The sequence below is a fragment of the Micropterus salmoides genome, unplaced genomic scaffold (assembly GCF_014851395.1).
Source record: "Micropterus salmoides isolate LMB-PRFRI ecotype aquatic unplaced genomic scaffold, ASM1485139v1 Ms_hic_scaffold_20, whole genome shotgun sequence".
In the NCBI taxonomy this organism is placed as follows: Eukaryota; Metazoa; Chordata; class Actinopteri; order Centrarchiformes; family Centrarchidae; genus Micropterus; species Micropterus salmoides.
Genome location: NW_024041151.1, coordinates 13,814,869 through 13,880,556, shown reverse-complemented (window position 1 = coordinate 13,880,556; position 65,688 = coordinate 13,814,869). Strand labels below are relative to the sequence as shown.

General features: G+C 38.8%; 1 protein-coding gene across 1 annotated transcript; it reads right to left on the bottom strand.

The window, feature by feature from the left end:
* Positions 1-18,775: 18,775 nt before the first annotated feature.
* On the bottom strand, positions 18,776-60,120 carry eng (endoglin). Its single transcript, XM_038734304.1, has 14 exons — positions 59,978-60,120; positions 58,760-58,947; positions 44,638-44,780; positions 36,828-36,941; positions 32,953-33,133; positions 28,975-29,152; positions 28,775-28,877; positions 28,395-28,590; positions 27,793-27,932; positions 26,925-27,155; positions 26,292-26,358; positions 22,849-22,959; positions 22,711-22,758; positions 18,776-22,633 (listed from the first exon to the last, which is right to left on the bottom strand). Exons 2-14 carry the CDS (start codon positions 58,815-58,817, stop codon positions 22,512-22,514), a joined length of 1,692 nt encoding a protein of 563 aa, XP_038590232.1. The 5' UTR covers positions 58,818-58,947; positions 59,978-60,120; the 3' UTR covers positions 18,776-22,511.
* Between the last annotated feature and the right edge of the window lie 5,568 nt (positions 60,121-65,688).

The window sequence follows — 65,688 nt, the reverse complement described above, 5'->3', positions numbered from 1 at the left end:
AAACTGTATGTGCTGTGCTTTTATCAGGCTGAGGAGACAGAGGGAGATTCTGACTTAAAGCCAGTGGTGGAAGTGGACTGTGGGGGGGGGGTTTAGGGAAGAGAAAATGGGAGTAGGGTGAGGGAAGGGGCGGGGAGTAAGTTTGGTCCCAGCACTATAGCTCTTTCATGTGGTCAGTGAACTCCAACAGGGGGGGAGGAGGGAGAAAGGGTGTCTGGAGATAAGGGTGACCGGGATGGGAATTGGGGGGGCTGGAGACTCTTCCTCTTCCTCTCTGTTGTCTCCCACGGTCAGAGCTCTCTTCTGGCAGGAGCTGTGGTAGCTCTCCTTCAAGGTTTCTGGCGTGTTGTGTTATGTCTTCTTCTTGTTTTGATTCCTCTTGTCTCTTGTCCTTGGCAGCGGGAACAGATGAGTGACGCAGAAAGTAAAACAGGTTGGAGCTGAACAACTTGACTTGTTAAGGCAAATTCCATCTGCCTTAAAAAGATGTCTGCAATCCTGCAAAAAGTTAAAATTTTCAATGAAATGCACTGAATGGAGAGTACATGCCGTTGAGAGCCACATGTTCAATGCCAGCAACAAACCTCATTAACAGACAAATAAAGTCCTCTTCCAACACTTCAAACTGTTGCTTCACAACATCATTGGTCCTTATGTGCAGTATGATGTTTTTCACAGTAGAATGTTCAGCCACGATATGCAGGTTTCTTTCTGCCAAGTCAGAGATCATATCCTTCAGAAAGCAGAGTATTTGTGTTTTTACTGTACATCATGGTTTAGCTTCTTACATTTTTTACAGTAAAGTCACCCACAAGCAGAGTTTGAGGCCCAGTCATTAGCTTTCCCTGTAGCCTTTTACTTTCTGATTTACTCTCAGTCCTTATCCTTCTGTGTGAGGATGGGATGTTATCCAGGTCATCAGACAGAGATCCAGGGTCCTGCAATAGTGGTGAAAATCTGTTCTCCTGTTGCACACTACTAAGAACGGGGTTTGAAGAGGCACTCTGCCCGGATGATAATGCAGGCCAGCCAGTTGCATCACAAATCTTAGGGCGCTGGGTTCTGCCTGTTACTCGTCCTCCCATTTCCCAGGGAAATGGTTTACTCTTAAGCTTTGCACCAAGCGAGTTCCAGGGAGGACTACCACTTTTAGATTTTTTACCCAGTACACAGGCCTCCTGCTTCTTGGTAGTCATGTTGGTGCTAATTAACTGTGTGTTAGCATGCTCTTGTCCACTGTTTTGGGTCCATGGTAAAGTAGTGTCATTCCCACATAGTCGATTTACTTCGACATTTACTTCTAACCTGTGGATCTTGGTTTCCTGCACTGCAATTTTAGAAGTTTGTGGAAGTCGTCCGTGGAGAAGAGTGGCATCTTGTTGCTAATTAGCATTAGCTACAACTCCAGTCACTGCAGTACAGCCTAGTGCAATTGATAGGTCGCGTAGCACTTAGATCATAAAAGTGTTATGTATGGCAATAGCCTACTTTATCTGAATAGTCTGTGATTTAAAAGTATCCTAGAGCCGCTGCTCATAATTTCTTGCAGAATAAAAACAAGAATATCAAAAGAATGCAAGCAGAGGCAGGAGCAAGCAGCGAAGCGTCTGCACTGTAAGCACAGCAGAGCAGTTACATGGGCTAATGCACAGTAGAGTATGAGGCAAGTAGATTTAAATATATATAAAATATGACTTTTATTCACATGATATTCCAACTTTTTTCTCAATATATTGTCATGGCTAATCTGTGAAGCCAGCTATGTTTTTGTGTTTTTCATTTATTTCCCCCTTCCCTGGTGTTTGTGTGTGGGTGTGTTTGGGCGTGGCCTACATCTCCTGGCTCCTGCTTCTGCTGCACACCTCCTGCCAATTTGCTCATCAAACCTCCTCCTCAAATATTCCTGGTCTCAAGTACAGTATATCAAGCTGCAGCCCGCAGGCGTGACGGAAGTTGAACTTCCAAATATGGTTTGTCCCAGAAGACACCGCGCACAAAACGTGATGACGTTAATCTCGGTCCACGTACAGTATATCCTAATGCAAAGAGTTTTTTTTCTTTAGAGGTCAACAACAGAACTTGAAATACACTTCTGAGAAGTTTTGAGGCGAGAAATCGACTGTGTTGATGTAGTTGTACAAAAATTGATGGCGAATCGAGAATGTGTTCCAAAGTTTTTGGAGTTGAAAAGCTTCACAAGTGTCGACGGGTGTCAGTATTATATAGCTGCAGTAACGTTACCGGAGGGTGCATAGCAACACAATGGAAGTTAACCCTATCTGCTAGCACCTGTGCACAGCTGTAGGGTTAACCAGTCAACATGCATAAAATCAATAACTTAGGTTTAGGCACACACCCCTGTGATGGTTAGGGTAAGAGTAACAGGCTTCGGGGGGCTATCTAGAATAGTTAGCTAGCTAGCTTGCTGGCGGCCGGTCAGCTCCCCCAGGCCCAGTCACACAGACCACTGCAGCCAACGCAGCAGACGTGTCCAGCAGCAGCTGAACAATAGTGTTAATGTTCATACCACAGTTATTCTATCATTAAATTTTCAGTAATGTTGTAAAGTTTTAACCTAAATATAGATACATCTGGTTCATGATGTACAGAACATTCTTGGTTTGTGAAACTTAAAATCACTTTGGAACAAATAAAAAATCAACAACAATGGTATGAATTGAAACATTGCTTTATTATTATCATTATTATAAATATCTGCAGGAATTATATTATTAGTATACTAAATTATAGAATTAAAGTATAGTAAATATTAAGGCATACTGTACACTGATTACTATGTTGACACTTATTTTATTTAACGGCTCTGTGTGGGCCGAGCGGCCGAGATAAACGTTATCACGTTTTGTGTGTGGTGGCTTCCGGGACGAACCATATATGGAAGTCCAACTTCTGTCACGTTTGTCTGCGGGCTGCAGCTGGACCCTTCTACTTGGTCTCCTGTCATTCATCCCCAGATTGTTCTGACGACTTAGTGGTATCACAGCTCTAGGCTAAAGAACTTTGCTAAAGAAACTGCTTGTGTTTCTGTCTCTGTGTTTTGCTAATGTGTTTTTCCTTGTGCTCCGGAGTGTCACCATTCTGCTCTGCTTCAGCTCAGACCACTTTCATTCAGGAATAATCACCATTCATCTGCCTGCCTGCCTCCTGCAATCGTCAGCCAAGCTCTCCCCTTTTCCCTGACCTCACACTGCAAGAAAAGCGGGATTTTTGTCCCGTACCTTTTTTTGTCTTTAAAAGACTTTTATCTTAACATCCATCTGTGCATCTGTGTCTGCTAAAACCAAAACCTAAAAAATATTACAACTTCATTACTCTAAAACACAGATATGTGGTTTTGAACGTGAGCAGAAAACATGCTGAAATAACTATTAAAGTTCAATTTGTCATTGAGGTGAGGTGCCACCTGCACATTTAAAGAGGTTACCTCCCCAAACAAAAAGGGGGGAAGGCTAAATTATCCATACGTGTGTTGACTCAGCAGGGATGATATTAAATGAAACAAGTTGATCTATGTATTCTAGGAGAATGCATATTTGAAAGCAATACAGAATGCCTGAGAGCCTTACTGCATTATATTCCATTATATATTTTTTAGATTTTGAATTCTCACCTGCCGCCTGAATTTTGTGTTTTCCTTTACATAAATAAAACCCCAGCCCCTGCTAAATGTGTCCCCACCAATGTTAAAATGAAACCTACCTTTATTTTTTTTTTTTAGATTTTCAGTTGCTGAACACTCCTTCCTTACTGACTCCACTGCCTTGTTTCTCTCTATCTGGTCTGCAACTTTTTTGAACGATACATGTTAGCTATCCTGTGACCCAGCAATAGCTGAAACAATAATGTTACTACACAAGTGAGCAGTGTTGCCAGATCAGTGACAGTTTCCTCTCCTTTTAATTCAGCAGCAATATTTAGGAATTTAATAAAAGCCCAAATAATACATGTAAAGGTTGCACACTTACACACACAAATTGGCAACACCGCAGTGGGTTAGGATACTGTATGTCGCCTGCTTGCATCTTTACTGCCGTCTTTTGTATGAATAGTGCTGCTGTAGTATTTTTTATTTATGTGTATTGGCTGCATTATCATGTAATTATTTGCTCCCATGCCAGCCGCTGATTAAAATTTGGCAGGCTACATGAGGCTCATGATCCACACTATGGTAGATGAACACATACCATGATTTTCCAGTGACCTAATACAATGGATACAAGTGCAATATACAAACTGCAAACATACAAATCACCAGTGACAAATATCATTGTCATTGGTTTTCTAATTGTGCATTTATTTCTGCCATCCTGGAAATAAACCCAGCACCCACACCTTCATCCTTCATATCAGCACTAATGAAGTTAGGCTTGGTCAGACATACAGTGAGGAAAATAAGTATTTGAACACCCTGCTATTTTGCAAGTTCTCCCACTTAGAAATCATGGAGGGGTCTGAAATTGTCATCGTAGGTGCATGTCCACTGTGAGAGACATAATCTAAAAAAATATATATCCAGAAATCACAATGTATGATTTTTTTACTATTTATTTGTATGATACAGCTGCAAATAAGTATTTGAACACCTGTCTATCAGCTAGAATTCTGACTCTCAAAGACCTGTTAGTCTGCCTTCAAAATGTCCACCTCCACTCCATTTATTATCCTAAATTAGATGCACCTGTTTGAGGTTGTTAGCTGCATAAAGACACCTGTCCACCCCATACAATCAGTAAGAATCCAACTACTAACATGGCCAAGACCAAAGAGCTGTCCAAAGACACTAGAGACAAAATTGTACACCTCCACAAGGCTGGAAAGGGCTACGGGGAAATTGCCAAGCAGCTTGGTGAAAAAAGGAGCAATCATTAGAAAATGGAAGAAGCTAAACATGACTGTCAATCTCCCTCGGACTGGGGCTCCATGCAAGATCTCACCTCGTGGGGTCTCAATGATCCTAAGAAAGGTGAGAAATCAGCCCAGAACTACACGGGAGGAGCTGGTCAATGACCTGAAAAGAGCTGGGACCACTGTTTCCAAGGTTACTGTTGGTAATACACTAAGACGTCATGGTTTGAAATCATGCATGGCACGGAAGGTTCCCCTGCTTAAACCAGCACATGTCAAGGCCCGTCTTCAGTTTGCCAATGACCATTTGGATGATCCAGAGGAGTCATGGGAGAAAGTCATGTGGTCAGATGAGACCAAAATAAAACGTTTTGGTCATAATTCCACTAACCGTGTTTGGAGGAAGAAGAATGATGAGTACCATCCCAAGAACACCATCCCTACTGTGAAGCATGGGGTGGTAGCATCATGCTTTGGGGGCGTTTTTCTGCACATGGGACAGGGCGACTGCACTGTATTAAGGAGAGGTTGACCGGGGCCATGTATTGGGAGATTTTGGGGAACAACCTCCTTCCCTCAGTTAGAGCATTGAAGATGGGTCGAGTCCAGGTCTTCCAACATGACAATGACCCGAAGCACACAGCCAGGATAACCAAGGAGTGGCTCTGTAAGAAGCATATCAAGGTTCTGGCGTGGCCTAGCCAGTCTCCAGACCTAAAGAATCTTTGGAGGGAGCTCAAACTCTGTGTTTCTCAGCGACAGGCCAGAAACCTGACTGATCTAGAGAAGATCTGTGTGGAGGAGTGGGCCAAAATCCCTCCTGCAGTGTGTGCAAACCTGGTGAAAAACTACAGGAAACGTTTGACCTCTGTAATTGCAAACAAAGGCTACTGTACCAAATATTAACATTGATTTTCTCAGGTGTTCAAATACTTATTTGCAGCTGTATCATACAAATAAATAGTTAAAAAATCATACATTGTGATTTCTGGATTTTTTTTTTTTTAGTTTGTCTCTCACAGTGGACATGTACCTACGATGACAATTTCAGACCCCTCCATGATTTCTAAGTGGGAGAACTTGCAGAATAGCAGGGTGTTCAAATACTTATTTTCCTCACTGTAAATGTCAAAATCAGCTTAACCCATAAACTAGACATCATCTCCATGACAATCTATTGGTTCTGAGCTAGGCCAACTCATCTGAAAAGTAACTGTCTCTTTCAGTGCTTACTAAAATGCACAAGATAATGTTAAGATAGGAAATGGCTAACTTGTACTGGCCTCTTTCAAGAACTGAATTATGCTCCATTTTCTACACTGTGCAAGTAGAACTGTGTTATTTCTTGAAATGGGTGTGGCATCTAAAATATGAAGAACCATTATGCTGTTCTCTTTATGGTAGACAGATCCAAGCAAATGTTTTAATAATCAATATTCAGTTTCTGCCAAGTGAATAGCTAGTGATTCTCTGCTGTCACCTCTGGGTCTGGTCTGAAAAGTGAAGCCAAGTGAACCTGCATTCTTTCTAATGGCCAGCGTTCAGTTGTATAGAAGTGACAAAAAAATTACCCTAATTCTTCTACCCACTTGATTTATTACCTCAGGAATGAGTTTAATCAATCGCTACGTTCAAGTCTTATACAGCATGAAGTGCATTTTGTAAATTATGCACTTATTTAGAGAAAAATAGACGAAAAATCAGGGAATGCTTTAGGGCGTGGCTACCTTGTGATTGACAAGTCGCTACCATGGAGATTTGTCAGGCATAGTAATACATATCTCTACCCAGCTCCACCCTCTCGTCCAAATATGGTCATTTCTGGTTCCAAAAACCCAAGATGGCAACGGCCAAAATGGCAAACTCAAGGCTTCAAAATGTTAGTCCAATTAAATTAATTAATAATCCAACCAATTGGTGATTTCACAGTGGCTACATCCACTTCTTTTATACAGTCTATGGTCACATTACAGAAATAAATGTCAGATCCAAACAATATTCTGCGCAGTTGCTACTGGTTGCTTGGTGGTTACCGGAGTCTTCCCTGTGGGCATTATTAGGTTGTTGGTTGCTTGCTTTCTGTAAGGTTTCTAGGGTTTTAATCGGCAGTCTGCACAGGTAAAAATTGCTCTCTTACAAGAACTCAGATGAACTACGATTATTCTGCCAATGGTTAAACAGAACTTACATTAACATGGGCTAACACTGGAAATCACAAATTGGCAGCACAATGTTGCTAGTCCAACTATTAGCATACTGAGCTCGCTACTGCATTGCTATAGTTTTGCGAGCTGAATAATGTAATGTGTTCATTATGCTTAAAATTACTACACACAGTCTGCTTATCCAAAAGATTCAGTCCATTGACTACGGAGAGTTTTAACAGTAGTTCTGTGTGTGTGTGTGTCCAACTAAAGATTAAGTGTCAGTTTAACTGGGAGGTAAATTAAATAATATCAGCTCACTGTCTCATCTCAATGTTCCAGTAATTGGAGAGACTGACTGGTTCATTCTGACATAAAAAAAATCACTGTGACCACTTTGTTCTAAGCCACCAAATTCTTCACACATCTATAAACCGCTAAAAGATACACCGTAAAATCTCTCATAAGCTGCAGCAGTATATCTGCTGTGTGGTTTGGTGTATAGCGGCCAAAATAAAATGTCCCTTATAAATGTTTATCTGAACATAAACTGCACACAGAACATGGACAATGTTAGTGCATGACATGTCCTTATTTCATTTCCAGGTCTAATGTCCTAGCTGAAATCCAGATACATGGATGCTATAAGGTATTGTTGCAGTCTCCTTCTCCTGTTCAGTGAGGGTTTCACATATCACATGTACTCTTTGTCTAAGCTTTGTCCATTTTGTACTCAAAATACACTGTTCTGGACCCGAGTCCTGATCAGATGTGTTTGCTCTTCTAAGGCTGTCAGTCAGTTTTAAAGTGATTGCTTTTTCCATTGCCGTGTTCGGAGTCTTAGTCGGTCTAAACCTTTGCTTATGTTTGTATCACAGAGTGCGATTTTAAAAGCAGTCAGAGAGCACTGTAGTGGAGATGAATAGTTGTGAATGTGTGACATGATGGATGCTCGGGGCCAGTGTTGTGGAAAACGTGATTCCACTTCACATCTAATGGACTGGCAAGCCATCCCCTAGACTCCTAGAGTTCCTAAATAAAGGCTCAGATATTTTGCCAACTGACAACACTGACGTCAAAGTAAAGCTTTACTATCTATCTCCATTGGTATGGTCAGACAAACACCACCAATACGTCATATAACGACAGTATACATAGCCTATATGTGTTGAAATGAGATTTGCATTGGTTGCAAAAATTGTATTTAACAACATATATAAACCCTGCAGAAATGTAATAGGTTTGTGATGCATTTAAGTCTGAATCAGGCAAAGCAACAAAATCTCTCTCCAGTTATCCAATAGTTGAAAACAAAATGACAGCAAATATAGTATCTAGTCTTACTTCTATTTGAGAATGGTAACATCACAAAGCCTTAAGCCTCAAACAGATCCACATTTGATATCTTATCTCTGTGCAGTGAGCTTTACACAAACCCACATGAACAGATGGACACAGAGAGAGAAACAGACATAGGCAGAGAGAGACTGTGACAAAACACCATCCTACTTTTAACCTTTTCTTACCCTGAGTATTTAGGCATCAGAAACATAGAAGAGAGCAGTGGGTAAACAGTAAGGCTGCCCTGGTCTGACCTCACTTGAAATGTGATGACTTTGATATTCCCTGGGCACACGACACAAGGTACTCCGATTAAAAGGCTTTTATTCACCATGACCTTTCCCTTGCCGTCTTTCCTCAGAGAAATCTTCCCTCTTTCTGCTGCCATCTCAGTGACAGGCTATCCCCACCAAAACAAAAGGCCAAGTGGTAGGGGTGACACATAGTCAATATGGGCGACTTGTTCATGTTTGAACACATCAAACAGTAACCTCTGTGTTATTGTTGTTTTATATACCAACCTGATAGGTGAGAGAATTCAACCTGAGATGGGAAATGTTGATTAATCACCATTGTTCGGTGCCTGATGCATTTCTAACAAAATGTAGATTAACTGTATTCATTAATGTCAAACGTACAAAAAGTTTTATCCACCCCCCTAAAAACTTTAAATTAACATTTTAAATCTTTTGCTGCTTGGTTTTGTTTTACTCATTTACATTTAACAATAGTTTAAATTATCCAGTGTTCTATGGTTGACAAGACTGACAAGATGTGACACATGCCTGATTGAGATTCCGTCTCCATCTTTGTCCCAAACATTGGTCATTATCACCTTCTCTATGTGGATGTGACCTCTCACCCTCAAAATGTCATGTTTGTGGGTGGACATGGAACTGATGCTTTCCTCAATCTTATATCTGAACGCTGTTTGGTTCTACTACAGCTCCCATAAGGTTCTGACAGCCCACCTATGTCAAAGGTTTGTGCGAGGTGTAGTAGTTGACTGCTGGACTAACAAATCTCTAACAGAATATCATGCCTCAGCTTTTTCGAATGACTGATTAAAACAAAAACTCAAATAAATTGCTTTATGAAGTTCTACTAGAGGCTGGCAAGGGCAGTGGTTGAACTGTGGCACTGTATTTGGTGGCATTTGTTCACAGTTGGTGCCCTACTTTAAGTCAATTTAAATTAAATTGCTTTTTTGTCTGCTCCAGCACACATACTCTGAAAATCACTTGTCCTGTGTTCCCCTTTGATAAAAAAAACAATCAGAAACAAATTTTTTGGTTTCATGATGTTTTGCATTAATTCAACAGATGTTGAAAAACATTAGCTTTTTGGCTAAAATCTTCTTATCTTACTTACAAACATGGACATATGTTTTTTCCTGCATCTTAGCTTGTTGAACAGATGACCAAACAAACATTCACCGTGGGAAAGGTGCACTGCTAATGTCAGTTGCCAGACTAGACAGCTAATTAGCTGCTCAGTTGCAGAACATTAAACAGCATGTAAACGGACCTGAAATGTCACTTAAGTCCAATATGTTGCTGGTGTAGTCTTTACTCTTTAATATCACTAACAACATGCTGTCTGACCCTCAATTTGGTATCCAAAAGGCTGAGTGAAGTGGCAGGAGGCAGAGGTGTGGACCCAAAATGCAGACGCTTGCGAGGAGGATACAGTTCAAATAGGATTCATTCAATGAGAACTCAAAAACAGGCTTTCTCAGAACACAGCAGGCAAAAGTCCAAACCAGGGAAGAAAAAGTAACATAAAATCCAGAACAGGGCAGAGTGATCCAAATCATGGGGAAACAATCCAGGAAACCACAGGAACCAGCGAATAGGGCAGAACACTCAACAATTGACAATGACACCACAAGGACTGAACACAATATATACAGGGGGACACCACACACACAAGCAGGCAGGGCAATTAAACACAGGTGAGACGCATTGGCAATCAAGGTAGACAGGAAACAAAGATTAATAAAAACACCAATCACCAAAATTACAAAATAAAACAGGAAGTAAAACAACAGACAATACACAAGGATATATGTAACTAAATACAACAGAAAACAAGGAAGTAATGCTCAACTAAGAAAACCTAAGAACACAGAGGCAATGGGTAAAACTCTTCCCTTTTGGAAAACAAAACAAAAACACACAAACTATTTCTGAATAAATCCTAGTTGGGTTGCACTTCACAGATTTGGAGCTGTGCTGATGAGCCATCTTACGCTCACTTTACAACCTTTGACCACAGCTTCAGAACACATCCAGAACATATTAATAATGGGACACAGAGTGGTATGAAGTGACACTGGTGAGGCACACAGTAAGATAAATAGTAGAACTAAAACTTTGTCATAATGCAGTCAACTTATGAAATGTATAGTTAGGTGGTATTGGTACTTATGTGGTCTCCTATTAGTACCACAACAGATTTTCAATTAAAAGATGAAGAAGAAAAAAAACATTGCCTGGTAACTTCACTTTAATAGATCATTTTCATTTTATAATGTAATCTGTATTGCACTGATTAAAAAAAAAAGAAATATGACAATCTGTTCTTGTTGTTGTTGTGCTATCACATATGGTGAAATGCCTCAGTAGGACTGCTAAATATTAGCCTGCAAAAACAAATCACAACTGCAAATGCACAGCCACATACACACAAAACAATCATCTCTGTCGAAAGCACACACACACACAGTTCCTCTCTCTTTAGTGTATAGATAAAACACGGAATATAATAAGAATAATTTGACTTGAACGCACATTAACATGTATGTTGTTCCCCTAAATTCATTACGGCTGTGCTTTTGGCTGGAGGCTTTGTTTGTCATTGTCCAATTGGTCTGTGCCACCCGCTAGTAACTTTATCTCTCAGTCCAGCTTTCCATCCACCATGGCCAATTCCTCTCTCACTCCACCCACAAAAAACTGTCCTCTTTGCACAAGGTCCCCTCATTCATTCTAATTAAGCCAACTGAAACTAAATAGCAGAAGCTTTGTTTACAAGGGGCTAGCTGTGCTCAGCATTCTGTGCACGGAGGCACTTGTCTTTACAGCCAGTCAGGGGTTTATCTAGAGCTACACCTACTGCTTACACTAATTTACATTTGTGTTTTCCTTTCCACTTATTTCCATATCTGCCACTGTGGGGTTGCCTTCAAAGAGGAAATTTATCAATCACATTTAAACTATTGCTAACACAGGCTGTTTGTGCACCACAAAATCATGGGCACACACTCAGTTTGCAGAGTCTGAGTGGTGATGCAATAATGTCATCACCAATGATGACCAGTGAATGATATCGGTCACAGCAAAAAAGGAATTTAATTACAGAATGCCAGTAAAGTTCAAAGAACACATAAAATCCTGACAACTTCACATAGTTGATACGAGATCAAATACAAAACAGCATGGGATAATGCATCCTGTGCCACCCTACATTGATCAAGTAAGAAAGGACTTTTCAAAGGGTTACCAAAAACATACAGAATTTTGGTTAGGAAGACAATATCAGCATCTCCCATCATTTCATTTGACAGACAAAACACAAAGACAATTTGTCAGAAACAAAATATCTTCACCTAAGCAGTGAAACTGTGTCAAGACTGCCTGGCTACCAAACACCATTAGCCAGTGTTAAGCCCTGCTACTTAGGCTCAATAAAAAATTTACTCATTTATATTTTCAGGCTACGAAAAAATCTGTCTTTGCTATTTTTCGTTTGGTTCACTTGAAATGCTTTACGGAGCTTTAGAGCAAGTTTTATCTAATAGTTTCATTGTCTGGCTTTCAACTTTACTGTTTTGGTTCACTCTCACTGCTCTTATTGTTTTGTTGTCAGTAGCAGCAGGCAGCTGTTTTCAGTGGAAAATTAAGCTCTAAAAACCTACTGTACACTACCTACTCGGCTTATTCCTTGATATATAAGACATGACCACTTGCTTAATCAATATTTCTATTTTTTTTACTTGTTTTTTGGTGGTTATGTGTTGCACCTGTGGCTACTTACAGTTCCCTGTGTGAACATACAGGTACTGGTGTTGTGACTGAATTGCTATTGAGATGTAAAACTGGATGTGGAAGTGGATATAATACATTTTGCAATTCTAAATTGATCATATAATCTAAAGTAGCGCACCAAGGCAAAGTTGTGCTTAAGTAACTTGTTAATCTTTTATGGTGTGCTGTGTGTGAGCCAACCGTGTCAGTTATGACTAACCAGTATATTCTGTCCCTTTCCAGGTACATATTTTCATTTTACATATCATTTTGACTATGTAACTTAGTTATATTTCATGAACTGGCATAGTTTACTGAGTCAGAGCCAACCGCACATCATTCCTCCATCAAAACACAACGCAGAGTCAGGGGGTGACTTAGCTAGCCAGTTTCCGTGGTGTCTGGCAGAGTTTAGATACATCAAGTTGACAGATGACGTGCAGGCACACCGCCTCAATCGGGCACTTAGTAAGTCTGGTACCGTGCTCAGCCCATTTTCAGTAAAAGTGGTAAATGTGAAAAGTGCTCTCTGAGAGACCAGCATTAGCAGTTAACAGAGAGAGCTACAGGATGAGATAACTATAATATGTTGTGGCAGCAAGCAGAGAGCCAAGACAGAAGAGAAGCAAATCCAATACCTGTAAAGCATTTAGCTGTGGCCAATAACACATCAGCTGTATCACCAGGCAAGAAGTTTAAAAAGAAACCGTCCCTCGGTATTACTCCAACAGCCGATTTTTAAAGGAAACTCTTGAAGAATACTGAAAACAAAGGTGGGGCGGGGTGTCGAAGAGCAGTACCTACCTTGCTTATTCCAGCATTGCAATGCAACAGTGTAGCATTTCCTATATTAAATCCACCGAGTGCTAATGCATAGCTAGTATGCTGTCAGCTAATGTTACGCCAGGTAGCCAGCAAGCTAGCAAACTGCATGGACGTACGACTGTTTCTTACATTATGTTGTCTTTTTTTTTTTAATAAGAAATATAAAGGGAACAGGCTACAAGTTTTCTTCTAAAATTTACTACACATTAGGTAACTGGTTACTTGTGGCTGAATGGTAACAATGATAGCCTACCATCTTTTCCTACCTTGGAAAAAAAATTCTGTAAGTTATTCCCTGTATAAAAGACAGAGGCATTTCCTATCATGCTGCTATATTGACTCACTCAGTACACTTACCAGTAATGCCTTTGATCCATCACATGAGCATGTTTGCCAGAGCCATAGACCTACCTTTATGGCAGTTGCACTGCTTCAGGCACCACTTTTGGGTATCTCATTCGAAATAATAACTTGATACATTCAGATTGAGTATTCCTGACAACTTGGTAATTTTTGATGAGGAGACGAGTATGTGGACTCTCCAAAAGTGTGACATGTTGTCCACTCCCATCCAGTTAAGGCTGTTCAAGGTTCTGGTAGGGATCTCCCTGGCCAGCACCCTTTAGAGATGTTATTAGCACAAGTGAGGCGATCATGGGGAGCATGCAAGTCTGAGGGCATGCTGGGGGGTTAACTTCTCTCAGCTGGTGTAGAAATGTAAGGCGAGTTTATTTGTAAAGCACATTTCAACAACAAGGCAATTCAAAGTGCTTTAAATAAAACATAAAAGCAACAACGGGAGATATTAAAAAGACAACTAAAATGTATTCCTGTTCACAATCGTTACTGTGAATCCAGATTGTTTGCACTACAGTCTTGGTAAAAGCAGTCAAAAACACGTTAAGACAGTCAAAACAGCCCTAACCCGCCCTGCCTAGACGCACTGCAACCCAGACAGCGGAGAACTATACTGTACTAAACTATATGGATTTACGGAGAACTACCCCTATATAGATCCCCATTTGGGTGAACGAATGGATTGACATGTGCACTAGACTTCTGGTCAAGAATTGATATCTCACAGTATACACAGAGTAATTCATGTTTCATCAATTAAAACCACAAAAATATAAATTATTATAAAATTATCCATATTTCCCCTGTGGTGTGCACCCTGTTAATTTTGATTCAAGTGATGTTAATGTGATCACAAATACGAAACAGGCAAGAATACATACACCTGCTGCTTATGAAATTCACATTTGACTTGACTTATAACATCTGTCGTTACAGTCAAGGATTTCTTTAATTTTGTGAAAACTGTAACACACTAAATTCTTCATGACAAATCTGCATTTGTAATTATATAGTAGGTCCTGTGTGTTGTTACCACAGCAGTCACATATCCAGCCTGCAAAAAGTGCAAAAATTACAAACAATTATTGTAGTAATAACTCATTGTTATTAAATGACACATGTTCAGTATTTATTTGCATGCAGGAGAGCTAAGAGTGGAGCAAAAGGAGAAAACATAAAAGAAGACAAAGTTATGTTATATCACCTCTGAGGGGTTTGGGTCGAACATCAGCTCCAGAGGTGTCTGCATTTTGAAGGCATGGGATTTGCTTCGAGCACACTGCAGTGCCTATAAGTTAGAGGATTAGCCTGGTCTAGGCCGTGGACACTCAGTGAGGTGTGGGCAAGTATGTAGGTGCTTGTGATGGAGTAAATGGCTGAGTGTGGGTGAGAGATGGGGAGAGAGGCTGAGCCTGTACACAATCTTGGTGTGTGTAAACAACCTTGTGTGCAGCACAGCGCCTCAGGGTGTAAAAGTCTGAGGGAGAGGCGGCTTACTCTGTGTAGCTTCAGTTATGCTCACATGTAGCATCGCGAATTCAACAAGCCCTCAAGGCTTTGTAGGCTTCATGTCAGGATCAGTCACACATTTGTTAAACTGATTCTAAGAAAGGTATTTAAATATAGATACATGATAATGTGCAAACATTTTTTTAAAAATATGTTCAGTCCAAATCAGATCTTGTCCGTGGAGCTGTTTATGTGGCGGCCAAAATGTGTTTTATAAAAGGCAGCATCATGGTGTTTCAATGCAAGTTTTTATTGCGTCACTGCATTGCTTCATTACTGATTTCATTCAATTATTTTTCAAGAAATTCGCTTGGTATCTTGCTTTACAACCATAGACTGTATAAAACAGCCAGACTCATTGTCTTCTTCTGCTCATAAGCAATACAATGAATAAATTCAGAGAAAACAAAAAAAAAATGTAGCACCATCTGGTGGTGGTCAGTGGTAATCCATTTATCAGAGTAATTAAAATGTAATGGGACGTTTCCCTGCAGCCATTCATTATGCAGTGTTGCTAGCAAATCTAACACTATAATGAAAGCTGTACCAAGATAGTTTGTCTTTTAAATTTCATCATAATTGCGGGTCAACTCTACGCATTTGACAGTTTGTTGAGTACTTGTGCAGTGCTCCAAGACATAAAATTAAACACTTGACCTTTGCTGTGTATAACCATATTATGTCATTGTCAAATCAGAAAATGTAAAGATGCCTAAAACTGACATTTTCTCCCACTCGCATTTTCTTATTTTTTGTTTTATTCTTATTCCATTTCTTATTTGCACTGTTTATTGTGTTTTTATGTCTATAAAACACTTTTAAAATACAAGATATCATTGCACATAAGGTTTAGAGATGCACATTCATTTGTGGAAGTCAACTGATAAACTAACTGACCAATAATTAGTGGATTTTTCTTAATTAATATCAGCATATTAATAATGAGTAAATGAACCCTGAAATCAATATTAATCCATACTAAAGAAATATAAAATGATTGTTTCTGCAGTTGTAGTTTCTTTTCCTTCTTCCTCTTCTATATATACATACACTGAACAAAATTATAAAAGCAACACTTGTTTTTGCCCCCATTCATCATGAACTGAATTCAAAGATCTAAGACTTTCTATTTGTACACAAAAGGCCTATTTCTCTCAAATATTGTTCACAAATCTGTCAACATCTGTGTTAGTGAGCACTTCTCCTTTGCCGAGATAATCCATTTAACTCACAGGTGTGGCATATCAAAATGCTGATCAGACAGTGCTAACTAACACTGATCCCCTTTTTCCGGTCTCTCCATCTCTTTGCACTACTTTTCTTCAGTGGCCATTTTCTATGTTGCAGCATGGTTAGTTAAAACTGAAATCTGTAAACACACCACTGTTGTCACCCTTGACGAGAGAAAGAAATCATTAAAACGATGATTGAACCACAAAAAAGTAGCCAGAACATCTAGAGGTGATATTGCCTCTTTGGCTACTGTACAACAAACTCATGTTATTGGTTTATGTAAGTGATTAAAAACATGTTTTAAGTAAAAGTAATTCACTTTGACAGAGTTCAGAAGACATCTGAACACTATAGCTGCATCCTAGTTACTTTTTAAAAAAAGATGTGGTGGGTTGACAAAGAAACATGTTAAAGAAAATAAAGTGTATTCAAAGATGCCAGTATGCCTAATATAATTGCTTGATTTTAGAGTGTTTTTGGTATTTTTGGTGTTGCCACACAGTGCAGTGCTTGTAAGACATGAAAGAGCTAGTAAAAATTTTAAAAAAGTGGATGATAGAAACCTCCTGAAACAATGACACATCTTTGGACACACATTTTGCTTTCCTTTGTTGAGTTTCCAAATTCTAAATTGGAAGTTGTTGAAAGTGATCTTAATTACCATTTTTCATTATCAGGTAAAGCTACGACTTAACCAACATCATTAACAATTACCATCTACAGTACTTATTAAACGCATCTTAGTTGACTGAACAATAAGTTGTTTTTCTAATGGTCTGGACTAATGTGTAACATTAATGTGTTACAGACTCTGAAGCTCCTGAGAGCCTAGCAACAAACTACAATGTATATGGTTAGGAAGCAGTTCCTTAGCAACAATAATGTTGTACTTGCTTCTCCTTTTTCTCCTGGAAACATATCTTTTACATTCTATTTCTTTTTTAAGAAATATCCTCAGAGTTCACACCTCTGTATAATACTGATGCCTGTCTCTTTATTCACATATAAACACACTGACATTGACAGACTATATGACGCTGTTAAGAGAAAAAGAAGATTCTTCTCTTAAACGACTCACACCTTAATTTTTATAGAACAGAGCTGTGAAGACTGGTTTTGCCCTGAGGTCACTGTTGCATGCTTTATGCACAGATAACAAACACATTTCAGCAGGCCCAGTTTTGCAGAAAAGAACAGATTTGCCCTGAAATGTAAACAACCTGAAGAGGCAAGTAAGAAAGCACACACACAGAGGCACACACACACAAGACACACACATCACATAATGTATCCTGTGCAAGGCCAAGTGGTTCCATGGTCATATTCAGAGATGATGGCGGTCCATAAACATGTATTGTGTGCCTTGGCTCCAGTCCTAGAGATTGAATTCGTACATAAAAAGGAAGATTTGAAACCCCAGGAAAGGCCATAGATAGAAGAAAACACCATTATTTTCATAATTTAGCCCAACAATAAAGGTTATATACGACTCATAATACCATTATAGTATGATGTTTTCGATTCCTTAAGCTCATTGTGTTTCAGGTCAGTCACAAGTCAAGCTCTGCTGAATCAGATGAAAATAATAAGACATGACGACAAATTCTGCATTATTCTGTGATTTGAATAAACAGTTTCACAAGAAAGAACAGGTGCCGCATTTTCAACCACCTGTGTCAGTGAGAAAATCTCAGCAAATTATACTGAAAAAATACCATGCTACTTAATACTTCTATTTCACTACACCTCAGAGTGAAATACATATATACATATTTATTTTAATTTAATAATAATAATTTAATAGCAGCTGTTAGTGGACAGAAATCTCCATCTCCACCAGCTCAAACATAAATTGCTGCTTACACATTAATGCATGACTAACAGTAATATGTATATAATAATGTAACAATGACAGGTTATTTTTACATTTACAGTGTCTTTTTCTCTTTTTAGTGCTATACACACACTATAATCCAGGTTTTAATCTTGTGTCTTATAGTTTGGCCTACACCACTGGAATCTGGATTTAATGTGTTCAAACTATGAGCTCTCTGTTATTAGTCTTTATGCCAAACCACACACGTCCACTACTTGGGTTGAAAGTAACTTTTACTCTTTGTTGCCAGTTTTAGGAGAAGTCTCTTTACACTACCAGCGCTACTGGTGAAGTGTTATCAAATAACGAACAGAAAAGTCAACAGAAGAAGCTCGCACCTATAGTATTGGTGACAAGTAATCAAGTGAAAATGTCACAGCAATATTACAACAAGATTTCTATTAAACCCTAAGACAAATACAGCTTATATACAGTATACCTTCATTGCTCTTCCAAGTGTGCTGTATTATTACTCTTTGATTTTACTTGTCCTAGGAGATCCTGGGAGTTTGTTTCTTTCCAACACTACTCAACTTGTAAAAAGTTTATCCACTACAATTTCACTAGGCTGTAAGAAATACACCAGAAAACACAAAGAATGTTTGTCATATGACCATTGACTTTATTAAGATAATTTCAGGCAAAATATATATTTCTTCAGAGACAACATAGAATTACATGACATCAGTTGAGTAGTATCTCAACAAATTGACCCATTTTAAAGGCAGCCCACTCTACTAACACTTCATTTTATACTGAAATCAGATCAGACATTTTGACATGTTGTTAAGGCTTCAGAGTTTTTGGTAAGAATTCAGAATTTGGACATTGTTAGGGGATTCTTCTGCCACTCTCTTAACATGAATGTAGTTTCTTTTGTACACCTACAGTCAGACGCACACACATATAGTACATATACTGTGTATATGCACACAGACACGCATATTTCGTTAACTGTGTAGAGTGTCTGAGGAGGAGGAAGTTGTTGTCAGAGATAATGAGGGGCTTTGCAGGGTTAACAAGTGAATTAACTGACAACCTGTCTGATCAGACAGAACCTGGCTGCGGCCACCTGCACTGGTTTAATACAGGTACAGAATACCTGACGTTTGGAGAAGAAAAAAGGTCTAATATTACTCACTTACTGCTGCATTTTCAGTGACAAGTTTTTGTGTGTTTTAATTTAACGGGGATGCTTCTCCGACACAGAATGTACTTCCCCATCACACCCACTGAAGACAGTACAACGAACACAATACAATGTCAGGATGTCAGTATCAGCAGAGATATGCCCTGTTTTTGGACAGCAGAGTGAATCTTAGGGGTGGGGCAAAAGTCCAACAGCGGTAAAACCAACAACCCGTCTTTGACATGTGATGTGACACACACTGTATGTGACTACAATGTAATGAAAACTCAAATCTATATGAGATAGATAGAAAACAATTGTCCCAGTTCTCCAGATACGTAAAAGAACAAAGCAAAGTAAGAATATCATACAATTACATATAGACATTAAATACAAGTTTATCTCATGATATTGCACAACTACTCAAGTGGCAATTTGTACTGGCCCTCTTTGTTCTCTGCCTCTACACAAATACACAAAGAAAAATCTGGCATGCATACAAAAAAGTACATGCACGCACATACTGAGGGGTTATAAGCTACATAAACATACAATGAGGAGACAAAAACACTGACTATTTTTGAGATTAGGTTTGAAAGTTCATAAATTATTTTAACAATCCAAATCATAAGGTGAGTAATTATTGGGAGTGTGAATATATAGATATATATGTATCAGTAAATCAGTGTGTCAAATGTGCTGTATATAAAGAGAGGTTTTAACATCACAATTTTGGTGCTTGCGTCAAAGCTATGTACTGTAGATACAAATTGCTTACTTATACCACAAGACTTGATGTGAAATGGGAATAGTTTTAAAAAAGGTAAAAGAGTGGCAATAAAAATAAAATACATTTACATTTGTACATTGAAACAAATAGTGGGTTCACGGATCAACCGTCACTCTACAGTTGTAACCCTCATGAAACTCCCTGTTAGGCATCCTTGCAGCTTCTGTCTAGCATTAGCACTGCAGTGGCTGATGCAGCCTATCAAATGCAGAGAGCATAAGTTAACCATTTTAACAAGAAACTCATCTCTCTCAAATGACAGTTTCCATATCATTAGGCATGTCATGTGACAGCGGCATTTTTAAAGCAGTCTTCATGAGATTAAAGCGCTATTGATCGACTAATGTATCATTACAAACAGTGCATACAAAATGTGGTCTTATTCTATTGTTACTGTTGATTATATTATTGAGTCCAGACTGGCTGTATTCAGAGTTGGTGACTTATATGAGGAGTTTTAGTTCAAAAGATAGGGAAAAGTGGGGAGATCTTGCAGGTGTTTAAATCTGTTTTTGGAGGGAAGATTTACATATATCAAAATTACCCATACATCTGAGTTTACCAGTTTTCACCTGGAAATCAGGTTTTCCAGCCCATTCGTTTAAAAGAAACATTTGCCTTGAATCTCACAGATTTAATTTCCTTGAGCTTCAGAAAAAATAATTAAATGTGAAGTTCATTATGGAATATTTTAGCCTACTGTTTGTACTTAACCCCCCCCGTCTCTAGGAGTTTGGTCGCACTGAGGTGGAAACTCTTCAGGATGTAGCAGGCATCTAGGATAGCTTGTTTGTCAAAGCCAAATCTCTGAATGCGTTGGTAATCCATAACATCCATTAGAGGTCTAAAAATTCTTTCCATTCAGTGCACTCATCTCCAATGAAATTATGGAAGAGAACATTAGTGGCAGGCTACATTTTGAATGAAAAGACATTGAATATGAGCAAGCAGTACATGCTTGCTTAATGTCAAGTCTTGATGTTAAAATAGAGAGAGTAATGGTTTTTACACCACAAACAAACAGCTGCATCCAGGTATATGAGGTGATCATTAAACTGGCCTGAAAACACTTTAATGTAATCTATACAAGTATATTTCTGTGTATGTGTTTGTATGTGTTACTCCAGATGTGAAATTTGAGGAAGAATGGACATATTGCAAAGGAAAAGTACTGGAATTCCACCTCCAGACAGACTATTTTGGGGAAACTCCACCCTGTGGGCGTAGCTGTATGAGTGGCCCTTAAGTCCATGTATAAGTCTGAGGTCTGAAAACGGATGTGCAGTTTTGGTACTAACTCCTCATTACGGGCACATTACTCAGCTCTGAATACAGCCATGCTGTACTGTACATTACAAGAGTGATTATTTCTGAGCTCACATAAATGAAAGTACGTTTTTACCTTAATGGTTCATAAGGTATTGCTACCAACAGGCCATAAAAATGATTAATATTTTTTGTTTTGTTGAGTTATGAGGAAATCAAGTATATTTCTCTGTAATTTCCAATAGACACTGAAAAATAAACTTAACTTTGATATGAAGGCCCTGATACAGCTATTTGATAGCATGAAAATGGCACCGTAACTTTGTTTCATAAGCTACAAATGTCCCAGAGGGTCAACTACAAGATTCACCTAAAGTGACACAGAACAAAAAAAAAATAAAAAATTGAAAATAAGATCAATTCACCAGAGAAATCTAGGGCTAAGTTTAAGCTTAGCTCCAGACTTCTAAATAATAGGAGGTAGCTGTTAATCATTGACCTCGAACTCCAATTAAGACAAATACCCCTTGAAGTGAGCATTTCATTGACTGGTTTGAGATCCTAACGTGTTGAGCTTCTCAGTCCACAAGATGTTGACTTTTTTGGACTGACCTCGCCAAAAGCTGTTTGTAGTTTTGTAGCTTAGATGTGAATGCAAAACAGCTTTTCATCTGTATTTCAAAGTCGGTCTTTTGACTGGTTTGTCTCCTGTTTAACTATTATTGTGCTGCCATCACACAAGCACAATTCATTGAAAGGAATGTAGTGAATTTCCTGTTAGCTCTTGGGGGATATGGTTTGTTTTTCCTGTTGCTGTGAGCCAATTTATTTTTTTTCTTTTGCCCTCTTTAAGTTCCTGTCTAGGAGCTTGACTTTACAGAGAGGCTGCAGAGGTGAGCGTCAGAAGCCATTGATTAGACTTCTGTTATCCGTCACCCAGCACCCTCTCCCCCCAAGATCACATCCATTTCAGGCCTGGTGTGTCAAAGACATAGGTTGTGCTTTTTCATGAGAATTGGAAGGGGGAATGGAAGGAAAGGGAGAAATGCTGTTTAAGCATTATTAAACAAAAACAAAAGCACAAAACCCGTATAGGTGACTTTGAAGGAAGATGGTAGCCCTATTGGTGGTGGAGATTACCATAATCTTATGCCATGCTGCTGGTCGGTGTACTTTGGGTGCTTCCAATGCTAGCGTTGGCACTACTATTCTCAGAGGGGGAAGGGTTGGTAGAAACAGGTTGTCGTTTTGCTCCTGAGCAGGGACATCCTGAAGAATGATGACAGAAGTCAATAAGAACCCAATGAAAAGAAAATAAGTGGTAAAAAGAAAAGAAAATTCCTTACCAGGAAGGTTTGCTGCAGTTGAACTAATGTCCAGTCCAGTTGGGTACCCTGAATTAAGCAGAATGTGACCATTTCAAATTGTGATGAATACAAATTCAGATTTATTCAACCGGAAACATTATATTTTCATACATTTACCTGTTTTAATTTTGATAAACCACAGCGCTCCAATAAGTAATACTCCAATCAGGAACCCTCCAAATGCAATGCCCAGAACACCAGGTAGGCCAAAATCAAAGCATGGTGGGGCTGAAACATATACATTGAGAAAAAAACAATGTATACAAGCTTCAGTTGAACACCAGCAATCACAACAACCACAAGTCAAAACTGATGGTTACCGTCCATGCCAACACAGTATGAAAATAAATTTGCAGAGATTTGACATATTCTTGATATACAGTAGGTGTTGAGTCACAGTGAACAATCTCATATCGGTTTGTATCTTTGTGATACTGACAGCATTTTCATGTGATGATGTTGTAAGTGCAACAGAGGTGAGATACTATGACATATTTCAAATATTTCCCAGAGATATACAATACATTATGTTTCACTTTGGTAGCTAGTTCAAGGATTTCAGCTACCTGATCTGATTTGCTGATTTCTCCAGAGAACCCTAGCAAACAAGAAGTCAATGTTCTAGTGTGTCTAGTTTTTAGGCAACACAATCTTAAATTCAAGAAGTAGGAGTTGCCTGGTATGCATCAATAACGGTCTGTTTTTAAAAAAAACCGTGCAATGACAATGAATTTTTAACAAAGACATGTTTACTGTGATGAAAAGATCCCATGCAGATTTTGAGTCTCTACAAGTTGATTTTCATCCTGGCACGAGCTGAAACCAACAGCTGCCCCAAACATCAATTTTATGATTGATGGTATTGAATCTACAATGACTAACTATGTAAAATATGTGCAATTTGTACAGTCTACAAGTGTGGTCCTTTTTAAAAATAAACCTTTCCCCTCCAAGTTACTATGACAATGAAGGAAAACCCATCCAATAAATATAACATGTCATTACTTTTGCACATTATACCTCAGCCTAACTGAAATGAACAAAGTAAATTTGTACTGTACCATTCTCTATGTTCTAATTTAATGTCCAGGCTTTTGTACCAAAATCTGAATTCAGGCTCTCCAAGGCTGCACACACACAACCTAACATCCCCAGTGTGTGCATGCTGCGTTGCATATCAAGAAAACCAATGTGCAAACACATGCTTTTCCTTCTCCCCTTCTTCTGCTACCTGTAGAGATGCTCCCACAAGTGTCAAGAACATTTGGAAGAAACTAATCATCACCTTTGCACGAGTTTCTCTCACCTGCTTCTGCTGCCTCATGCCTCCTGGTGGAATGTGCTATGCTAAGAACTATACTGGGCTTCATATATTACAGCTCGCCTTTCCTGAAGTACATTAAAGAGAGGACATGAAGGACAGAAGACAACAGGTTTGTTTTCTAGAAACTTGCCACCACTCTATGCATTATGTGTATTTAAATAAGTGCCTCTAAAGTGAGCCTAGATGAACCTAATGCTGATATCAGAACATACATTTCAACTGAACTGCATGGACATTTGGACATAGGTACAAAACCTGATATTGTACATGTGACAGTAACATAAAATTTCATTTATTTATTTTAAATTAAAATGAAGCCTACAGTAAATTTTATCATGTTGATATTTGAGTAAACAATACCAAAAATCAAGTTAATCTGACCCAGAGCACTGAAACAGTGACATCTTGTGGGAATTTGGGCCCACTGCATCCTAGACAGCCAACCCAGTTTTGTTGATTTGTCAGCCAGGAACATTCCTTGACCCTGAATGGGCCAGAAACATCACAGGAACTCGAGCAGGCTCTCTCTTGTGACTTTTTTTCTGTAATCAGTTGCTGTGTTAGTTTGTGTAAGTGAGGCTTTGACAGCAAAGCTGAATAAACAGGAGCAGGAAGCAGAAGCTCCAGTGCAGGTGGAGTGTCAGAGACAGACAGCAGGCCTGTGCTATGACTCCCTGGAGCCCTCTGTATGAAAACTACTAAACAGGAATGATTGCTGAATGGAGCACTCACCCATGCCCAGTGAAAGCTCGCCTGCTAGTCCTGCTGATAAAACCCTTGTATCCCTGACACTAACTAATGATTGGAACCACATAAACAGACCTACCAAACCAGTATGTTCCTTTACAACTAGTTCCATTCATGTATTTCAGTCAGTCTTCAGAAAATTTTCAATTACGCAAGTTAAAGCAAAACAGCAAAGAGGAGGACAACCAGGACACAGGAAAGTATAGATGAGTAGTAGTTTCCCCAACACACACAGTATGGCTTTATCTTTCTCCTCTAGAAGTAAATGGAGAATTAAGGAAGCTTAAGGAATAAACAAATCCATTCAGTTTTACAAAAGAAGTCTGACAAACTCCGGGTGATCCCACATTTAATCAACATCTACTTCCTTGTGTCTTTTTGCTCAGAAATGGGTTCATCTGAAACTTCCTAGAAATGAATCATCTGTCTATTCTTTCTTTGAAGAACAACATCTTTCCCTGCTTGAGTCAACTGCGTTGAATGGTCCGACAATAGCACAAGGCCCAGTGGCTGTGTTTGGACAGCAGCACAGTCAGACCCCCTTGGAAACACAAAGGACTTCACCCCCTCCCCAGAGGGCCATTACTTTTGATTGTGGCCACAAGGTCAGCCTGCAGACCTTCCTAAAGGACAAGGCCCTGCCCCGCAACCCCTTACTGGCATCCCTGCATATCCTGAGTTCACTGCTATGACAACCGCCCGTGCCGCATTTGTTGTGCACTGAAAGCAACAATAGGAATGAAAATAATAGCAGCAAGCAGCAATTCACTGGCCAAGCACCAGACTAGCAATTAAGTCATGTGGGCAAAAAAGGAAATGTGAAATTTTTAAAAGCTTCAGAGAGTTAAGAGATTTTATTGTTGGAGAATTTACTGTGAAACATTTATCCTTATAGTAAAGGGTTTGTTAAGAAACAGCACCATCAGGACAAAGTTTGCCACAATTTTGTGTGGATTATTTTGGAGACTAGATCTTTCTCTTTTGTTGTATTTGGTGCATTTTCATAAATTTGTTAGGGATTGGTTTTGTTTTTTTAAATTAATATTAATAACAAAATCAGGATCAAGAAACAAATTAGTGCTGCAAATTGTTCTGTATAGCTGTTGTGAAATTCCTTGTTCTACTGAACTGTACTTACTCTGTACATTTATATTTTAATGTTCATACATTTATATGAATATATATGAAGAAATCATTATAAAATAATATCTACATTCTACAACATGTTGTTGTATTTGATTTTTTTTTTATTTTGTGTTTTTTCTTTCTGGAAACTTTTAGTTTTAGTAAGCATTATAGAGCAGGAAAAAAAAGAAAGAAAGAAGGGGAAATCAGCTAAACCAACACACTTGAGCTTAGTCTCTGAACACAACTTGGGATTTATGTGTGACACAATACACACACAAAACCATAATAAAAAATATGAATGCAAATCTGGTACCATGAGGGCCATGAAAAATCCATATTTTGGAGTTTAAACTGAACTCACTTGGTGGTTGCAGACACGGCTGGGTAACCTCCAGATTTCTCTTCACTCCTCCTACTTCTCCACAATGCTAGAAACCCAACAACAAAAAACAAACAAAAAAAAACACAAAATGTCACTATGTTTGTCATAAACAGCATTTGAGCAGAAGTCAAAACACAATAGAGTTACACTGAATACTGAATACAAAAATCAACCAAAGGAAAGTTGTAACATTTTGGAGGCTGACATTTTTTTGGGAATCCTGTGGGTCAGGGGACTCCTGCGGGATGGAAGTTAACGGGACTGGGACGGGACAGGAAAAAAAGTCAACAGGAGAAGGTACACCGGAATCATCGCCATTTGTACACTGTTTTCAGATTTTTTTTTTAACAGGAACAGGATGGGACAGGAGTCACTCTTCCAAAATTGAGATGGGATAGGAATTGTTTTTTACTCTGGGACAGGAATATTATGCGGAAGTGAGATGGAACATGAATATATATATTCACACCTGTGTCACCCTGTAGGTTAGATTGTCTTAATGCAGAGCGATTGAGCTATCAGACATATTTCAACTGGTAATTTTAATGTAAGATTTCATTTATGACTTAAAACACTTTTCTTTGACATGGTTTATTTCAAATAGTTGTATACCTGACTGTAGCAAACTTTGACGGAGCATTCCAGGTCCCATGTTGTGGACGTCAGATCTTGTACCTGATCTAAGAAGAAGCTGAGTCGGGTGCTGTTGGGACAAGAACTTAAGGAGCAGGCCTCTGTTATGAAGGGCAGCTCTTTCACTACAGGGCATGAGCTCTTGGACCGCACAAAGCATCGGATCACCTTGATGGTTAAGGCAATGTCCCCAAAAGTGTGCCCTGAAATCTACAGGAAACAGAGAAAAGATCAAATAAACGGCAACAGAATGGAAAAAGCACAACAATGTGTCAAACGGACATCAGCTCAGAGTATGACAAGGTATTACATATGCAATGAGTACAAAACTAATTTTCTGAATATCTGTGTTTAACAAAAAAATACAGTATCATACACAAGCAAAATAAAGTCATTTTTAAATGTTTGGGATGGACTGACCAAAATTATATATGCTAGTAAACAACAGGCATTGCTACCGTTATAGAGGGTGTGCGTTGATGTCACTTCCCCTTCCAGAATACGCTGGACTGAGTGGCAAAACATACCATGGCTGCGTTTAGCAAACCAGGAGTAAAAGAAGTGATTATTTGCTCAAATTAAAGGCAGTCCGACTCAACTGTGATCCTTACTGCTTACCAAAGAACCAGTGGTCCAGCTCTTTCCCATTTTAGATATGTTGTTTGTGTTTTAGCTGATTCAAGCTAACAATGCTGCTTGTCTTTCTGCCACTCAGTGAGCGTAACTGCGTTCTGTGACATCATGCGCATACCCTCTATACATTATCCACTGTACATTTAGCTATTTATGAGCAGGGGTTGAGTAAGAAAATGTGAAGTACAGCTAAGAGGGTGAATGATTTGTTTACCTCTGCATAAATTCTCCTGTCACTCTGCACCTTGGTGTTAGGGTCCAGGGGAGAGCGGTAGTCTGGGGAGGTGTACAGCTGCATCAACAGAGGCATCTGATTAGGGGCATTTGTTGTAATGGGAATGACTGGTTCTTGTACTGTTTCGGTAACAGAAAGAGAAATGGTTTAAAAAAACATCAACGAGATGAACCATTTTAGCACTGTTAATGTATTTTCTTGAATTTATATTGAATCAATACATATGTGTCCTTTCCCGTGCCCACTATGCTACTCTGTGCTATTCTCCTCAAGACAAAATCTTCAAAGCTTTTAGGATTAAGCAAAGGTACTTATATTGAGAACTTAAAAAAGCCTTCAAAAGGGCTGTTCAAATTGCAGCATAGCGCATTGTGTATGTAAAATAATAAATTGAATGGGACAATGATGATGGTGAATATTACTTTAACTTTTATTAAAGCAGTCATTATCCCCTAATCCCACTGATGGCATTGTGTAACATGAACTATGTGTGTGTTATGGCTTTTTGCAGTGCACCATCTACTCTCTTTGAAGAAAAAGCCTCAAGGTTGAAAACAAATGTTTACCTTTCATCGCCTTACCTGCAGGGCTGTCGTTCTTTCCAAAATCCAGTAAAACCAAAGGGTCCTCTAGTCTGAGTTCAGTATAGCTGGTGAAAGTGTTGGTTTTAAAATAATCTAAAGCCTTCCTTTGCACATCCTCTGCATTGTCACTGTTCACTGTCAATTTAGATTCGATTGTGTGTGGTAAGGTGCTCAGCAGGACGTTATTGTTAGACTGTTGAAAGAGAAGACAAGTTCAACTCAGTTAAATCAGTAATGACTTAGAAACTTAGTACTTAAAAGTACTCACAGGTATACCACACTATTGACAACAGTGTAATCACATACTGTAGAGTGGAGTCTTCATCATCTCATTAAATCCTATCTAACTACTGGAGTGTGTGTATATGTAAGCTTACACCAAACTGGGTGTGTTGTGGGTTGAGGATGGTCCATGTGGTCCCCTGAGGGCCTCTCAGGAACACTCTGGTCTTCTTAGTGCCAACACGAAGTGATACATTGCTGTAATATGAAGAATCAAAATTTACAAGAGAAATTTTGCCAATAAACATAGCAAAACAATGCATAAGAAGCTATGTCTTGTGATCTCAAGGTTTACCGAAGGTTGGCATTCTCTGGGATGTTTATAATATGAAGTTCAACCTCATCACTGGGGTTCTGTTGCTGTGGGAAGCAAGATTTGAAGGGGGCCATGGGTGATGTATTAATCGTCAAAAAGGGCTTCTCTGATGCATCTTCATTGTTAAGTATGCAGTAACGAGGGCCAGGTTTGGTTCCTGTAAAACCAAAAATATAAATTTTTTTTACAAAACAAAAAAAAGTAATAAAATTATTTCTGCATACATAATCCAATATAATAAAGAAGACAACAGTTCCAAAAAATGGACTGACAGCACTTTAGTCAGAATATATATAATTGTGGCAGTGGCTCAGTGGCTGCAATAAGCAATAAGCAATTACAATTAAAGCCTATTTTTTATATTTATTTAACATGGAGAGTGATGCTCTGACAGATTATTTCTGTTCCGGCTGGTAACAGAACTGACTGTTAACAGTGTTTTATTCTCTGGCCAGAACCCGGGGGCCATAGCCCAGTCTGCAACAGGAGACCAAACTGCTTGGGCGCATTAGCATCTTTTCTTCCCCTGCTACGGAAGATCTTCCAGAAGTCATCTCATGAGAGTACAATATGCTCAGCATTTGACCAAATAATGGTGACGGATGGTTTACAGGTGCACAATGGTACAGTGCTCAAATAGCTGCACACATTTTGTTTCAAAACACTATGCTGGAAGTGGGGGTGATACACGCTTTCCACAGAACCTCATACAGCCTATCCAGTTTACAAGTGTTTGGTATAGAAATTTGTTATCATTTCAGTACAAATGACAGTTGAATTATTCCTTGCACAGAAGAAACTACTGTATGTTCAAGCTAAGTACTTGCAACTAGTATGATTTTGAGTACAGAATAATTTCAAGCTACTTTTAGTTACTGGCTAATAGCTTGGCAACTATAATTTAAAAGGTTACTTAGCACTGCTTAACACACCTCGTTGGCATTAGCAATATCATGACTTGAATTTCAAATCAATTCATATTGTGACATTCAAGAAATCTGTACATATTTTCTCCTAAGACTTCAACTTCCACACACCGCTGTGTAGTCATAGCACAGACTTTTCAAACGCCTACGACAAGGCCTACGCAAGTTCATCTAACACCATTACGATACAACAAAATAGCGATGTAAACTGTTCCACTGCTTGAGTAATTTTAATGACATTGTGGACAATGAGTCAGTAAAAACACTAACTAGAACTAAGAGCGGCTGTAAAAACAACATTTCATCACAATGTAATCAACACATTTAAAATGGGAAAAGAGCAGTATGCCAGACAGGGACTAGTGCAACACCCTACAGTTGAAAGACCTGGAGAAGACAGACAATAATAAAGAGACATATTATTACATAATTTATCCAAAATACTGTAAACGACACTAGAGACAAAAGCAGCCACCACTATTCCAGCATCCCCACAATTTATTTCTATCTAAACCCATGTCAGAGAACTGCTTTGCCTCAGACTGCCTTAAGGAGGCTTTGGTAGGAAATAATTGTGCTTGTGCTTGCTACTGCTGTGGGCAATAGCAGCAAATAGTATTCTTAATGTCCAGCCTTCGCTCAGCCACGAAGGCTCACTTTAAGTCATAGTGTTTCTGTGCCTCCATCGTCAGCATCGGTGGCCATTTGTCCACTGCTTCCCTTTCCAAATGTTTTGTCATATGTAATGGCGTCCTGTCAGCACTGAGAATGTTGAGCTCAGTCTCCAGCACTAAACTCTACCCAAGATTTTCCGATATGAAAAGCTTCCATATGTACAGGTATTTCTGAGTATTACTGAGCTTTAATATCAGTTGTAGCACTGCTTACATTTTGCAGTTTGGTTGCAAATTCAAAGCTCTATGCTTTATTCTCCATGTTTGTTAATGGTAAAATAAATACAAACGACGTGGGTTTGCTTAAGTCTACACAGATCCTCTAGTTATTAAATTCTGTTTTGTTACTTTTACTGTTTATGCTGTTGTTTAGCTCACTGCTGTATCTAATAAAGGATTAGGTACACATAGCATTCCCAGGAAATTTAGTGAATGGTCACACAAAAATTGTCCAAATTAGTATGGACAGACTTAGTATATATATATATATAAAATGCAAATGCAACTTGTCTGTCTCGTAGAGAAAGAAATTTATGGTAATCGAAAACACCCAATTTTTCTCTTCAGGTGTTATTAGCGGTTTCTTCCACTTGGACAAAATAAGTTTTTTTTTAATTATATACATTATGTAACATTGTGACACAGCGATATATTTCAGTAGACTATAATATATTCACTCAGTGGTTTAAGGTTCTTTTTGTAGGAGAATGGCCATATGGCAGCCAGTGCTTGGCCCACACACTGAAGATTCAGCATGGGGTCTGGTTCTGTATGTAATGCAGCTTTAGGGGCAGGTGGTGTTGTCAGTCAACTCTGTACATAGTCATCATCTGATCTGGTTTGAAAACAAATATGTTCAAAGCAAAATGTTTTTCTTTTCATTTATTTATCCGTTATATAATTAAGAATCAATGCATAACAAGTGTAGTTTTCAGGTCCTCTGGCTTGTTTTCCTACACGGGCATATTGGAAATCCATGTGCTGATGACATACAGTAATAGAATTTCAAAAGAAAAGTGAGGTAGAATACGCAGGCACTGCTTTTTTTAATGCAACGTGGTCTTCATCACAGCACTTTTCTCAGTGATTTCATCAGAAATGTTTTTTATGCACACTTAAGAGGATGTTAGTAGGCAGAGATTGATTGATGGAAACAACACTGCATCCATCCTTAGTGTACTGCAGACTAGCTCTTGAGTTATGTAAGCTTGTAAGCTTTTTTAAATTATTTTGCTTAGGGATGTACCGAAATGAAAATTCTTTGCCATAGCCGAAACCGAACACTGAACAAGTACTTTCACATTTTTGCCATTTTTTTTACCATTGCATAAATTAAATAGTCAAAATGTGCTTTTTACTCTGTGTTTCCCACAGGATTTGGAGACTATGGTGGGTGAGTCCGAGGCCCAAGATTTTCGGGTAAAGTAAATTACATGTGTCCATTTACTTTTAATGTACACATGTAATATGTTTTATACTTTCTGTGAACATAATCCAATTAATGTTATTTCCACACCTTATTTTGAAAACCGTTGTCACGTGTGTATCCTTGCGCTAAATGCATCAAGTCCAACCCAATATGATAAATGTTGTATGTGGTTCTCGTATTGCGCAACATGAAGACTTCATAGCCTCTCTTCAGGTAGGACTCATACTGCAACACTTGTCTTTGTAAAGAGAGAAAATTACAGGATAAAGTCGCTAATCTGCCTGTGAGCTCGTACTGGTCCATTTCAGTTACCATAAAGGCTTGAATACGCGTGCACTCCAAATGTAAGTAGTTTAGTAGTTTAATTGCATTCTTAAAAACGAGTGACCGAAACACATAAAGCAGGTCTAACCTAAGAAGTCAGCCACAGCTGGAGTGGATGTGCTAGGAGACCATTTAGCAGAACAGTGTCTACAAACAGCAATTTTTTGCGTCTTTCTAGGACACTTTAAGATGCTTCCACACTGCAAACATGTCAACGTAATTGTTCGGTAAAATTTAATCTGTGTTTTGACTTATTTGGCCGAACACCAATAGTGCTATTTTTACTTATTTTCGACCTATTAATTTCGGTGGCCGAACATTCGGTGGATCCCTAATTTTGCTCACTTCTGCACCAAAATTATTGGTTTAGGCCAAACATAGATGCAGATAGCATATTCCAGATAAAAGTCACAGTGTCAAGGTTGATCCATCTGAAGCACTTTTAAGCAGGCAGAATGTCCTTTATGGTATTGCTGCAATTTGATAGAATCCTATAATGCGATCCTATATAACATATGCATCCTCATTTTATATGTTGGCATGTTACCAGCCCTTTAACTGACTGTTAAAATTATGTCAGCCGGTTTACACAAATAATTCTCACCGTTTGTTCCTGACGATGTGATGGTTTTCAAATTTCGGATTGTGGTGAATGAAGTCACACCCCCAAATTTCTGTCTTGCCCACTTCACTAGCTCCTCATCTTGAGTTGGGAAGTCTTCCTTGTGGACAGTGTTGTTGTGATGTTGATGTAGTTGAATAGATGAAGTGGAGTCATTTCTGATCTGGAAAGCAGAGGCCAAGTCATGCCGATTAGTTTCATTAAATACTATTTCCAGAAAGAACACAGTCCGAATCGCCTACGTCCTAAAAGACATGAATCTGTCTGTTACTCTTTGCTATAATATGCAGAACTGAGCTTCATATTTGTTTTACATTTATCTCACGTCTGCTCACATTTTGTAATATGATCCCTCTCGTTCTCCTCTATCACGTTTTCTTACCCTCCACCCAACTCTCCCTCTATTCTCTGAGCAGGGTCCTGTTAAAAAGAAATGTTTATTATGGTTAAGTGTCCACAAGCCCCGTTGCACAACCCTGTTGGAGCCATGGTCTTTCCTTTGCTTCCTGAGTGGGGCCAGGAAATGGGACCTTTTTTAGCTCTGTGCGTCACCACAGTCGGCTGGAATCTGGCTCCATACAAGGTATAAATATATACATCCATCCCATCGACTAGACACTGCTGTTTTCCCGTCTGGACCAATGGGAAATAATGGAGTTTACATTAAGCTTTGCATGAATATGAAGGCAAGGGGAAGGCACTGGGAATGGAGGAGTGGAGACTGTCTACCATAGGCTTCTAGACAGACCTATGAAAAATGTGCTCAATAAAAAACAAGAAAGAAAACGTTTTATTTCAACAACCAATGGATTTTAATCGACACTAATTTATCCTTCTCTTCTTCAGTGGTCCAAAGACTGAAATGGAAAACAGTGCCGCTCGTCTTCTCTTCGTAAACATTTACGTCCACTGACACTCAAGAACAGCTAATTTTGCTGACGGAAACTCTACTTTTATAGGATAGTACAATGAGGCTTTTACCAAAAAAATCATGTCTCAATGTGCTTATTTTGCTTTGTTAAATTATTTCCTCAATTTTGTTTTGAGATTTGGCAATTCACAACATGTGGACTGTGTGACATACTTAACTGAATTCTGACTAAACAATTGTTCATCTTCCTTTGCCTCATCAGTGTGTCATTCTTAACCACATTAGTGCGACTACCATACAGATGGATATTTGGACAAGGCAACAAATGTTTTATAGCTCATAGTGTTTCACCAAAATGAGGGGAAAGGAAAACACTAGTAGAGGAGTTGTGGTGTGTATTTTTTTTTTTTGTTATAAAGTATGAGTATGCTTGTTAAAATAATAAAAATCTCTCTCTTGACCTGTCTGTTATATGTGAATGTGTGTGACTGTGCGTGTGTGTGTGTGTGTGTCTTTCCGTCACAAAGCGAGACAGACAAAAATCGTGAAAGCCAAGTAAGCCGGAGGGAGTCATTGGTCTTTCTACATGAATATTTGATTGACGCGAGATCAAAAATAGAGCGAAGGGAAACCGATCACGATAGAACGAGGCAGACAGGGAAGGCCTGAAAGTACGGAACGAGGAAGAAAAAGGGAAATAACAATGTCATTTTAATGATTACAGCGGAATTTAACTCATATTAGTCTCTGTGAAATCTGTCTGATATTCAACAGGCTTACAGTAAAGCTCAAGGAACCCAAAGATGTTTCGAGCAAAAATAATATCTATTTACAGGATATTATTGTAACTTATCATGATCCTTCCTTCCCATCAGTCTGCCTTGGGATGAGTGTATGAGTTTTAGACACTGATCTATTTATTAGTTATTTAAACCATTAAGCATCTCCCATTGTTAAAGAACCCAACTACAATTCATCTATAGATTCTTTAGGTAAAATTATTGCTGAACATTTTACTAAGCACATCAGTCAGTGAAGTTAGTGGTCTCAGCTTACATTATGTGTACATTTGTACACTTATTAAAGTGTTTTTCTTGTCTTAAAGACTGTCACCAGCAGCTGAATTGAGATTTGAAACTTCCTTGAGGGGAAGAATTGCAGTGAACATTTTTATCTGCTTTATTTCTTTCCACAAACTTGCATTCTCATTGTGCAATCTTGGATTGGAGCGTCTTGGGAACACTTTAAAACATTCACATTGTCTCTATCATGAACTTATTGCCAGTTGTTTGTCTTCCATGTTTGAGCTTGTGATTAAATAGCGTGCAAAGCTGTTTGGCAGCTGACCCTTATCTGTCATAGCTTTCCTCTTGCACATAAATGCATCACTTGGAAGACTTTTTAGTGCCGTCTCTTTTTAACTGCTTCAACAAACAAAAATAATTTCATATTGACAAAAAAGTAAAGAGGAATGTTTACTGTGTTCCTAACCTCTCAATGTACTTGTTCCTAAAATACATAAATAAATAAAGTAAAAATCACAGCTGACCAATTACTATGATGAAATGTCAACAGTTAGTGATATGCTGACAGCAGTGTGATAATACATCCTGTATCATGTCCTGTCGAGGGAGCCTGAACAGCACTGCCTGTGACTACAGGATGTTTTCGTGGGATGAGCAGTATCACTGGGGGATAATAAGTGTTTTACTGCATACGGCAGTGTAGGAGAAATAACATCTGTTCTGCGTCTGACAAAGTACGTCACTTGCTAGGCTCAGTGTCACAATCACAGGCGTCCCAAAGCTGACCTAAGTACACAGGGTTGTTAAACAGACAACAACAAAAAACATAGAGACAGTAAGATTTTTTGTGGTTTGTGAGAGTCTTCATAGATTTTTTCAGTTTATAATTTGTTAGTTGCAAAAACAGGTTTCTAACTGCATTTCACACATTATGCATATGAATATATGTGTCTTATCCACTGCACCATTACCACCTATATCACATTATAGACGTACTTACTAGTAATATACTTAATATAAATATATTGTTTTAATCAAAGTTATTATTAAGAGGATAAGGTTCCTTATCTATAGGAACTGTAGTTCAATGTCTCATCAACAACTTAAACTAATCAGTGTGTGGAGCTTCATCAGTAACATATTTAAAAGTTTGAGGCAACGGCATTCATTTGGCCACCCTTTTTGATATAATTTCCTGTTTACGGCAGGCTATTTATTTTGGTGATAAAAGACTGCAACACATTCTAACATTCTTCACCTTTGAGTCCCCATGTTAGATTCATCACCAATGGCAATTTAAATACCAAAATAGTTTCACACACTACTATAAACAAACTGTGTCAACGGCTGCTCTTGGTCCACATAATGGTGTCACTCCTCTGTTTAATTAGACACTCAAGCAGCTGAATACAAGTTTTGTGGTCTCCCAACATTCTATTCACAGATATAATCTGAGGACAGTGTGTAAAAGTCAGAATTTCCAGTTTCATTAGAACATTAATTCTACAGCCGATGCCATCAGCCCCTCTTGTTGCTGGCCACTGTAAAACTTCTCTTATTGATTTTATAGTGTGGATAATAAAAGCATAAGAACACAAACTGCTTTGTACAGAGCAGCTACTGGGGGAATATATGAAAAACCAACATGGTTTACTGTTTCTCCAGAGAGCTGCACAGCTGTGGCAGTTTGACTGTATGTTAAACAGCTGGCACTAGACAGCAGTCAAGTACATCTGGAGAAATTTGAAAATTATACAATACTGAAAAAATAACCACTTACACTGGTGTCCCCACAACCTGTTAATTTTTCATGATTAGTTAGTACTTGGTAAACAATCTATTGTATCAATAGCATGCTGAGTAATGGAATCACTCTCCAAAAATCAACCCATCCTGCACGCAAAAAAAATGCTAAGGGTGAGAGCACAGCCTGAATGTTGAAAAAAAGAGACATTACTCACATAAATGTTAACGTTGGCACTGATGTTGCATAGACAGTAGGCCATGTCTGACGATGTGAGGATAAGGTTCATTGGCTTGGCATTGGGCATCTCGATATAGAAGACTTTGGAATCCTGAGAGGAAGCAAAAGCAAAATATGTGTTACTTGAAAATAGAAAATTAAATATGTTCCAATAATATTCAAACTCAATTACCTTTTAAAATAATCCCAATCCAAACTGTACATTTAAATATTTACAATGTCACTTATTTATCTGCAAATTCAGGACCGCTTAAGCATGTTAATGAGGTGACAACAACCTCTAATTCCTTGTGAATCCCAAACAGTTTATGACTGTGTTGCAGGCAAAGAAAGTCTGGCAGTGGTGTACATCTCCAGGTGGAACACTGGGACTGATTAGAAACACAAAGAAATCGAGTGGCATAAATATTCATTTACACTGTGAAGCCATCCATAGGGGAACTACTATGCTGCCCATGTGCCCAGTTTTTTGGTAAGTGTACCATACTGAGTGTGTGCTGTTATACAAACAAAGTAAAATAAATTAAAAAAACTTTATGAAATGTTTCGAGTAGAAATAATGCCTCTTGCTCCTTTTACATAATTGTTAAGTGTGTTATTATACAGCACAGCGTAACGATAAATTTATCTGTGTAGTGTTGTCAACTGTAAACACATGAATATTATGCTGAGATTCATACTTTACTTCCAAGATTAAAAATTAAACATTATGTGATTAAAGCATGTTAGATTACACAAAAGATACCGTAATTATTATTGTGTACCTTTTTGCACAGAATCAAAATCTGCCAATATGTCGACTTCTAGCCAGCATTTGTTTTCTGTGTAAAAGTGGATATAGCTATTCCCCAAGCTGCAAACCTCCCCATCTGGCATTAAGTGTCATTTAATGAACAGACCTTAAGTTGACGGAGTAGAGAGACATTTTGCTTGCAGCACCAAGTTTAAAAATAGTTCCGAATGCAGTTTAATTCTAGACAAGTTTGATTCAATTTCTACCCTATTGCGGAAATCAGTGGGGGATATGACAATTATCCTTGTTTTTGCAACTATGAAATGTCAACACATGCATCTCTCCAGAAAAAGCAGTGCCAGTCATTTGAGGAGGGCTCATAGACAGAGAGGAAGCTGTCTTTGCTGTCTGACTTTGTATTGAGACATTAATGAGGTAATGCAGCTTGGTTCTACTCTTACATTTATATTTGCAGTTCAAGTCAACAAGGTGAAAAAGTCAAAAGCAACCAAAATTATATTTTTACCTGACATGCAATAGGCTGTATTTAAACTACGCTGTATGTCTTTGTTTAAAAGTGCGGAAAACAAAGTCCAAGAATAGAAGTAGGAAACATACTGTCACTCTACTTACTTTAGGTACAGTATTTTCTTGACGTATTTCTTATAACTTGCAACCCAGTGTCCTGCCACACATGACTGATCCTGGTGGCAGTTACATATTGTATATATAAAACACCATTAACATACTGTAATACCTCATTAACAATATTTTCAGCTGAGGGTAACACAATGGTGGTGTGATTCGCTAATCACCACCACACTCACTCTATGAATCAGCCTTAATTACCATGATCCACATGTGCGTAGTGTAAAGCTGGTATGCCGCTGAGTTTTGTGGATATAAGTGGTGGTGAATAAACCTTTTCACTGTCAAATAATAAGTCCGAGTTTAAGACTGATTTAATTCCAATTAATCATAGTACTAATTACTTCTACTTCTGCAACAGCAGCCAGAAAATTGGGTTTAGAAAAGTGACAACAGCTTTAAAACAAAAAGCTTGGAAATATCTCTCCAGTGTGGGGCCTTTGTGGGAATTTAACATTCATAAATACAAATGTTTGCTTTCATCCACCTGTGATGGTGTTTGACACCATATACTTTATTCTGTTATATCCTGTTAATTTCAAGGTAGATTGTTTTCAGAGCTGGGCCTGCTGGGGAGACAATGAGCATGCTGAGGAAACAGTGTGAATCCCTAATATTAAATTCATTTACTTGCTACCTGATGTTGCCAGTGTGTGATCCAAGAGAATTGTGATGAGCTCAGACCTGAGCTATGAAAATGTTCAGACCTGTACAGAACAAATTAGGTCTAAGGAGACCATCAACAAATTGCCTAGGAGCAAAACACTGATGCATTCAAAAGAGGGGCTCGCACGCAGAGTGCAATGGATGGGATTTATCATGACACACACACATACACACAGAGAGATACACACTGTATCATCAATGTCTTGTGCAGAGTGGGTTTTGCATAATGGCTACTGCACCTTGTAAATGTGTTCAGTCCCTTTGTTTTTAAAATTTGGCTAAATGGGGCACTGCAGTCAGGTTCACCTGTGAAAAAGAAATCTGTGTTGTTGTTTTTTGCTGTTTTTGTTTTAACTTTTTTGATGAGACACTTGCTTTCCATCTTCAATGCAGAATTGATGTATTATAGAAAGAATATAGCCCTGAAAACAGAGGGAACATAAGAGGGACTGAGTGATTATAACATGAGTCTCCACTTATCATAGAGTCTGAGACTTTGAATTGCAGTAACACAATTTCTTCCCAGAAATCCCACTTTGTTTTTACCTGAATCATGTTGCACATGAGAATGAATGAATGGCATTTCCTACAGAGTTCATTGTGCTTCATGCAGAGATAACTCAGTGGTGTTTCCCTTAAATACTCCTTCCTAATGAGCTTCATTGTCTCTTCCCTCCCTTCATCCTTTTGTGACTTTCATTCTTTCATTATGAACTCTGAATCCTGACTGCTGCTGACCCTGATCACTCACCTTTGCTACTTTTGTTCCTGCGCTTTCAAGATACAATTGTTTTCCTTTTCAGACTTTTTTTTTCTCTGGAGCATTTTTTTGGAGGGCCTTTGCTGATGTAGTTTCCAGTTATTCTTTTGACTCTCTCCCTTAACTTGAATTGGCTCCGCTGGTCTAGTCTCGGCCTTGTGCCAAGACCCTGACTACCCAAGCCACTGTGTGACATCAATGGGGCCCTGTACAAGCAGCTCCTCCCTATGAATTCTCCTGGCCGGTGCAGACCCTAGATGCTCCCTTTATAATTCTCTGTGCGGTCAAACTGAGAGTCAACTGTCCCTGGCAGGTTGTAAATCAGTATGAAAAACATAAGAGAAAGGAGGAAGAAGGTGTGAAAAACATTTAAAGGACAAAGAAAGGTGGAGGCAAGACCAAACCTCCCATCTGACTGGACAGTTTGGCAAGACATGAAGACGTTGCCGTTCTTCTGTGTTTACACGAAAAATCTGTTCTAAACAGACAGTCAAGCACAGATAAGGAGTCTGTGTTAGGAGATCTTATGTCCACTTTCTTCTTTAGTTTGATACCACTCATGGTCCCCTCGAGAGAACAGGATATGCTAACTGTGTTCAGTGTCCATTGCATCACACAGATCCCGAGCCAAATTCCATATGTGAACTCCAACAAACCCCACACCAATTTATACTGTTTTATAAGACAACTTGCGCCACTCTTTGAACAAACTCTTTTGCAATGAAATGGGTCTGTTCTCATTCTCACACACAAAATAATGTGTCTGGTCTTCGGGCCTAATGAGATGACTGAGAGAAGCATTTCCTTCTTAATATACTTTAAATCTGTTTTGTCATCAAACAGCTTTTTCTTCTGATTTCCAGTCCATTAAATATGCTGTAACACTGCAGTCCATTAAAAGAGACTAAAGACTTGGCAAAAGAGTTCAGCGACATTTATGCCAGTAACCCAGTCTTTGAGGCAAAGGCAATCATCTGCTTGCACAATGTTAGCACTCGTACATAAAACAAAAGTAAGTAAAGAAAAACACCTCTTACAGCCCTGGGCGTCTGTGAGGCTAACCTGCTTCATTGCTAAGACACTTCTGTTAATGTTTCTTTGAGTAACATGAAAACTAAACGTCATTATCCTCAAATGTCAAATTCAAAAGAATTCATTCGAAAAGAAAAGTACTGATACTTTATAAATCAGCTTATCTTACTGGTGAAGGATTCCCTTATGGGGAAAAAATAAGACAGGATTCTCTATAGCTTTCCCAACCAAGTGAAGGATTTATAGAGGTGATGGATACAAGCTGGCATTGTATTGCACCACCCAGTGATGGTGCCTTAGCTAGACTGCACATAGCACTTCTGCTTCCCTCCTCATAATCACTACCAAATGAGAAAGAATGACCACTAGAGTGAAAAATAAAGAGAGACAATAAATAAACAGCAGTTGCTTAACACAAGTTATGTGAAAGTAGTACATGAAGAACTCGGTGAGAACAAACAGAAGAAGCATACAAACAAAGCCCACTGATAAAGAAATGAGTAATGTGAGCTGACCGACAATGTTAGACAGTGAAAAATGGAGTCTGGCACAGCAATAACAACGTATAGATTAGAAGTTTTCTTGAGTTACTTTCTGTTTATCATTCCCCTAAAGGTAACAGTTTTACAGTCAAAACGACTATCTGCAATTATGGTGTGTGTTTGTTTAGTTTAAAAAGGCATTATTTAAACACGCAACCAAACTTGCACAGCTGGGTTGGGAGCCTGTTTAGTGTAAAAACAAAACAAAAACAAACTGTGGCATTGGGAAACCCTATCTTTGTGTTATGTCTGGCATTTGTTAAGGGTTAGAGAGTTATTTGGCTGATAATGGTTGGACATGGAATGTGTGTGTGTGTGTGTGTGTGTGTGTGTGTGTGTGTGTGTGTGTGTGTGTGTGTGTACATTTTATAGTGTGGGAATAAATTTTTTAGAGGGCCTGTTTATTTAAAGAAAAATCTACCAAAATAAAGTTAAAAGAGCACCGATTTAGCATTAGCGACTTGTTGTCGGACTCACAATGGACAGTGGACAAAAATCTGCAAATTCTGCAAGTCACAGAACCTTAATCTTTTTTTATACATCACATTCTTCTTCCTTATTAAACCTGGTGCCTACAATGCCCACAATGCAACAGTTCAGGAAGAGATTCAGGTATGTTGTGCTAGTGGTTGTGCCTTTCCGAAACTAGAGGCTCGCCACTTCCACTCCGATACGGAGTAAACTCTGGTCAGAGTCACCCTCACAGTCAAATTGAGCTTCCTAACCCAAGTAGGGTATACATACAGCGGAATACCCTCTTCCCACAGCGTAAATAGGATCTGACATTACCACTGCACTCACTGCTATATTATGTGTATCAAATAAACAACAGTTGTATTAAGATGTTGAGGAAAAGTGTGTTTTCTGCAATAACGAAACTGAAAGCATTTGTTATTCATTTTGTGTTTGTGTCGAATATTACTTTAAGAACATGACTTTAATATTCTTTATTTTTATATATCTTATATTCTTTTATGAAAAGATTGATATTCATTGTAAAGAAAAGCTTATATATGTGAACCTCTTAATCTTATCTGAAAAATATTACATTCACAAATCCAACATTTAAATATAAATCATACATTATATTGACGCATTATATAGTCTTAAGAATTTATAACAACTAAAATGTTGCTTGTTACTGATCCCCCTGTGTATCTAGTTGTGTCATGTTCTATTATTCTATCGCATTGGAGGGTAACAACCCACTACCACTCTGCCCTAGTTGGTTTCACATGCCACTCAATGTGGCAGACCCTCCGCATGAACATGCAGATGGAGTGGCTGTAGGTAGAAGGAGGGAGTAGCAAGCAGTTTCGGAAAGGCCCGTAATGTAGCCTTGAGCCGCTACCCTCAAGGCAAGATGAGGAGCAGGAACTCCAACCCCCAAGAATTTTATATTTGCAAACCTGTAGTCTTCGATCCTAACCAACGTCGACTCAAGTGACATCATTTGAGGCAATTAATCAGATTTCACACAACTTCCTCTGGAGCCACTAAAGACCTTGTACTATTTTTTAACATATGCAGTAGTACTTCTTAAGACCTGTAAACAGACTTGAAGAATTGGTTCCGTCCTTCCTTTTTGCCTCTTCTGACTCCAATTTATCTGATTAATCTCTGTGTTGTGCATACTAACCTCTCATTAGGTCTCATCTGCCGTTTTTCTCATGCCTGCCATCCATTAGTGTTCCTTCCTGCCCCAGCGCATCACATGATCCACTCACCTGCCTACCAAGCTGCTCCTTGTTTGCAATAACCTCAGCATATACGAAGGAGAGCTCCAAGTCAATCTCTGCCAGGTCATCTGTGTTGTTTTAGGATTACAGCCTCTATTTGCTTTTTCCAGAGCAGACATTTTCGCTTGTGATAGGCCCTGTCTACACGAACACGGGTTTTTTCATAACCGTGACTTTTTTTAAGTGGTTCGTCCATACGTAAACGCAGTATCAGGTCACTGAAACCGAACATTTTTGAAAAACCCTGCCAGGGTGAGGATTTTCAGAAACGCCGGTTGCAGTGTTGTCGTGTGGACAGTTTGCCTTGCGACATCAGAGTGTGCGCCGTTATCTGCTGTGTTTGATGTCAGATTGTGCGCCACTGCCTGCTTTGTTTACAATTTTATTAGGCTCTGATTGGCCAACGTGGCTTTACGGTTAGGGTCATTTCGACGCCAGGTGGTTTGGCATGCTCTTGACAGCGCTTGATAGCGTGTGGACAGAGATTTTTTTTTTAAACGAAGGAGGAAAAACTCTGCTTATAAAAATACCCGTGTCCGTGTGGACTAGGCCATAGTACGAAAAGCACAGTTTTAAAATAAAACATTAATAATGGCTCTGTTCTATTCAAGTGTCCCAATAAAGCATGACAGTGTGTCATGGTGAGGCAGCATCCAACCAAAGCAGCTAAATGGAAGTTAGCCATGATTAATTTTATTATTTACACCTGTGTCTTTACTACTGTGACATGTCAAAACCTGTCTTGTGAAAATAACCATTTCTATTCTGCCTGTCCTTGTTCTGCTGATAATCTATTTTAATCTATTTTTAAGGCATGATAACATTTTGGGAAATGTGCTTATTTGCTTTACCACCACATAAAGTCTGGAAGCAGGGGCTAACGGCTAGACTTGCTCTGTCCAAAATGAAAAATACACCTATTAACACCTCTCAACACCTCTGACTAATTAACACATTGTATGTCCTTTGTTTAACCTGTACATAAGGAGACATCAAAAGCAACAATTAGCAGTTTTAGTTGCTCGCTTAAATTACTTCATCTAAGATTAACTTTGGTAAATTTGTCACCTCCTCTTTATCATAGTTGACCACATTCTACAACTGGGCTTAGGCGGTTTTAATTTTCTTTATGCTGTAAAATTGAATTCAAACTGATTCCCCGTGTTTGTAGCACTGTCTGACATATTCTATTATCTGAAATGTGTAAAATGCATACAAGGTAAGCATGTGTGCAATGCATGGACTTGCACACTGCTTCTCAGGTGTGACTGGACTTGACATATTGTACTGTCCACTGAAAATTATGATTAATTGGCAGATGATAATGACACCCATTACAGACCATGGTATTGGATTTACATGACAAGCAAGCTGCGTTGCCATCTTGACAGATAGGTATAGGGTTGATTGTGCAGCATTTTCACTTTCTACGTTTTGTTGCAGTGCAGCTTTGTTATCTGGTCTACTCAGAAGATTTCATTTGCCTGCTGAATTTTAATGCTACTATACTACTATGTTAAGTAAGTTTTTCTGTGATAATATTGGATTTTTACTAGCTTATTGTCTTACATTTCAATCCCAGTCAAGCAGATTTTTTCACTTGTTTATATTTCCATAATAAGCACTGGTTGCTTAACATCTCATTGGTATAACCTTGACATGCTTACCGTGTTGTCAAATTTCAGATTAAAGATGTGGACCTCTGCCTTATCCTCTCTGATGAAGCTGGTCCAACAGCCAATCAGCATCTCACTCACAGTGAACCATGGGTTGTCACTAACCTCCTTTGGATCACACGTCTGACTTGAGGCTGAAAGAAATCAAGTACAAATGGTTAAGCAGTGTCACCAGCATACTGTGTAAATGAAGTTGCAAAAATGATCTTGCCTCCAACATTAATAAGCAAAGTTTTGTATTATTTAGCCTTGTATTTCAAATATCATGTAGTGTGAGACTACGGCTCTATCCACAACAATCCTGTCATATTTGGACATCAACAGCACATGAGTGAAAACCTATTTTTGTGAAAGCCAAAAGGCCATTATTTAATAGATAGATGAACCCAGCAATGTTACAGAGTCCTTGTCTGAAAGAGGCTAAATTTGTTATTACTCATTCTGAAAGCTTTCCCCAGGTCTCAGAGTATGGATGTTAAATGTGTAGGTAGGACTACATTGTTTAAAAACGAATCTGCCGGTTCACGTTTATCAGATGTGTCAGGATACCAGGCTGCCGTCATCCATCAAGCCTGCTCACTCGGCTCTCTGCTATGAGCCCGCTGTTTAACCTGGGGATCCGTGTCTCTGGAGGCTGAATTAATCAAGCCAAGGCTGTGCGGTCATGGATGAGGTTGGATAAAAGTGCCTGGTGTTTGACCTGGGCTATGTGTGTGTGTGTTCTATTGTGTTAGATTAGCTGCACACACATGCTCACTCTTACCTGTCTAAAGTTAGCACGGACAAAAAAATTCTCCAGCAAACTTATTCCTTCCTCAAGAAGAACAGTGAGCAAACAGTGTGGAGGGTCAGATGTCTTTTCCAACTTAATTAGGCATCTCTTTCCTGGCCCATTTCCTACCTTTTGCTGATTAGAGATGAAAGGGTCTGACTGGGGCATTATGGGAATCCTGTGGCATTGCAGTCTTGGGGGCAACCACCATGTTTGACATAGTCTAAAAAGCCACCCAACAAAGACAAAGTCTTAAAGCCAGCCACCTTTACTACTACTCTCATGGGTCAATTTGAACAACTCTATCCTCTGCCTAACCATTAGATAAACTTATCTATAGTAGGATGAATTTAAGGAATATACGACTAAGCATCCACTATGCATGCCTCGATCACTTCCAAAACAGCTGGTGCTGAAGCGAGCAAGTGTGATATCATAACAGAAACAACGAATTTAGTAAGCAAATGCTGCATGACATACCGCTCCACATACTTTTATGATGTATTTGGTCTGTTTACCCAGCAGGCCACAATCCTTCAGAGAGGAGATGCGGTGTAAAACAAGTGAGATGAGAAAGAAAGACGGCTAGAGATAGAAGGGTTAATAGCAAATTGCATAGTTTGGAAGGTCAACAGAGCCTTATTGAGAAAGCGGTATTAATCAAAGACCATGGTTGAGGCAATGTCATCACTATTGGTGTGGGAGAATGGACAGAGACAGAAATAAAATGGTATAGAAAGCGATGAATGCACATGTTACATATCATATATATAATCAGCTCTTTCTCCTGTTTTTGTTGCCACCACAATGAGACTGGGTTGGTATTATAGACTTCATTTTGTCCAATTAATTTATTTGTTCATTACATCTCTGACCCACAATATTACCGATGGGAAGAGAGCTGCTGATAAGATAGTATTTTAATTCGATCACAGTTATGTTTTAGATATATTTGTATTGATGACATTTTTGCAAATTATACATATTTTGTTTGTGTCCCCCTTTTCACACGGTACCACTGCCCTTTTTATGGTCAAATCAAGAACACATATGGCACTAATTTAGGGATTGAGGGGGGCTGTATCATTCGTGCAACAACGTCTTCACTCAGCTTTGGACTGCAGCTTTTTTTTTTTTTTGCAAATCAAGATGAAGGGCCATCCTTGCTCCTTCTCCATTTCTTTTTCCCTCCCTCACCCTAGAGGTCAAGGCTGGTTTCCTGTTATTCTGGCCCTCTGCGTTAATGTCTGTTAGTTATTTCTCTCTTGTTCTGCTGTGACAGAGTCAACGGCCTGTGACTGTCACCCAAGAGGTCTTGGTATAAATCACACTGACTGCGTAACTGACTGTGTATGCGTGTGTCACCCGTCTCCTTTTTACGAGTCACCATAGGATATAAAGAACATTAATTTTGCCCCCTTGACCCCGGAAATGCCAATGGCCTCGCTAAGCGGTTTGCTGGTAAATGAGGTATAGAAGAACCATTCCATTCCCTGTCCTCTTTATCTACTTATATCAGTCCCCTCCATTTCCCATTCCATGGGAAGATATGTTTATGGATGCTGGTGATTTCCATTTAGATGTTAGGTATGAGGGGGTGATGTGAATAGAAAACATTAGGGAACATTCGGGAGGACAGAATATGGCCTCAATTCATGAAAAGTGTACACAATCAGATTTGATCTTAAAGTTTGCTTTCATTCTTTTCAGTAATTACACACGTCACATAAATGGGTATCAATGAATTCACCTGATAATTACCATATTAACAACACTATATGGCAGAATTCCCAGACTTAATAAGCACATTTATTTAACTGGAAACATATTAAAACATTTTATAGCAAAGTGATCGAATGCTAATAAAATTAAGACCAACGAGTGTGCAGCAATAATGGCCAATTTGCTGTGGAAGCAGTGAAACAGCCTTTGGAGAAAACACTTTTTTGTGGATTGTGCCAATATCTGGGAGTGATGGACAACTTGTAGTTTGATGCACTTTAAACTGGCCTTAGCAGTTCTCTTGGTTGTCTGCAGCGCCCTGGAGCCCAAACTAACAAGCAGAACAAAAGCTCCCATTGCATGTCCAGGCTCTATCTTCTCTTTCTTTCCTAACATCCAGGGCATTCCAGAAAAATGACAGGAGACTATCACTGTCACAAACATCCGTTTTCCATATGTGTTCAATGGCGCATAGTACCATTAAGACAGCGCCACCGCTGTGACCATTTTAGGGCATCTCAGGATCAGCTGAGTTCTGTTTCCATCAGTCTAGAGGCCTACTTTGTTAAATTGAGCTCAACATGCTGTACGTAGGCCAGTTCAGGTTAACTGTTTGCTTTATACAAATATGTTATGATGCTAACATTAACATCATAAGTGTGAACTAAGCACAGTAGTATATAAAGTACAGCTGAGTCTTATGGATGTGGAGCTAAGCCTCACAAAGTAGAGCTTAGACCACAGGTAGTATGAGGTGAGCATAAGATGTACGTGTGTTGAACATTTTATTATTGTTGTATTTATCATAGTGTTTGCCATTGTTTGCTTGGCATAGCTAACTGAAAGATTTATAGATGACAGCTACCCTGACCAACAACATTCCAATAAAGGCCATGTCCGTGTGTATCAAAGTGTTATCTTTATTGTTTCTTTACAAAAAGTAATTAATTTAGGATGCCAGAATGGACCTCCCAAATTAAGTTTCACTATCCATAATTATGGAGTGTGCACCATAGCTGCACTGAGACCAGTAGCTGTGTTTGGGCGTTACTGGGAACTTTGGGGTGATTTATCAGTATTAGGGATCAAAGTAGGCCTACACAGTGTTCACATCCTGTATTTCTCCCTCTTCTGTTGCTTATTGTCAGAATTGTTTGAACACAAAAGCATAAATCCCTGACTGCACATGTCATGGCATGCTAATGGAGCATATGCACCACCCTACCATTACACAAAACTTCTCCAAAAGACTTTCACAATGGTGAAACACAGATGACTCAATGATTGTCCAGTCATCCAAAAATTTGCTATAAATGGTAAGTAGCGTTCATGAATGCAAAAAAAGAACATGTATATTTCAAACTTGGGTGGACAGATATTATGTTGTTCCGAATTCTCTAGGAAATAAGTTTCCATAATGTGGGCGCCCATAGAGGCATTAGCAAGGCCGAAAAGGGAGAAGCACACTCACAGCTCCATCCCACAAGCATTACATTATGCTAACAGCCCATAATCCAACTTTAGGGTAGCATTCTCTACATTGTTACACACTATGTTAACATTATGGTGATAAGGAAAAATGAATCAACCCATCCTATGAAGCAAACTGGAATGAGTTTTCTCTTAGTGTGAGTGGAGATAAAGTGGAGAGCTGCAAGTAGAAAACCTGGAGTGGCTGGAAGTGGAGTGATGACAGAAACGCCTTAAGCGAGGAAATGAAATTGTTGACGCTCCACTCATCTTCGATGGGACAAAATAAGGCAAAATTGAGAAGTCACGTCATATGTCCCGGAAATGGCACACTGTGGCTCCTGACTGTCTATAACTGCACAAAAAGCAGAACCTAGATGCAGTTAATATTTGAGTTACTGTATATCTGACAGACTAGATGTTCACTTCTTGTTTCTGGAGTGTCAGTATGCCATTGGTCAGCCAAAATAAGAGTGACTTTTCAAAGTCATAGATGAACTCTGGTAATAGTCAAAAAGAAGACTGGAAACCTGCCAACAAGAAGCCACTTCTTGGAAACAAGTACTAAGAAATTTGATTTGATGGATTCAGATAAATGTTTCCTTTACAGTGTTTTTCTATTATTCAGCAAAGGGTTGGATTGGGTGTAAATGGTGGATGAGGTTTGTTGTTAGTGCTACTGCCAGTGGTGTTTGTTTTATCTACCTACCTCTGCCAGTAAATTAAAGATCTCAATAACTGCCTGCCTCTCTATAACACTGTTGCCTCCACTTTGAGCATCCGTGCTGTGCCAACATTGCAGAGTACTGACAGGCAGTGGCGAGCCCATGAATTTGAAATTTCTATCACACCATAACTAAATGCTGATTTAGATTCAAGGGATTGAGTACCTGCGGCCCAATAACTAGCTGCCTTTTCACTCACCTCGGGTGAGCAAGCAGGCGGGCTTGATTTCATGCCCTGTCTTTCTTGCCTTCACTCATTCTAAGTCACTGTGGAAAAGAGCATCAGCTATTTTCCTAGAGTTTAGATGAAAAGGGAAGACTTGTAGAGCTTAAAGCTACAGTGCATGGCTGCATATGAAAGAAAGAAAGAGGGGGGGGGGGGGAACAGAAGGGGAAACCCTGGGAGCAGACAATTCAAGACCAACTGTCTCCCTTGGTCCCTAGGGGTAGAGTAAACTGTTTGTGTCCAGGGTCGGGCGACGGAGTCATGATGGGGAAGGGGGAGGGAGGCGTCAGCGGTCCTATCAGAGTTAGTTGGAGAGGGAAAAGGGGAGCTTCAAGGCTGGCTCAAGTTTTTCTCTTGACACACACACACACACACACACACACACACACACACACCTATTGTCCCGACGTTTCCGCAACTGCAGATTGAGGCCTGACCATCCACAGGAAGGTAAACAAGCTCTTATCAGTACTCTGCAGGGGCCTGCACTGTCCCCTGGCCTCTCACCCCTGCATATTACACATTACACACTCCATACACAACACACAAGCTCCCTGACCATCTCACCTCTCTCTCCTGAAGTCTTGAAATTCTATCCAAAAAACTTGCTGATTAGTCTTGTCCGTTTAATGGCTGGAGACTTTTCATGTGTGTGCCTGTGTGCCAAGTCCTGCGTCCAGTGTTTGCTGGAGAGGAACTGAGAATGTGATAGCGAATTTGGAGACAGCCTGTCTTCACACCAGCTCTGTTTACACCTCTGGGAGCCATTCGTCCGTCGTCTCATCGTTGTCGGAAGCCAGCGGAACAACAAGTCCAACAGTGGCGTATGGAAGGCCTACGGCTCACTTCCTCCTTTGTTCACTTACTCACTTTTTGCCCTGTCTGCTGCTAGTAATTAGCCATTCCATTTTCTTTGGTGCAGATCAATTTGATCGTTGGCATTGTGGTCCGTTTGTAAGCAAACAGCAGCTGCAGACATGAAGAATATCGGAATATAATTTTTACACTGACGCTCATATATACTCTGAGGTGATCAGTTATATTCCAGACACTGTCAAACTACTGGGTATTGTACGTCGTTTCCATTCACTTATGTGGTTAGCTTTTCCCCCAATACACTGAAAGAGCACCAGCAAAACACAATTAATCATCCGAGTGTTAATTGGTGGATAGACAGACTAATTTAGCAGGTTTGATGCTAACTGCAAGCAACCAAAGCAGATTGAAGCGTTAGAGATTCATTGCACAGTGGTTGCTCCCAATCATTCAGGATTAATGTAGCTTTGCACAACATATGCTTCATGGAGAACCAACACAGATTAGCTCGTTTTTCTTGACTGATTTTTGCCAGTAAATATTAATGCTTTCCAATATGAGGGTGGAATACTAATGAAGGCTTTTTTTTACTTATTTAATGTGAGTAAAGGCAAAGGTATATGCCATGACCGTACAGAGAAGATACTTTCACACCAGACATGAACCAAATATTGTTTCCTGACATGTATTGTTGACGTCATTAAAAGATGCCTATTTTCCATTAACATCAATTAAGAAACACATATGTATATTTTCTCTGTAGTTTAAAGACCACAATTTAAATACGGGAAAAGATACCTTAAACTTTATGTGGTCACAAAAAACTTACTGGGCCTCTAAGGACATAAAGGCTTCACGTTTATGATTTCATTTTCACTATTTAACTAATGGAAGTGTCTGGACCAGGGAGAGTTGTTTGACAAGTGTAACTTTAGTCCCTCCAGCGTCTGTGAAAAGATTATTAAGTATCCCGAGTTTGACTGTTGGATTTGTTACAGCAGATTAAAATAATCTGTCAGATGTCTGAAGGCTTTTTCTTTGAGTCACATATTCTGCTTTCTGACATATCACAGAAATATATGAGCAGATGAAAAATCCAGTGTCCAAATCCAGCGAGGGTTCTCTCATCACATCAAACATACACACACAATGCACACACATACACATACACACACACACAGTCAGACATCAGAGAGAGATTTCAGCTCTCTAAATACAGATTGACCGGTGTGGCACCTGAATCAACAGGAAAACTACCCACCCAGTGCTTGAATCAAGAGGTTTTGCCATTATACAACACTCAGCTGCACACTGCGCATTGTACAGAACTGACCATCGGTACCAACCATGGTGTGTCTGTGTGCAGAAAGATGGCATGTTCTCTTACGGAAAAATGTGTTTAGTACAAATGCCTGGAATTTCCATTAGGTTAAAAGCAAAGGCTCTTTGTTCATGGAAAAACATGAAGCATTTTAGAACATTTTAGCTGATAACATTTTGCTCATAGGCTGCCAGGGACAGATTAAAGGGGGCTGCCCTGTATAAAAGTACCCTCATTGGGAAAGGTCACAAGTGAAACAAGTTTTAGTGAAATGAAGACATATTACATAAAACACTTTCTTGTTTTTGCCAGAGATCGGTAGCCTTCCCAGAAGTTTCTTTAACCCTACTTTGAGTCATAGGTGAGTCAGCTGACCCACCAAGAGTTTTCCCTCCAAGTTCTATCCTGATATACAGGTACATTTCCTGCATTTGTGTAGATCCGAGTTGATCACGGGCAGACAGACATAGAGATAAGAGTACATAATGCCATGCCTTATCAGCGCAGACAGCAGGCATGTTGACATGAGCAGAAGTGGCTGCCGTGCTGACGAGGCGTTTATCTTGCCTACTACTAATGATCCATTCAGTGCTCATGCAAGTGCATAATGAAAAAGTATTGGGCTGGAGGGCCCAAGACCTTGTAGTCACACAGTGACGATGTTCAGGGGAAAATCAGACAAGATACAACAAAGAGCCATAATCTGAAATCTATTTTGATATGTGATGATTAACAGTACTAAACTCTTCATACACACTAAACATTTTCTGTACTTATACAAGCCTCACTTGTATCAGGCTTGACTATTAAAGCAATGCTGGAGTGCCATTTAGAGTAAGAGGGATCCAATTATGTAATATGGAGGTTAAGATCAGACACTATATACGGTATAAAAGGTTTTCCGATTTTAACCCCCAATTTTTTTTTCTGTTTTCTGCATGAGGACACTGCTTATTAACATAATTTACAGAAACCAGTGTCCTGTCGTGGCAAGGACAGCCTAAAATATATTTCCAGTAATAGAAAGTGAAAAGAAAAATGGGGGAGATAACACAAAAGACCTGCTGAGTGTGCTGCAGATTAGCCCATCAAAGTAATGAGTCCATCAAAGTAATAAAAAATAATAATACTTAAACTAGAGATTGCAGGATTAATAGTTTTTATCAGATTTTCACCTGTTTTTAATTATTCAAAACAAATACTAATAAATTCCCAGAAAGAGAATGTCAAACAGAGAAACAAAAGCCCCCTTGGCATTATATTTCATGTATATTACCTGTCAAAACCTGAAAACAGACATTTACATTACATGCCACTCAGTTGCAGTTTTTTTCTGCTCTTAGGATCCCACAAATATCCTTATGTATATGCCACATTGCATTGTACAACCATCTTGATAAACAGTAAAGTATCAGCAAGTGAAAACCATGTGGGAACACACAGAAGAGAGGAACATAGCGTCAGTGAGGCTCTCCCGCACTGCATTCAGTATTCAAACAGAGGAAAAGCACGGCAGTCAGAAATGGATTGTTATTTGGGAGGGGCATAACACTGGAGGAGATTGAAATCGGTCTGAGGCAGCGACAAGTGGTCGCGTCTCCCTGCCACCCAGTCTGACTGCAGGCAGAGCTGGCTCACTACGGTACAACAGGGGAAGTGACTGTTTTGACTCTCAACGCCATTTTTAACATGACGTGTTTTTTTTCTTTTTTGTTGGCTTATTCTACTACAGAGTGCCTTCCGAGAAACCTTTGTCATCTCTTTCAATTTTCTTTCATAATAATTCCTGACACACTTTCTGCCAACTAACACATTCGTTCGTTAGTTTAGTTTTTTTCCTTTCCCTTTTGTCTAATTAGTCTTTTCTTTAAACTTAGAATTTAACTGGGTCTTCATATCTCCCCATCTTTATATCCGTCTTGTTCTTTTTCCTATCTCTGTTATTTAATCCCCTATTTACTTCTCTCTCTCCACATCTTCCCTCTGAACCACTTATCTGCTCTTTGACAGTCACATAAATTTGAGCCCCCACTCCCTTACTGTCTCCATGAATCAGTCTTTATGAATTCTGTTATCTATGTCTGTCTGTCTGTCTGTCTCGCTCTCTTTCCCTCTTTAAGATTAATTTTCAGACAGCCCTCCCTCCTTCTCCAGTGGCTCGCTAATCACTTTTGTGCTTTTCCTTCAGCCCGTGGAGGGAGACTCTGGGGTAAGCAGAAATGCAGCAGGCGGTCTGGCAGTTAACATCATGATGCCTGACTCCCACTGGGAAAGTTTATGCGGCAGGGGGCATATTCAACACTACTTCCCTGCCAGGAAATGCCGGGCGCACAGTGGATAAAATCTCTAAATACAAAGATGCTTCAGTCAGACGCATATATAATTGTTAATGTGTCCAACTGTTACAGTCAGCTTATGTAGTATAGGTTTCTGCTTTCCATTTTGAAGTGGTCTGGAAATAAACATTTGAAAATCTGCTCCTCTGGAGGCACTCCCATGTAATAAGCAGCTGAGCAGACGCAATCTAAAAAACTTCCATTTCTTTAAGTCCTTTAAAGAACCATCATCAGCTTAGCAATGCTGGCTATGAAAACATCCCTGCATTTCCGGGATTTAAAAGCCTTAAAGGGACACTCCACCGACTTTACAGATTAAGATCAGTTTACTCATCATGGGATCACTAATTAGCCAGCCATTATATTGCCTGAAACAGCTGGATAATGTTTTCTTTGTCTCTGGAGGAGCTTTGTCTAGTGTGACAAAAAAACTCTGGTTATGTCATCAGGGTTACCTCAGCTTGGACTTGGAGAATACAAATTTACCAACAGAGAGCCTGTGTTACAAACTGAGGTGGTGGGGTTTATAAAACACAGGCATTTAACAGGCAGAGAAGGACTGGTAAAAGACACTGTTGAATTATAGGAAAATGTAGGCATGTTTGCAGCACTTTTGGAGCTTGAACCATTATCTAAAATTCATTATAAATAAATGCATTAAATGCAGTTAAATAACACAATTGCCAGAAAGTGTTGCAACTGCCTGGCAACAGTGCACAAATAGACTGAAATAAAACAAGATTAACAAGAGTAAAGTCTAAACAAATCAATAAAAACTGGCAATGCAGTTAGAAGCCTAGAAGAAGATGTGCAGTAAGCCTTTAGCATGTTTTATTTAAAAAGGAAGGATTATAAATGAGCTGATCAACATAGAGGGAGAATGAATTCCATTATTGCAAAGACATCACAGCCTGTATGACCATGGCAAAAAACAAATGGCCCAAGTTAAATGACTAAAGGGATTTAGACGAATTGTGGAACCACAGGTGCGAGATAAACCCGTAGGCTGGACCATGTCAGGTCTTCAAAACAAACAGCAAAAATTTAAACACAATTAACCTCACAGGGAGGCAGTGTAGTGGATCTAAGACCAGTGTGGTGTTGTCTGTTTTATTGGGGCCTGACAGAAACCTGCCCAGAGATTATGGATGAGCTATAAACAAGAAAGAGGCCCGACTGATCCCAACAAAGAGGGAGTTTTTTTTTCATCAAGGTGGCGTAAGGTGAAAGCGAGGACGATCTTTTCTAGGTTTGAAAGAGATAAGCAGGGGACGAGTTAATAAATAATTCAGAGCTGATGAAAACGGCATCTCACAACATAATTTATCTGTGCTTGTCAAATTTCATGGTCAAAATAAGAGTTATTTTTCCTGTGGTTTTAGATAGGCAGACAGAAATTGAGTGTTGGAACTTAACTGAATCCAGCATTTTCTATCAACTACGGTCTTTAAATTTTGCAGTATTGGTCAGATTGTTTAGGAGATAGTTTATTTAAGGCTGCAACATTAAAGATATTTCCATCCATTGGTATTAGAACAACTCAACAATGTTCCCCTGTGGGAACATTTAAAATGATGCAACAGTCTACAGCCATGGAAGTATAATATTACTGACAAATTATGTGTTAGTGTAGAAACTGCACAACACCAATTCCTCCATTAGTTGGCCAGTCGTCATACTGCATCTGTTCAAAAGATTTAGAAATACATGACAACAGAACACACGCCGGGGGGGTTGCTCTAAGGAAGAATTAAATTTCCAGTTTCAGGAAACTAAGTGGATAAGTAAGTATATGAGTCTTAGACTTAGACTTGGCAAGGCTACGTATCTTTCTATCTATGTATATGTTATGCATCTAAATATCTATACAGTAGATCTGCCCAAGAAATGTTTGGGTTACCTTAACAGTGACCATAATAACTGCTGTACATTTCAAATCATGCTTCAGACTCAAATTGCCTTGATAAGCCTTATTTTGAACAGCTGACGCAGGGTCAAACATAAAAAGTGTCAATAAAACCTAAAGCAAAACTGAGCTTAAGGAAAAGACAATATACCAACTCCTGCAACTGATCAGGAGTGTCGTGGGATTTCATGCAGACTGCAGGCTATTTTTGATGTACTTTTTCTGTGTTTACTAGGAACTTTCACATTGTGTCTCCTCCCACAGTGACTTGCAGCTGGCGAGGATGCTATCAAACAAACAGACCATCAAATCACAATGAATATATGGTCACTGTTTTATTTCACAGCGCCTTATTCAGTCTGGAAATGTGCAAATTAGATTTTGTGTACTGTTTGGCCTCAGTGTGTCACACCTGATGTTTGTGCTTCATTGGTTCAACAACAACGCAGTACTAAGCCCAGGAGACAATGTCAGAGAAAATGACAAATTAATTTGACAATACTGGACTATATAATGACGAATAAGCAATGCTTGAAATACAGGAACCCATACATGTCACGCCAATGTTCTGATGTTAATGCTTCAACATTTGGTCAGAGTAGCCCTGCTGTCTGAGAACAGTGCCACAGCTCCCTCTGGGTCTCCTAAGGCTGCTGTAGCAGATGCAAAAATAAGAGGAAGAGAAAAAGAAGACCCTTGGAACCTCTTTCAAAAAAGAGAAAAATTATAGCAAATTCAGGACTATGTGTCATAGAGGCAATTAAGGCTGAGCTAAACAGCTCCTTACAGACTCCACCAGTAGAAATTGAGACTCATCCCCTGCGGTGGAAGCCACATGAGGTCAACTCTCCGCACGTCTGCCAGTTGGCCAAAATATACCTCTGTATCCCTGCCACTAGCACCCCTGCTGAGAGGGTGTTTAGCACTTGTGGCAATATTGTGATTTGTCATACACTAGGTCAGCAGTGAAGCCAGATTCAGCAAACAGGCTTGTTTTTCTGGCACATATCTTAAAAGTGATACATGCTTGCCAGGGCCATTTTGCCTAATTTGAAAAACAAGTTTGAAATGCCAGTTCATTTTTTTCTGATGTATGTTTATAGACACAGGGTAGGAAAAAGGTTACTCAGCTCTGAAGTGTTTGTTTCACCTTCAAGTGCAGCATTACAAAATGAATGCAGACAACCTTATTTTGCTGGCAGTTCATGGTAAAACTGTATTACATAACAGCTGGGGGCATTATGCTTTCATTTGTGGCATTTAGAGTCTGAGGGAAATTTTACATTTATATTCAGCTATTAAAACATGCTTGTAACAGAGCGTGTATATCGTATTGTAGTGGGTGCAGTTCATCTAAAACTATAAAGTATAACCACCAGATACCGTTGAAAAAAACAGATTCAAAACTATCTCTTCTACCTGTAAAATATATATATATATATATATATATATATATATATATATATATATATATATATATATATATATATATATATATATATATATATATATATATATACTGCCCAGCATAATGTACTTTTGAAACTGATATTTATGAAAATCTGATAAGTAGATATGGAATAGTATGTTGAAGGTATTTGCACAAAAAGGAAATAATAATCACCTATTAAACAATTTAGCACTAGCACTTAGACTTATTAATTGAAAACCATGTGGCATGTGGCCACCCCAAATGTCAGATTGCTGCAGGGAAGTGAAACCCAAACACCTTGAAGCAGCAGTGATATGAGTGTGAGGCTGTATTATGGCCTGAAGGCATAGGGAGGGTTACAGATCCCTCCGCCACCTTGTATGGATTACAGCTTTGAATTTGATATGGGCAGCCACAGGCAGCCAGTAGAGGAAGGGTTAGAGGGCGCCAACAGCGGAGGACCACATATCAATGAGCACTAGGACTGGACAATATGGCTAAAAATGTTATCACGATAAAAAGTTTCATATCTTTCGATATCGATAATTATCACGATAAGTATCAAATTGTTATTTCCTTCGAGTTCAAAGGCTGATTTTTGCTCCTGAGTGAAAGTTGAAGTTAATTGTGGTTTAAATCTTCTTAATGGTCAGGCCATGACATCATGGATCACTTCACAAATCTGAGGTAGAACATTCAAAATAATTATGATAAATTCTTTGTCAACAAATATGCATGCCTAAAATTAAGTAAAAGCTTTTTTCAGTCCTTTTTCCTCAACAAAATAAACATCTTATAAAACAATTAAGTCCAAATTTGTGAATGATTCAATCGAATACAACCAAACATTTATTGAAAATTTATTGAACATTTGTTATATTGTTATTGAAAAAAATTATTGTTATGTTGTTATTATAAGTTATTGTTTTATTGCCCAGCCCTAATGAGCACCATACGTTTTCTTGTTTCTTGTGCCTGGATTCTCTTTCAATAAACTATTTTCACTGGAACCCAAAAACCTACTTCCCAAGATGACTCAATGTTTCAATTTAATTAATATCAAAATATTGTACACTATATAATCTCTGAGTTGTTGTAAGGATAAATCATCATTCAAGCCAAAATGCTTCACAACAACTTGTAAATCCTCATTTTTAGCATGCAAGGAAAAGAACACCAGAGCAAATGATCTTCTATGTCTTGAGAATGAAATGATCTCAGGACAAGATTAATATCTACCTTTGAACTTTAAGTTGACAGAACTATGCCCCGGAAGCTCAAAATCAAAGCCTGTTGTCAAAGGTTATACTCTTTTCAATAATAGCATGAAATCCAGTAACAAAATATCTAAATGCTGAAAATACTTAATATCACCTGGTAGACTTACCAGAGGCTGCAACAGCAATGCACAGAAGCAGGGCAAATTGTGCCACGTTACCCTTCATCTCTGTGAAGTTTAAGTTTGGGATGTTGGTAGAAGAGTCTGAGTCTCAGCGGTGTGAAGATACTCAGGTAGTGGCTTAAGTGGCAGAGCAGCAATGACTGTGGCAGCAGAAGAGCAGACAATTCTGGTCTCTGAAGGTCAAAAAAATGGTTAAAGGTTAAAAACTGTGATTGTTGATAACCCTCATACTAAAACAAGTATTGTGTCCAAATCTGTCTCCTGTTATTGTCCAGATTGTGTCATGAAAAGGTCATAACTCATCACCTGATTCTGACTAGCTATACACATGGTCATAAATATTAACAGGAACATCAAAAGTGCAGTTTACACCATGTTAGATATTTGATTAAATGCTAGTTCCATGAAATAAAATAATTGTGAACACAATGGGCATTGGTCACTTACATAATCTACTCAACACTGACAGTGAGGGAAGTGTTCCCACAGTGGCTTAAATTCCTTCAGTGGGATGACAGGATTTTCCTCCTAAGACAATCCCACAATATTTTTGCCCATCTTCATGGCGCACAATGAGGGTCTGGACCCAAGGGTTATCTGGTGGTCACTAACTTCTGGCTGACTGTTTCAGGAAGTACTAAGGCATGCTTTCCTTAAATAATACCACAATGCTGAGATCAGATAAGAAGGAGACTGCTCTTGTTATATGATTCATATAGAGGCAAAGGAAGAGCCTGTGTAAACTGTTTATGCACTTCCAAAACAAAAACAAACGGTCACTTGACTTCTAACTGTAACAGAAGAAGTAACATAACTACGAAAAGTGTACTTTAGAAATAAATAAAATAGCCTTAATTGGGAGAATTTAGTGGACTTGAGTCCACTAATAAACTAATGATAACGGCATTAATTGGGCGGAATAGCAATGTGAACAGTAAATATCCCTTACATACAAAGACCCGCCTTTTGGTGCATAGCTCCTTGTATTCACAATTCTAATATTATAACGTTATACCGTTATTTGACAACAGCATCGGCTACGTTAGTCAATTCAAAACAGACATGTAACAAACGCACGGGTCGAGGATTAAAGAAAGAGTATGGCCAATTTACAGCCCTCTAGGCTACCAGGGAAATAAAACCGACCACACACCCCGAGAAAACATGAAAGTGAAAACAACGTTTGGAATCACAAAAACTTACGTTTTTAGGTAGGATGGCGTTCCTAATTAAGGCAGGCTTTATAATCCACGGGAGAGGATGTGGCTGCATTCAGCGATGTAACGATGTCAGGACTTTCCAAACTTTTTGTGCTGCCTGGGCGGTGCAGATTTACTTTTGTACCCCTCCTACCGGCCTTTTTTTTTTTTTTGTCTTGTCCAAGAGCTGCACGTGTAACTATTCAGCAGAAGCTCACTGTAATTTTATAGCAATTGAATTTTATGTATAGGCTAACGTTAGTTTAGATAGATAGATAGATAGATAGATAGATAGATAGATAGATAGATAGATAGATAGATAAATATTTATGTCCTATTGGACAGCACATGTGCAATGTGCCAGCCCCTGTTTCCTTTGTAGGGGAGACAGGGGCTGGTTGTAACATTTTTGACATTTCTGTCTGTATCTCAGAGCTCTTTTAAGCCAGTGCATTCAAAATGTGATACATAGGCCTACTAGTTACACCTGTCTGTTATTAAACAGTGTAAGTGTTATTTCTGCAACATAGACAGAAAATGCATGTTTTAGTCTCAAACACAAGGAGTAAAATGTTATAATTCACCCCATAGTCTGCGTTAGTTGTAACCAGTATTGGGAAGTAACAGTTACTGTAATATTATTACTTTTCCCAATAACTAGTAGTGCAAGGGATTACTATTTCCAAAACAGTTATAATATAACGGTTACTAATCCAAGTAAGGCTGCATTACTGCATTACTGAACACACCCTCCTTGACGTGAATTCGCCACTGCGAAGCGTGTCAGGGGCACCGGACCTTTTGTTGTTCAAGTCAGCTGTTAACCAAGAAGCTAAAGGAAGAATGGAGAACGAGGGAGCGAGACATTCTTTCCACAGCTAACATGGTAAGATAACGAGTAACGTAGTTACTTTTATGACCCAGTAATAACTAAAGTAATATTATTACTTTTTTAAGGAGTAGGCTAATAAGTAACTAGTAACTTATTACAATTTCTGAGTAACTTGCCCAACACTGGTTGTAACATATACTAGGGTGAAATGCAACATTATGTATTAAGGAGTATGAGAAATCCATGATATTGAAAGACATCACAGACACTACATCTATGTTTAACATGTTCTATGGCCAAATCCTTATCTCCACCCCAAAGCCTAAACCCTGGCCTAAACCCTTACAGACTTAGTCGACATCACCTGGTAAGTGCTTAAGTGCGAAAGGCTGCAAGGGACCTAAATGGTATAATAGGGCAATAACTGACAACTCTTAAATATGTTATACAAATTTGGGTGATTTGGGGATGCCACACCATTCGATATACTTCAAAAACAGGTAGTTATGTAAAACTATTCTCTCTCACTGTAACAGACTATGTCTGATGACTCGTATGCATGTACAGTATGTGTATTTAAATTTATCTATAGAATAAACTTACTAAAAAGTACTAATTACTAATGTACCTAATTAAAGAACATATCTGTACATCCTTAGGTCTAACAAAAAAGAGGTGTGTGTCTGTGTGTGTCAATGTGTGTAAATTCTTAATCAGAGTCACAGTCGGTGGTTGAAGTGGGTCGGTACCTCACCGGTACGCAGTACCGTCACTTTTATATTTTACTCTTTGGTGTATTGGGACTTTTTGTTGTGCACTGGAATTTCTCACAAGCTGCCCGTACAATTCTCTGCCCTCTCCACCAGCGGTGTATTGAAAAGATCGAGTGCCGATACGTACATCAACATGTGAACTACAAGTGAATGGGGAGTACTGGTCACAGTGTTGACAAATGAATGCTGCTAACCCTGTAGTGCAGGCTTGGTGGGCCCAGACTGCAAAAGGGACTCGGATGGTTGTTACACTTTTTAAAGAAAAGCCAATGTTTAGCTAGCTGTTTTAGCATAGTGGTTTGAAATTAGAAAGGAAAAAATGCATCGTATGTTGCCTAAGAAAGTACATTTCAATCTAATATAAGTCATACAATTCTATCTGTAATAGTATAGATACTAAACAAAATATAGTCTTGGTCAAAATTTACTTACTTACCTCAAAATCATTTTCTCTATATATTATGAATGTACCTCTTTCCAGACTTGAAAACCACCATGCCTGATTGGGGAGGAAGGTGATAAATACTGAAATGATCACCTAACTCCTATCTTATCTCTAACTGGTGGAATTGGTGTTGTTACAACTCTCCCCATTTTACACCCATACCCGGTCTCCCCTACTCATTTATATCAAAGCTGCATCGTACACTTAGGCCTATAAGTACATTTTGCAGGTCTAGACTATACTATTTTTAATATTATTTACAGAGACCCAACAATTCCCACCATGAGCAAGCACTTGGTGACAATGGCAAGTCAAAACTCTCTTTTAACAGGCAGAAACCTTGAGCAGAACCTAGACACCAGTAGAGCGGCCAACTGCCTTGACCCTTTATGTCCACTTATGGAAATTAGATAATAATGGCATTCAGCGTGTGTTTTCTGACCTAGCAAATATCAAAGTTGCCAGTGTAGACTGATTCATATTGTAAAATTAACACTTGCGACATTAAAACACTTACCCTGTTTGTAACCAAAAAAACATACAATAAAGATGTCATAATACCATGAGCTATGGCAATCGGCAGCGCTTGTAGAAGCAGCAGCCGGTAGCTCCTTCAAACTTCTCAACATTTTTGTTTTTCATCTGTTTTTTTCTGGCTTTGTTGCCGAAACACGTTACCTCTGACGTCATTGGAAAATGAAAACCGGGTTGAATAGAGCAATGGACCACGATCCACCCGGCACAAACAACCGGACCAGGCACCATTATTGTTCTGCAGCCTTGTGCTGTATAATGACAACCTTGTACCTTATATCATGTAGCTTGTAGAGTTATACCGTTGTGGGATATAGGCCCACAGAACTGGAAATGGAAATTAATAAGGTAGCAATTTCAATAGGGTTGCATAAATTGTTAAAACACCAGAGTTAGCTGAGTGAGTTGCTCTACTGTTTGTCTGCTAAATATGAAGCTAACCTACAGACAGAAGGCGGTTAGCTTTAGCTGAAGGACTGGAGGAAAATGTCCAAAGGTAAAACTAATTTTAAAAAATAACTATAAGTATCTCTAAAGCTCACTAATTAACATGCTATATCTATTGTTTTTTAAATTTCTTGCTTTCTCTGAATACATTTACATGTGGCAAATTGTAGTACTTTCCAAAGTGGACTAACATTAGGATTTTTAGACAAAGGGAGAATAAAATAACAAAAGTTTTACCACAAAGGAGATTCATTTCGTGGAAATAAATCATAACAGTTTAATTTGGCAGACTGAACATCGGTCACCGATTTTAGTAATATCCTATCATTTCCTACAATATCCTAACACTTTTTAGTGTAGGCTCAGTGTCGTGAAATTTTACTAGTAAAGTATACTTTTGTAGTTCAGCTACAGTTAACACAAAAAAAATGCAAAACATGAGATGTTCTCACAGATACACTTCTGTTTAAATTTGGTTTGGTGTTGTTTTTTGGTTAGAATGAGATTGTGAAGCAGCTAATAACACTGCAAAATACACCCCTACAGAGAACCCATTTGTATGTACATGTTGGCAACATAACAAGGACACACTGTGTTATGGACACAGTGTGGCCTTGTTGTGTTGCAAAATTAAACGATAACAGCACTGGTATTGATAAAACAGCAAGCTCAATGAGTTGTAATTATTTTCCCGTGCTGTCACCTCTTATGTTAGATTCTGACAACAAGGTTCATATGTTGACATAAAAGTTTTTCACCTCATCAATATATCTCCAGGTCAATTTTTAATCAAGTCTAAGCTGTCCTGAGCTGATAACATGGTTTTATGATGCATCACTGTGAAAGAAACATGCTTGATTTGTTTTGCTCATTTTGTATTAGGAACTTTAGAAAGTTTTTATTTGTCAGCATACACCTGGTTATATACTCAAAAATAATTTAGGAATGTAGATTAGGTTAGGTTTTGTATGCCTCAGGGTTGCAATTTCAGGGTAATTACAGTGCTATTATGGAAATTATTCAGCTATAGGTCAATGCTATATTTACATATACCTATACCTTAGGAAACGGATGAATAGTTAAAAGACATCAGGAAGTCCATTTTAGTGAAAAGTATTTATCTGTTTTCAATTACCAGGTGACATTACGGGTGCTATCCTTTGGTAATTAGTATGTAAATGAAGAGGTGAATTATTTTTTCGGACTTTTTTGTTAGCTTTAAATTACTATTTGTGAGAATCTTTTCTGTCCATACACAATTTCAGAAGGAGCTTTATTGCCAAGTAGTGTTTTATACATACCAGGAATTTGCTGTGGTGATAAGGTGCTACACGTAGACAAACATACTGCCAACATAAATAAATGTGGAAACATATAAATATGGAATTGAAGAACAACTTTGCAGATATATACATGTGCATTATTCTGGGTCTGTGCCGTGCAGAAGTAACGTAACGGAAGAGAATATTGTGTACATATATAAACTGACAACATAAAAATATACAACAAAGATCAACAATCAACAATAAATATGTGCGACGTGCCAGGTCTGTGCCCGACACGAGATGAAGCAGTATTTACATGTGCAGAGACATTTGTATCGTTTGCAAGGGGGGAGTGTCAGTGGGGGACTTGGGCCTTGTTAATGAGGCTAGTTGCAGACGGGAAGAAACTGTTTTTGTAGCGAGAGATTTTGGTTCTGATGGACCGCAGCCTCCTGCCGAAGGGTAGAGTCTGAAACAGTTTGTGTCCAGGGTGGGTGGGGTCAGCTGCAATCTTTCCTGCTCGCCTCAGAGTCCTCGAGGAGTACAGGTCCAGAAGAGAAGGAAGATTGCAGCCAATCAAATGTGGTGGAAACAGCATAACTATTTCGACCACTTTGTTTAAATTTTCTGTACTTTTCACTAGCCATGGACAGGTAATTGATGCATGCATTATTGAGGAAACCACCAGTTGCCACCACATATTGCATGCCAGTGGAAGGAATTCTGATTCTTATTTTAGTGTGTGTTCATTCAGGATATAATTTAAAGAGCACCATAAATTATAGTGAAACGTTTAGATTAGATCTTTAAATTCTTAATTTTTTTGCGCCATGTGTAAAACCCACAGGAATTTACAATGTCATTAATGTAATTAATAACAGCGCATTATTTCTACAACAATGAAGTCATTATGGAACCAGAAACATGGCTTTTACTTAAGACCCTTCACACTCACAGAGGCATTTTCTTCTGATTAGACCTAGATGAGTGAGGTGAGATTAACAAGGCTGTTTGAAATTGTTGTATAGTGCACTAAATTTACTGCCATTTTATTTGACTGTCAGTGATTATGCAAAACAATGATGACTAGTGACCAATTAAGGTATCGGCATTGGTACCGAAAAAATGTTACTGGCTAAGATAACCATGTATATTAGATTGTACTCTGCATGGAATAATGGAATACATGACTTTTCTTTGTTTTGATAACGGCAATATGTATCAGCCATCGGCCACCCTGCTTTCTAAATATCGGCAAAACCCGTACTAATGATGACCTTTAAGAAGTGTTTTGACTTATTTAGAAAGAGTGAACGAAAGAGTGATTTCAGACAGTTGCAACAGGAGCGTGCATGAGAAGTCAGCAGGCCTATTTCACAGCACACATTATAAGTTATCGTAGTAGGAAGAGCACAGGTG

Bases quoted from the DNA above. Each gene is read 5' to 3' on its own strand.
- eng (XM_038734304.1), bottom strand. From the start codon at position 58,817: ATGAAGGGTAACGTGGCACAATTTGCCCTGCTTCTGTGCATTGCTGTT. The intron at 36,942-44,637 runs GTAAGCATGTCA...GCTTCCTCTCAG, and splicing joins ATCTGAAATTTGACAACACG to GATTCCAAAGTCTTCTATAT. The intron at 29,153-32,952 runs GTGAGAATTATT...TTGGTTTTACAG, and splicing joins CACATCGTCAGGAACAAACG to GAACCAAACCTGGCCCTCGT.